This window comes from Eucalyptus grandis, chromosome 8 (assembly GCF_016545825.1).
Source record: "Eucalyptus grandis isolate ANBG69807.140 chromosome 8, ASM1654582v1, whole genome shotgun sequence".
NCBI classification, from domain to species: domain Eukaryota; kingdom Viridiplantae; phylum Streptophyta; class Magnoliopsida; order Myrtales; family Myrtaceae; genus Eucalyptus; species Eucalyptus grandis.
This window is the reverse complement of record NC_052619.1, coordinates 33,217,207-33,286,411: the sequence shown is the minus strand read 5'-3', so window position 1 is coordinate 33,286,411 and position 69,205 is coordinate 33,217,207. Positions and strand designations below refer to the sequence as shown.

General features: G+C 40.8%; 7 protein-coding genes across 17 annotated transcripts; 4 read left to right on the top strand and 3 right to left on the bottom strand.

Annotated features, from left to right (window-relative positions):
- Window positions 1-15,876: 15,876 nt before the first annotated feature.
- Window positions 15,877-23,239, bottom strand: LOC104414128 (protein PECTIC ARABINOGALACTAN SYNTHESIS-RELATED). The gene is made up of 11 exons (XM_010025150.3): window positions 22,776-23,239; window positions 22,231-22,281; window positions 22,041-22,131; window positions 21,318-21,394; window positions 20,073-20,161; window positions 19,402-19,521; window positions 18,337-18,453; window positions 18,092-18,235; window positions 17,885-18,008; window positions 17,598-17,789; window positions 15,877-16,796 (listed from the first exon to the last, which is right to left on the bottom strand). The coding sequence occupies exons 1-11, from the start codon at window positions 23,124-23,126 to the stop codon at window positions 16,437-16,439; spliced, it is 1,716 nt and encodes a 571-aa protein (XP_010023452.2). The 5' UTR covers window positions 23,127-23,239; the 3' UTR covers window positions 15,877-16,436.
- A 4,168-nt stretch (window positions 23,240-27,407) lies between these two features.
- LOC104414127 (coilin) lies at window positions 27,408-33,923 on the top strand. The gene is given in 14 exon segments (XM_010025148.3): window positions 27,408-27,743; window positions 28,097-28,161; window positions 28,250-28,525; window positions 29,509-29,706; window positions 29,865-29,925; window positions 30,631-30,708; window positions 30,925-30,999; window positions 31,001-31,163; window positions 31,249-31,286; window positions 31,997-32,197; window positions 32,484-32,555; window positions 32,661-32,783; window positions 33,129-33,297; window positions 33,386-33,923. Coding segments are annotated over 14 exon segments (1,896 nt in total). The 5' UTR covers window positions 27,408-27,554; the 3' UTR covers window positions 33,574-33,923.
- Window positions 33,924-36,769: 2,846 nt separating this feature from the next.
- On the top strand, window positions 36,770-40,992 carry LOC120287612 (pentatricopeptide repeat-containing protein At1g13040, mitochondrial-like). 3 transcript variants are annotated; one of them, XM_039300594.1, is made up of 4 exons: window positions 36,770-38,413; window positions 39,105-39,231; window positions 39,412-39,511; window positions 39,626-40,992. In XM_039300594.1, exon 1 carries the CDS (start codon window positions 36,857-36,859, stop codon window positions 38,408-38,410), a length of 1,554 nt encoding a protein of 517 aa, XP_039156528.1. In that variant the 5' UTR covers window positions 36,770-36,856; the 3' UTR covers window positions 38,411-38,413; window positions 39,105-39,231; window positions 39,412-39,511; window positions 39,626-40,992. The 3 variants fall into 3 exon arrangements, with proteins under 3 accessions (XP_039156528.1, XP_039156526.1, XP_039156527.1); XM_039300592.1 differs by having other exon boundaries at window positions 39,409-39,511; XM_039300593.1 differs by having other exon boundaries at window positions 36,770-38,423; window positions 39,409-39,511.
- A 1,451-nt stretch (window positions 40,993-42,443) lies between these two features.
- On the top strand, window positions 42,444-43,888 carry LOC104414124 (NDR1/HIN1-like protein 13). The gene has a single exon (XM_010025146.3). The coding sequence runs from the start codon at window positions 42,628-42,630 to the stop codon at window positions 43,663-43,665; it is 1,038 nt and encodes a 345-aa protein (XP_010023448.3). The 5' UTR covers window positions 42,444-42,627; the 3' UTR covers window positions 43,666-43,888.
- Window positions 43,889-44,025: 137 nt separating this feature from the next.
- Window positions 44,026-48,439, bottom strand: LOC104414123 (serine/threonine-protein kinase AFC1). Of its 3 annotated transcripts, XM_010025145.3 has the most exons (12): window positions 48,149-48,439; window positions 47,158-47,344; window positions 46,648-46,674; window positions 46,421-46,574; window positions 46,280-46,328; window positions 46,079-46,193; window positions 45,767-45,858; window positions 45,484-45,640; window positions 45,319-45,383; window positions 45,135-45,232; window positions 44,936-45,038; window positions 44,026-44,666 (listed from the first exon to the last, which is right to left on the bottom strand). In XM_010025145.3, exons 1-12 carry the CDS (start codon window positions 48,239-48,241, stop codon window positions 44,517-44,519), a joined length of 1,290 nt encoding a protein of 429 aa, XP_010023447.1. In that variant the 5' UTR covers window positions 48,242-48,439; the 3' UTR covers window positions 44,026-44,516. The 3 variants fall into 3 exon arrangements, with proteins under 3 accessions (XP_010023447.1, XP_039156624.1, XP_039156625.1); XM_039300690.1 differs by lacking the exon at window positions 47,158-47,344; XM_039300691.1 differs by having other exon boundaries at window positions 46,072-46,193; window positions 46,280-46,574; window positions 48,149-48,438.
- A 1,320-nt stretch (window positions 48,440-49,759) lies between these two features.
- Window positions 49,760-54,610, top strand: LOC104414122 (protein starmaker). 6 transcript variants are annotated; one of them, XM_018861043.2, is made up of 4 exons: window positions 49,760-49,975; window positions 50,539-50,914; window positions 51,777-53,233; window positions 53,300-54,610. In XM_018861043.2, exons 2-4 carry the CDS (start codon window positions 50,559-50,561, stop codon window positions 54,205-54,207), a joined length of 2,721 nt encoding a protein of 906 aa, XP_018716588.2. In that variant the 5' UTR covers window positions 49,760-49,975; window positions 50,539-50,558; the 3' UTR covers window positions 54,208-54,610. The 6 variants fall into 6 exon arrangements, with proteins under 6 accessions (XP_018716588.2, XP_039155103.1, XP_039155102.1 ...); XM_039299169.1 differs by having other exon boundaries at window positions 51,777-53,265; window positions 53,332-54,610; XM_039299168.1 differs by having other exon boundaries at window positions 51,777-53,347; window positions 53,414-54,610.
- A 1,265-nt stretch (window positions 54,611-55,875) lies between these two features.
- Window positions 55,876-60,771, bottom strand: LOC104414121 (uncharacterized protein At3g49055). 2 transcript variants are annotated; one of them, XR_005545717.1, is made up of 6 exons: window positions 59,058-60,771; window positions 58,890-58,966; window positions 58,500-58,611; window positions 58,232-58,348; window positions 57,349-57,545; window positions 56,442-56,579 (listed from the first exon to the last, which is right to left on the bottom strand). XR_005545717.1 is itself a non-coding variant. In XM_010025140.3 (5 exons), exons 1-5 carry the CDS (start codon window positions 60,492-60,494, stop codon window positions 56,226-56,228), a joined length of 2,097 nt encoding a protein of 698 aa, XP_010023442.1. In that variant the 3' UTR covers window positions 55,876-56,225. The 2 variants fall into 2 exon arrangements, 1 of the variants encoding a protein (XP_010023442.1); XM_010025140.3 differs by lacking the exon at window positions 57,349-57,545 and having other exon boundaries at window positions 55,876-56,579; window positions 59,058-60,494.
- Between the last annotated feature and the right edge of the window lie 8,434 nt (window positions 60,772-69,205).

Here is a 69,205-nt window from a genome sequence, read left to right as displayed (position 1 = left end):
GCTGAGGTTTAATCGTGGATTTGACCGTACGCTCTGGACTTTTTACAGAAAAAGAATAAATGCTCAACTGTCTCGGGGTATTTGGAACAGAGAGGGCATAGTGGGTCGAGTAAGATGTTTCTCTAATAGAGTTTTTCTTTTGTTGGTACAGCATCCTGACATAGGCTCCACAGAAAGATTTTCAATTTGGGGGGTTGATAGGTGCCATATTCTTGTCCATAGGACTCGGGGTGGCTAGTATGAGGACGATGCTCTTTTTGTCTTGTTGTGAGGATTTGGTGTACACGTTGCTATAACCACTTTTAATTGTGTAATTCTCATTCTTGTTTCCTATTCAAATCAGTTGATCTGCCTTTGCCTGCGTAGCGATAGGTATAGACAGGATTTCATTTACAATTCTCCTTTCGAAAAGATGGTTCAACATCGGTTCTTTCCGCTTCTTTCTTTCCTCGTCAATTAATTCAGCCACCATTTGAGGATCTTCCTTGTTTTCGGGGCCTCCTAGCACTCCCTATGGTAGCCAGTGATCTTGACGGATGTTAATGGATTTCCCATCTCCCACAACCCATCATAGTTCTTAGGGGTGTGCAACAGAAACCGCCCGAACCGGGACTGGACCGGACCGGACTGAATCGGCCGGTTTTGGGTGGTTCCCACAGTCGGCGGTCCGGTTCCCTGTTCCAAGGTGGGAACCGGACCGACCGACCGACCAATTTTTTTTTTTATATATAATTTATATACATATAATATATTAACACATATAATATATAAATATTATATATGAAATTTGTTGCAATCGGAATTACAATTGAGGTAACAACCTCTTACGTGGCCAAGAGACCACCAAAGCTCTTATAAAACTTATTTATTAGTTTTATTTTCTACTCGATGTGGGATAAGGCTCTAGGAGTTCCTCATGCTCACTCTCTCTCTTGCTCCCTCACTTGCAAACGACAAGGCACTTCAAGTCTCAAAGAGTCCGACATCGACTAAACATTTAAAGCATAGAAGAGAGATTGTCTATAAAACCTAAGCCAAGCATAGTTATGCTTAAAATTAATAGTGAAACACATAAATTATTATTAATATTCATGCAAGTGAAGTTTGAATATTTTGCACGTGAAAACACGTGTGAGTAGTTTTATTAGATCGCTCGGGAACCAAATTGGATTGATCGGTCCGGAGTATAGTCGTTCTTTAGTGAATGGTCGTTCTTTAGTGAAAGAAAAAGTGCCAATTCTATTGGATCAGACCGGACCGGACCGGAACCGATGGTCCGGTCCACGGTTCCCAAAATTGGGAATCGGTTTTCCGGTCCGATTCCCAGTTCCACCTTGGAACCGGACCGAACCGGGAACCGATCACCCTTAATAGTTCTGGTTCAATGGCTTCCCGTCCCATTAGAATGCTCAGCCATCCCCAAGATAGTCTTTGACCTCTTTTTGCTTTCCATAAATTTCCATTAGGGAAGTATATGCCTCTCAGTAACTTGCTCCATAAAGCTAAAGGTGATTGGGATAATCGCCACGCCTGCTTTCCCAATAATGCTTTGTTGAAAGTAATTAAATTTTTAAAGCCTAAGCCTCCTCTATCTTTCCTAGACTTTAGAACCTCACATTTCTTCCAGTGCATGCCTTTTTTGGCTTCATTATGCTTCCACCAGAATGCTGCAATTCTTTGTTCAATAGCTTGACAAACCGAGATAGGTATCTTGAAGATTGACATTGCATATTGCGGCAATGCTTGCACAACAGTTTTGATCAAGATTTCGTTCCTAGCTTTAGACAAGTATTTCTCTTTCCATCCCTCTAGTTTCATGTTTACTCTTGCCAATATCCACGCAAACATCTCTTTCTTCGTTTGACCCCAATCAGATGGAATTCCAAGGCATTTTCCAGTCCTGTCAATGCTTGCCACTCGCATTTCTTGGGCCATATTCCCCTTCAACTCCGGTGGATAGCCATTGCTGAAGAAAATGCCTGACTTGTTCAAATTAATCGCTTGACCCGTTTAATACTTCCATCCTCTATGGCTTTGTACAGCATCTATGAGAGTACATTGGCTATCAATATGAATAAGTAAGGGGATAGGGGATCTCCTTGTCTAATCCCCCGTGTAGGTGAAAAGTACTCCATTCTCTGTTGACTTTCACATTAACAGACACCGTTGACACACATTGCATGATTAAATGAACCCACTGGTCACAAAATCACATCTTTAACATGCTCATTCGAAAAAAGTCTCATTCCACTTTATCATATGCTTTCTTTTGCATGTCCAGTTTCAATATTGCCTAAAATTTCTTTTTCCTTTTCTTAATCCTCATTTGATGCAGCACTTCTTGAACAATGAGGATATTGTCTTGAATTTGTTGACCTTGAACAGTAGGGGATCAAGATTACCTAACTCAAAAAATTTCTAGACCAAAAGCACGACATTATATCTTCCCAGATATGTTGGTAAAACTGTCCATTTAAGCCATCTGGTTCTGGAGCCTTTAGGGAGCCTAGCTGGAAAATAGCTTCTTTCACTTCCTCCTCAGATATAGCAGCCATCAAAAGTTCATTCATCTCCGTAGAAACTACTTTTAGGCATTGATTTAGTATGGGTTGGAGATTCCTTGGTCCCACCGAGTCATAAAGAGACCGATAGTAGTCCACAATGTGTTGTTTGAGCACCTTGGGATCCCTGCTCCAATTCTGTTCATCAACCTTCAGCATTGTTATTTTGTTTCATTGTCTCCTCTAAATTGTAGTGGCATGGAAATATTTAGTATTTTTATCACCCCATTGGAGCCAATTAATTCAGGAACTTAGTCCCCAATACATCTCTTCATGTCTCTATAGTTGATCAATGTTCTCCTTTAACTTCTGAATTTCTTCTTTGTTGGACTCTCGGGAGTTGCTATTTGTGATATCTATTAGTCGCTTCTTGAGTTCCTTTATTTGATATGATGCATTAGAGAACTTCTTTTTGCTCCATTCAGCTAATTCCTCCGTTACTTGGTGAATTTTCTATGGAAAACTTCTATGGTCTTGATAATTCTCAGCCCAAATGTCCATAACAACATCCTTGCATTCTTTTCCTTCTAACCAATATGCTTCAAATCTAAACTCTCTTTTCCTTTTGCCATGAACAAGATATAAAGAGAGAAAAATAGGGCTGTGATCCAACCCCACCGCTGGTAAAACCATAACTTCAACATTTGGAAAGGTAACTCGCCATTCCATTGTACATGCGGCTCTATCTAATCACTTTTCACCAATTCTTCCCCTTTTTTATTGTTGGTCCACGTATACATACAACCTTTACTATCAATATTTATTAAGGAATATTCGTTGAGCATATCCCGAAAGGCTGCAATTCGGTAGTAATCGGTCTATCTTTTGTCTTCCTTCTCCCAATTATACAAAGTTTCATTAAAATCTCCCATACAAAGCCACGGTAATCGATTAGATGTATGAATACATCGTAGTTGTTGCCATAACTGGACTCTCTCCTGGAAATTTGTTGGAGCATGAAGGAAAGTAATCCTCATAAGTTGGCCACTATTGGGATCTTCACATTTCGTATCTATTAAATGGTTTGAGCTACATTGCACTTTCACTTGAAACTCTTCACTCCACATGAGTGCCAATCCCCCCACAATTCCTGTTGGCTGCACCAAAAATGAATTTTGATATTTAAGTCTCTTTCTTACCCTTTCCATCATTGTTTCCTTGTTTTTGGTTTCCATCAAGAAAACCACATTAGGCCTTTCAAAAGCCACTAAGGCTCGAAGCTCCTAGAACGTTAGGGGGTTGCCCAGCCCATGACAATTCCAGCTCAAAATCCTCATGATGTCACTAGTGGCTTATTAGGGCTAGCCACCAAAGCCCATTCATTCCCCCTCTTTCACCAGCTGGATAGGTGTCTCTAGTAACTCCATCTCATCTATCATTGACAAGCTTGACCCCTCAACCTTCTTCTGTTTTTTAGCTCTTAGAAGCTCTGGCCCCTTCCTGTTAATGCCTCTTGTTTTAGTCAGCCCTACATCAGCCGAATCTAGCAAGTGCAATGGTTGTTTTCTATTTCCTGTTTTAGATGTTGTATCCCTCGTATCTTCTTCTCTATGGTCATTCGATGACGGATTTTCTGCCCTTTTTTTTTACTTCGATTAGGCCCAGCAGCAGTCCCAAGTCCATTCCAGCCCACAATCTCAAGATTAGATGAGGAGTTTCAGGTACGTATTTATCTTCCTTTGAAGTAGAGATTATTTTTCCATAAAAAGCTTCCTAATGAGGGCTCATTTCCCTTACCTCCGCTTTGAGCCAAGGCCCATATTTCCTTGCCTTGTTTTCTGCCCATTCTATTTTTTCATAAGGTATTTCTTCACAATTAGAGATGTAGTGCCCTAGCCTTCCACAAGAATAGCAGAAATGAGGAAGGCGTTCATATTTAAACTCCACCCATAGCTTTTTTTTCTCAAATCTTCACTAGAGCCCCTGTTTTTATAGGAGACGAAAGTTCAAGTTCAACTCTTACTTTCCCTGTTTTATAAAGCACATTTCCTCTATTATCTAACTGAATTTCCTTAACTTTTCTCACTTTTCCAGCCACATTAGAATATACTTCTTCCAAAATCCATCCAAGAGGCAAGCCAACAATATGGATCCAAAAATCATAACACGAGAAGTCATAGCGGTGCTTGGGAATATCAAGTACACATTGTTTCAGAACCAATAAATTACTTGAAAATGACCAAGGACCAAATTTTAGTACCCGTTCTTTGTCTACTTCATATTGAAAGACAAAAGAGAAAAACCCAAGTTCTTTTTGGGAAATTTCCGCCGCTTCTAGTTTCCACGCCTTCTTCATCGTGTTGCAAAATGCTTGGAAATTTATATTCGGCTTCGATAGTAGCCAAAAAGAGTGTGTTTACATTCGATAAGTTTATTTGTTGGGGTTTCCTCCCTTACGGCAACCACATCATCTTTTGACCATAAATGCCCTAAACTCTTGCATAGAACATCTACACGAATCTGGTTTTCCTTCTTACTCTCCATTTTCAAACTTGCTGATGTAGAATCAAATCATGGGGAATTCGTAACTGCTTTGGATGTGTTTTTGAGGTTCGATTGAAGGGAGCTCCAGCTCGAAGATGAAAGGAAGCTCGGCCACTTTGAGGAATGAGGCAATGCATGCTTCCATTCAACCGAATGATCGAGATCTCAGTAGAAGAAGATGAAAGGGAGCGTCAATGGCAATCGATTTGAGGGGTTTTCATATTTTAGGGTTTGGATGAAGGGTTTTAGGTATCGTGGGTTTTGGGTTTTTATTTTTCAGGGATTTGGCAGGATGGGTTCTCCATTTTGGGAGGAATGAAGGCTAGACATCTTAAGATTTAGGGTTTGGAATGACTATCACCCTTTGGGGATAAGGAAAAGCTCCTTCTATGGGAGAGACGCCTCTACCAGTGTAGAGAGAAACCATCCCGAAGCTTCGCGCAATTATAGTATTTTCATATGCGGAGAGAGTAACTCTAGGCAGTGGAAAAATCGATTTTACGCCGGAAACTTACGCATTTCCTACTGTGAAATTTTAGATGGAGAGAAATTGTTATTCTCATTCATATCTTCTGGTGCTTTACAATGCTGTATTTATAGGCTAATACACAGATAAATCCTAACAAACAAAAATAAAGGAAAGAAATTTAAAAAAGGAGAAAAACTAAAATCCCACGATTTGTGGGTTAACAACTATAATCCCATGATGTGTGGGATTTGATCAGAATCAAATCAGAATAAAAACCTCCTAAAAAATCATATGTATTTACAGCAATATAATATCTATTTACAGCTCAACACTCCCCCTCAAGCTGGTGAATAGATATCTTCCATTCCCAGCTTGGAAATTAGCTCATGAAAACTTCCACCATTAAGCCCTTTGGTCAAAACATCCGCCACTTGCTGTCCTGAAGGAACATAAGACAAACAAATCAACCCTTCTTCAAGTTTCTCCTTGATGAAGTGCCTATCAATCTCAATATGTTTTGTCATGTCGTGCTGCACAGGATTATGAGCAATATTAATTGCAGACTTATTGTCACAAAATAACTTCATAGGACTCTACCACTCAATCTTCAAGTCATCAAGAATGATCTTGATCCATAATAACTCACATATTCCTTGAGCCGCTGCCCTAAACTCAAATTATGCACTTGATCTTGCCACCACATTTTGTTTTTTACTCATCCAAGTTACCAAATTACCTCCAAGGAAGGTACAATAACCAGTTGTAGACCTCCTGTCAACCATTGAGCCTGCATAATCCGCATTTGTATAAGCCTCGAGCTTGAGATTTGGGCTTCTCTTGAAAAGTATTCCCTTTCTTAGACTACCTTTTAAGTAGTGTAGGACTCGATGAACAACCTATAGATGTGATTCCTTTGGATTATGCATGAATTGACTAATCAAGCTGACAGCATAGGAGATATCTGGTCGAGTATGAGTAAGATAAATTAACTTTCCCACTAATCGCTGATACATTTCTCGATCCATTGCTGCCTCCTCTTTTGCTTCTGTTAGCCTCTGGTTCAGCTCAATTGGAGTAGCTACTGGTTTACAACCAAGCTTCCCAGTTTCTTCCAAAAGATTTGTCACATACTTTCATTGTGAAATAATGACCCCTTGCCTGGAGTACGAAACCTTAATTCCCAGAAAATACCGTAGCTTCCCTAACTCCTTTATTTCAAATTCCTTAATCAAGCATTGTTTCAACCGCTGTTTCTCCCTTTCATCATTGCCTGTGACTATTATGTCATCAACATACACCAACAATGCTGTAACTCCCCCCAAGTCCGAGTGTTTTATGAACATTGTATGATCTCCCTGACTTTGTTTATACCCGGATGTCTTCATGACTCTAGCAAATCGTCCAAACCAGGCTCTAGGTGATTGTTTGAGCCCGTATAATGCTTTCTTAAGTCTACAAACCTTTTTGTTGTTTCCTTTCCTTCAAAACCAGGTGGGATGCTCATGTAGATTTCCTCTTCCAAATCTCCGTGTAAAAACGCATTCTTTACATCATACTGTTGAAGTTCCCAATCAAAATGAGCAGCTAAAGACAATAAAATTCTTACAGTATTCATTTTAGCCACCGGAGCAAATGTCTCTTGGTAATCCACTCCATATGTTTGAGTGTAACCCTTCACAACCAATCTTGCCTTGTACCTCTCTAGAGAGCCATCTGCCTTGTACTTTACAGTGAATACCCACTTGCAACCAACTAGATTTTTCCCCCTTGGCCTGTCAACAATTTCCCATGTTTTATTTTTTTCAAGTGCTTCCATCTCTTCTTTCATGGCATTCCTCCATTCCTCTTTTGATAGCGCTTCAGACAAGGTGTTAGGAACAGCAATTGTGTTTAAACTTACAATAAAATTTATGTATGATGATGATAACCTATTAAGGGACACATAATTTGATAGTGGATATACCGGTTTCTTGGTACACTCTCTAGTCCCTTTTCTTACAGCAATAGGTAAATTAAGATCACTCTCAGGTGTATTACTAAGCTGTTCATTCAAATGAGATTTAGAACTTACTGTGTTTTCATTGACGGTACCGGAGTGGTATTTTGGACCTGCTCTTGTGTTGAAACGGCTGTCCTCCTTGAATACACCTAAGAAAATCTCTTAGAATCATAAATATGAGTTGGACTAGTGGGAATAAGAACAGAGACAGGTTGGTGTGTGGGACTAGTTGATGAGTTTTGGTTGATAGGGACATTAGACGATAAATCTAAGTTATCAATGACACCAAGGTCCTTATCTTCCATGGCTGAAAAATCCCCTTGAAGATAAGATTGTGAGAAATATGGTTTATTTTCAACAAAAGTGACATCTGCAGAGAGATAGAATTTTTTAGAAGGAGGATGGTAACATTTATAGCCTTTTTGTGTTTGTGAGTAACCAAGAAATACACATTTGATTGCACGAGGATCTAACTTTCCTCGTTGATGATGATGAATGTGGACATAGGAAGTGCAACCAAAGACTCGAGGTGTAAGACCATTAGATGTACGAAGGTGAGGATAGAAGCGAGAAAAAAACTTCCATAGGGGTCTTGTGGTCTAATGTACGTGAGGGTAGTCTATTGATCATGTGTGTAGCTGTAAGAACAGCTTCTCCCCAATATGCTTTAGGAACTTGTCTGTGAAACAATAAGGCACGAGTTGTGTTAAGGAGATGGCCATTTTTTCTTTCAGCAACCTCGTTTTGGTGTGGTGTATTCACACAAAATGACTCATGGATAATGCCTTCCTTTTGAAAATAAGGGGACAACACTTGATTAAAGTATTCTCTACCATTATCCGACCGAAAGACCTTGATCTTGACCCCAAATTGAGTTTGAATCATGGAATGAAACAAAGGAATAATGTTACTCACATCAGATTTATGTTTGAGTAAGAAAGTCCACATGATCCTAGAGCAATCATCAATTAGAGTGACAAACCAGCGAGCTCCAGAGATGTTTGGAATCGTGGAAGGTCCCCAAATGTCACTGTGGATTAAGTCAAAAGGATTAGAACTACGGTGATTTCTAATAGGAAATGGTACACGATTATGTTTGGCTAATTCACAAACATCACAATGGAAGTCTTTAATATTCAGATCTTTAAACAAGGATGGAAACATAATGCTCAAGACTTGAAAGGACGGATGACCAAAACAAAAATGATGAAGCCAAATTGCTTCTTTATTTGAAGTACTAAGAAATGACATAGACAGATTATTCATGATTCTTCTTGTAGTGAGAGGTGTCTCAAGGTAGTATAGCCCATTTTGTTCCTTAGCAAGTCCAATCCTCCTCTCCGAGTCCCGATCCTGAAAAACACGGTAAGATGGGTAAAAAACAGCTTGACAATGAAGATCTTTTGTGAGTTTCTGTATTGAGATAAGACTGGCAGATAGTTTAGGGACATGAAGAACATCTTTAAGGACAAGATCAAGTGTGATAGGAACATTTCCAACCCCTACAACAGTAGCAAGAGACCCATTTGCCACAATAATCTTCTTATTGCTAGGACAAGGTGTATAAGTGCTGAAATGGGATGAGGTGTGAGTCATGTGGTCGGTAGACCCTGAATCAATAACCCATGAATTACCTGAGAGTGCTAGTGAGCATGCACTAGAAGGTTTATTAAGAGATCCTAACAAACCTCTTAATTTCTCAATTTCTTCATTGCTGAAGGTTGCTTTCTCCTGAACTTCTTCTTGACCAACTTTCTCAGTTAGGTGGACCCGAGGTCTTGGTTGTGTTGCCCGATTCACCCACTCTCGGCCTGAAGTAGTTGGCCTGCCATTCAATTTCCAGCATTGTGTATGTCTGGGCTTCTTGTAGTAGGCACACCACAAGCTGTCCCAATTGTCTTTCCTTGGTAAGTCATCCTTTTCATCAACCTTTCTAGTTGTAAAGGCCGACCCTTCTACAGCTTGTGGTTCTAGCATGACGGATCGACGGCTTTCTTCTGCCCGAATCAAGGAAATCGTTTCCTCCAATGATGGCACATCCTCCTTGCCAAGTATTTGAATTCTGACTTGGTCAAATTCAGAATTAAGCTCGGCTAAGAAATCGTAGACCCGATCCTTTTCAATAAAACTCTTTAGAATGGCCGCATCATCTGGACACCGCATCTGAAATACTCGATAATGATCGAGTTCTTGCCATAGGTTCTGCAGAGAATTAGCATACTCGGTAACAGTCTTACCTCCTTGCTTTGTCCCACTGGTTTTCACCTTAATTTCATACACCTGGGTTGCATCACAAGCCTTTGAGTACGTTCGTCGAACGGAATCCTAGATCTCCTTTGCGGTTGGTAGAAACATACAAGTGTCGCTTATGGCTGGTTCCATGGAATTCCATAACCATGATATGATCATGGAATCAGCCTCATCCCACGCATCAAAATCAAGATCTCCTTTCTTGGGTCCTGTCCCAAGTAAATGGTTGAGTTTTCCTTTCCCCTTCAGATATGTCTTGACAAATTGTGACCACTTGAGGTAGTTCTTCTCATTCAATCTATAGGTTGGCCTGATATTCTGAAGATCACCTATCATGTGTGTTGAGGCGACCTCCTCAGATTGGTTCATGGTAGGATTTGTGGCTTTGGATGTGGCCATTTTGGAGAGTGAATGTTAAGAAGAGAACAAGGGCAATAGTGCAGCAATGAAGACTGCAATTGAAATCTAGAAATCTATTTCTGGAGAATAATAGACAGCAACGAAGGCTGAAAAAGAACGCAGCAATGAAGACTGCAATTTTAAATTCAGGAATCTAACCTAAAGCTCTGATACCATGTGAAATTTTAGATGGAGAGAAATTGTTATTCTCATTCATATCTTCTGGTGCTTTACAATGCTGTATTTATAGGCTAATACACAGATAAATCCTAACAAACAAAAATAAAGGAAAGAAATTTAAAAAAGGAGAAAAACTAAAATCCCACGATTTGTGGGTTAACAACTATAAGGGAAAATTTCAAATAAGGACCCGAAGTAGATCAATTTTCTCAAATAAGGATCCGAAATGAACTTTGTGTCAAATAAAGATCTAAAGTTAACCCATTGTCTCAAATAAAGACCCGAAGTATTTGAATCAATTCCAAATAAAGACCGAGCTTGCGGGTCAGCCAAATATTTGCCGGCTATCAAGCATGCAACATTTCCAACTACCGGAGTTTGGGTAGTTTTGTCCCAAAAAAAAAAAAAAAAATCTAGGGAAAATTAACAAATCTTAAAATGGAAACAAAAACCCTAGGTTTTCTACGGTCTCCCATTCCTTGTACCCATCCTTTGCAAAGTTGAAGACCCAAATTTTTGCCGGTTGAGGTACGAATTCAAAAATAATAAGAAAACCAGATGCTTCTTTCTTTGTTTGTGGAGACCCAAATTCTCCGCCAATTGAGCAAGGCGAGGAGTCAAGAGAATCGAGTCATGACGATGATCAGGCAGTGATTTGGTTGAGGAGCAGCGGAGGAGAAGAAAGAAGAAAACATAAGCATCTAAATGAATAACCTAAACTTAATTAATTTAGATTTTTCCCCTTTTTTTTCCAATCACAAATTTCTAACAAAATTACCTAATCATCGGAAAATGTCTGCTGGTGAGCTAAGGTCCTCAATAGAGATTAATTTGATCACTTCAGGTTCTTATTTCACATAAAATTCACTTCGGGTCCTTATTTGAAACAATGGGTGCACTTTGGGTCTTTATTTGACACAAAGTTCACTTTGGATCCTTATTTGAGAAAATAGATTTACTTCAGGTCCTTATTTGGAATTTTCCCCAACTATAATCCCATGATGTGTGGGATTTGATCAGAATCAAATCAAAATAAAAACATCCTAAAAAATCCTATGTATTTACAGCAATATAATATCTATTTACAGCTCAACACCTACATCGAACAACTTGTTACTTTAACGTAAGTAACCCAGATAGATTCTATCCACGTACTCGGATTTCATCATCTCCCCAAACAACTTCCCGGCCTCATCCAGCTTTCTACCTTTTCTCCCGCGGAGAGAGACGATCAAGAACTTGTACGCACTTCCTCTCTCGCGCTCGCCTTCATCTCCTTGAAGATACTTAAGAGCAATCGATCTCCATCAGGCTTGTGCTGCCATACTGGCATGATCAAGATCGTTCAGGTACGCGGTGTCATCAAGCAACCCTTCCTTAGCACCCGTTGGCAATCTTCATGGCCATGTTCTTGTACGTCTCCAAGCTACGACCGTAACCATCTCAGCTCCCATGCCGTCAAAGAAGCGCAACTCTGTGCTGCTGCAAAACTTGCAGCTGTGAACAATATTGAGCGAATTCACTAGCGAAGTTCACATTGCACTTCTCTGAAGCTTCTCCCGTCCAGAATCTCAATCTTCATACCGTTAACAGAAGCACAGAAACTTCTTCAACATTGGTTCGCTGTAAACTGGCGAAGATGACTTCAAGAGATCAGAATCCACCACCTCTTAGTCCGACAGGTGAATATGAAGAAAATTAGGAGCATGGCTGAACGGTTACTAAGATTGATGGTACCTTCTTTACCGTGCAGTGTACCGTGCAGTGCCGAGCTGTAGATCTTACAGTTTGATTGTTCCTTAATTTTGGCATCGTTCTGTTCTACAATGGACCAAGGATCAGATCATCCTGTGTTCAAAACGTTGGAGCCGGCGTAGGGATTATCGCATTGGTCATGACAAACTCACCACAACCAACGAGCCCAAATCACAGGAGAAACCAGAACCGTCATCGGAACAAGTCCCAGAACCAGAATTAAGAAAACCCTCAAATCGCTCTTACCTCACCGTTAAAGGATGAGAGATACAGAGACTTGCCAACAACAACAAAGAATGACCACTCCCGAAACAGGACAGAGACGACGGTGTCTGGAGTGAAACCGGGAGCCCTCCTTCCTATATTTTAGCTTCCCTGGTTCAGACCTCTCTCTGCTCTGCTTTTTCTCCTTCGTAACTATGTTCTCAGATCGAGTTAAAAACCGAATGAATTTTTTGGTTAATGTCATGTTTCAATTATTTTGTTCTATTGTAATGTTCCTGATCGAATGTCATGATCAAACAAAATGACAGGGTACTCTGAGACTTTCCAAAGTAGACTTGCCTTGCAATCTGTCTTGGAAGAAACCTTTCTTGTCATCAATATTCTACTAAATACTTGGCCATGAAAATGTGTTTAAGCGTATGGTTTCCAAGAGTACAGTGTTTGTTCGAAGTGACGCTGCATTCACTAAGATTCTCTAAGCTTGCTTAGATTAAACTTTAGGAGGAGGAGAAAAAGGCTGGGGGAATCGGTCAAAAAAAGAAGGTAATGGAAATCATTCAGGCTAGGATATGGGAATCTCAACACCTTAACTCTTCCTCTCCATGTCCTCTATTGGAATCTTGGAACTCTACGTCCTAAAGTAACTTGAGTTCGTAATCCTTGACAACAGTGCAGGGAACGTACTTCAAGAAGATCATTGTATTCACCTGTCTCGTTGAAGTACATTCCATGCAACTGTAGTAAAGGATTATGAACTTAAGTTACTTCAGGATGTTGAATTCCAAGATCCCAACCAGAGGAGATGGGGAGGAAGGGTTAAGGCGTTGAGTTCTAAAATCCTAACTTGAATGTTTTCTATTACCTTTTTTTTGACCGCTTCCCCAGCCTTCATGTTCCTCCTCCTTCTCCACCTGCTCCTCATAGTCCTTATCATTATTGTCGCCGTTCCGCTCCCAAACTTTGCCTCCTCCTCCTAATTCCTCAGGGAGAGCACACTCTTTCCTCTTGCACACGGAGTGCCCATAGGGAACAACACTAAGCACGCCATGACTCCAATAGGAGAACACCTCCATGAAAGGAATTGGTGATTGAACACCACAATGGCAGGTTAGCTCTGACTCAACCTCATTAAGTGTAACGCCACTTAATTCAGATGTTGGCGCCTCATTCTTCTAATCGTCATATTAAGAACGCAAGCAGAACCTACAAAACAGAACAATAGAGACGAGTTACTCGATTGAAAAGTGCATTCGGCAATAAAAGGAATTGGGATTATCTCCAAGTCTGCAAAGCCTGTTGACTGTGTATGCTCATGAACTTATCTCATTTCTTTATCTATACCTTATAGGAACCTAATAGAAGTATATTACCTGTACTACGATTGTTTCACAAAAACCTGACGTAAGAGCATAACCAGTATATTTAAACAGATTCGTCGGGTGAAACATATCGTCAGATGAAGCAATATACACAAATAGAGAACAAATAGAAGCACTAGATGTACATACATCGGTCTGAGCATTGGCCTAGATCCGGTCCATATGCACCAGATGAACAGACAAACAGAAGTTACTTAGCAATGAGAACAAAAGATGCACATGCCACTTTCCTGAGCATTTTACCATATAAAGCAGAAATGTTTTAACTTGTTCCTACCACTGGAGCATGCAAAACAAGCAGAGCACGCAGGAGATGGGCGAAAAATGCTTAATGACGATGTCAAGAAGGGAACGTATTCAACCTGGAAAGAATCAAAAGACACATTATCTATTTATCTCTTATGTTCCCCGTCGGCATTCACAATATTAAAAAAAGAAGCTGCAAGCAAAAAAAATCACGGGATTGCCATGAAAATCTTGAATTATTATCACGCGCAAAGCCCGTAATTGCAATTTACATTATGAGATACCAAAATTCCAATTTTTTTCTATAGTTTGTCAGTTGCTCTTGCATCTTACTAGGACCACCAGAGTAAAAAATCATTTGCGAACTGGACTACTACATCATTAGATTGGTCTTCATTGATGGATCAATTAATAAGTAGAAGCAAAATTTGGAGTGAATTCCACTATAGCAGGAAAAAGGTAACCCTAATAAACTCCAGTCAAGCTCAAACTGTGACAACAACGCGTATGTTTAGGTCCCGTTGAACAGGTCAAAAGCCACTGCATTTCGGTCACGTTGAAAGGTTCAGAAAGCTGCGGTCGAACAGCGTAGGTGCAGAGAGCGGTACCTGCACGAGGAGGAGAGAAACTTGGAGATAGTCCCCGTCGCCGTCGCCGTCGCCGTCGCCGTCGTGGTGCCGAGACGCTGACTAGGGTCAGGGTTCAGAAGAATTTCGATTTAGAGAGAGGAAGGAGACGTTCTCAGCAGGGCTGAAGAGGGAGAGGAGACGACTTTGTTTGAAAGAGGGAGAAGCGTCGTTCTTGTCCCACGCGACGTCGTTTTGCTGAACGTTTTTTACTTAAAACTTTTTGCCACGTAGGAGAGAGGAGTGACTAAAATAAGCCACATCAGCATTTTCTGCAAAATCAAATTGAATGGGACTTTATTGCACATTTTATATGTTTTAGAACTCGAATGGAACTTTCGTAACAAATTTTAAAACTTCAAATACACTTATTCCAAAATTAGAAGATTGAATTCATCCATAATTATCAAATTTGACCCCTAATGAAAAGTATTAATATCGCATAGTTTGACATTTGCATTCTAGCATTTAGGCTTTAGAAAATTTTCTATGAATAGCAGCACGTTCACATCAAATTTCATTTAAATTGGTCCGATGTGCAAAATAAGCGTGAACTTAGAAAAAAGTAGCCCTAATAAAGAAGATTAAAGACACAAGGCAAAGAATTTTAGCAATGTAAGATAGGAAACATGAATTTTGACCAAATGAGGAAGGACATTGCAAGGAAATGCAAACTGGAAATAAGAAGAGGAAAGGTGAGAAAATTGGATGAAAATTGTTTCCAATCTTTTGATTATTTCACCTTTTCAGAGTAGATACTATGAAAAGTTGGATCCACCTGATCCGGAAATAGATGAGTTGGGCTGGAAGTTGGATCAACCCAGTTTGACTAGACGGGAAAGAAAATTAAAAAAAAAAAAAAAAAAAAGAGAGAGAGAACAAAGGAGACTATGGAAAATAAGTTATTTTATTCAGTGTCCCCCGTTTAATTTACTTTGAAAATACGATTTTCAAGCATAATGAAGTTATAATAGGAATCTACTTGATTTTAGAAAGAGCTCTCATTATTAAAACTGAAATACAAAGACTTCTCCCAGCAAAAATGGAAGGCGATTTCTCTTTATATAATTAATTGCGATTTTCTGCTGTTTTATTTCTTGGGAGGCATCACTTTTTGTGATGGATGCACTTTTACATTGCGGCCTGTAGCTTTTTCAGGGACCTGGTATTACTGATCTTTCGAAGTCATGTCGCTGGTTACCACAGATAAGTTGCTTCCAACGTCAACCAATAAGATAAACCCTTTACCGTTTCTAACACCAACTTAATACGCGCAACACATCGGGTTTAACTATCTATTTAAGAGAGAGAGAGAGTGTGTATTTCATTACTATAACGAGTGTCAGTAACCTCATGAGTCCTCAATCAGTCGATTGATTCCCAAGTCCGAACGAAAGAATGAGCAGGGACCTGCCGTCGAGCTCATCCTACATCATTGGCACGGTCAGCCTTGTTCTGTCAACACAAAAAAAAACTAAAAAACCAAAAAATTGCTCTCTTGCTTATCTCAAAGTTGCTTTACAGGAGATCACCTCACACGATCCGCTAAGCTAGAACGGAAATGCTAAAACTTTAAAACCATTCGATTGCTGATACAGGGTCTCTGCACCACGTCATGAGCAAAGGCCGTGATGTACGAGACCCTCAGCAATAATGTGGAGACCCGAGTGCTGCAGGTCAGTTACTCGAACAAATGAACTCAAATCCAAGACGCAGCCTTTTTCGCCAACTCACAAACGTGTCGGACTCATGGCACAATCTCTTCACATCTTGCACGGTGAATGGAGTTTTCCGTCCCGTTTTTAGTGCACACCTAAAAAGAACGCTCTGCCAGGCTAGATCACAAGAAGATTCTGACTTGTTTTAAGCCTTACACATGCAAGGAGTCAGAGGATTCTCCCATATATCGTAGTTAGGAAATGTCTCCTCAGGCAATCCAGTCCTTGTCTGGTGGGTTACAACAACATCCTCAACAAATGTCGCCCAACCCATGTAGGGATCGCCAAAAGATTTAGACATGAGGCCCTTATCAGGTTTTATTGATTTAAGCCGGTGGCCCATGTACCTCCGTGCCCCAATTATCAATTTAGCAAAATTGCCTCCATGGGTCATCACAAAAACATCGGACTTCATGCATACCAGAAAATCAAGGGCTGCCAAACTTGTCACATGCTTTCTAAAACCATCAAGCTCCTCCTTCTTCGCCAGCTCCTCCTTTGTCACCTGTAATTTATTTTGATATAAGTGAGGGTTTCAAAGTACCAGACTTGATGCTTATACATGCTCATTATAGACTTTTGAAGCTTCTTGGTGTGCATCTCAGCATGGATAAGATATAAATATTACCAAGCAAAGAGCCCCAATGGCAATCTTAAACGAATCTTCCATGAAACGTCGGAGAGATTCAGATGTTGCCTTTTTCTATCAGAGATAAAAAGACAATTCCAAATCGAAAACACTATACTCTCATCTGATCGTCCTTGCAACTTTCATACATTTCAGTATGCATAAGATTGTACTTGCATTTTCTAGAAACAATGACATGCAAAAAGGTTTTGCTTGATAGTCCAAATAAGTGACAAAAGGAAGCAACCATCGAAGAAACTGCATAAGAAATAAATATTCTTTGATTGTTAACCCCTTGCCACTCATAGCCTATGCTCAATTTGAAGCCACAATATCATCCACTACTACTTAAGTATTCTTGGGCATACTGCAAAAGGAGGCATTTCCAGCCCTCGGGCCTCTGTCTACCTTTATAATATATGTAATAACTTAATCTGGATGTGCCAAAACCAAAATAGCAGTATTCAATAGCTAAATTGCAACTACACCAGAAGACAACAAAATAATAGAATGATAAACAGGGAATAATATTCATGCTGGAAAGAAGATTAACGTGACTCCTTGCAAGATTTAATAGAAACTAGAAAGTCAAAACGAAATACTATCTAATTTTCCTGGCTGCTCACCAGCTTAATTAGAGAATCTAAATGGTACAGTACGAACAAATAAAGGTCTCACCAGATTGGGGAACATGTTCCTCAGCGGTGCCAATCGATTCTGACCACCATACACCTGCCCAGAGGCAACATAAATTTGAGTTTCCTTGGGATAACCCATTGCTCGCAGAATCACAGCAACTTCCCCTGGCTCAAGAGGACATCGGCCTTCCTTCCTCTTCTGCAGGGCCAGCTGCCATAGATGAGAACCATTCTGCAGGCAAAAGCAACCCAACAAAGTGATGGAGTGCACGTTTCTTTTAATTTCCATTTAACATAAAGAGCCAAAACTTTTTCCCCCTAACTCACTTTATACCGCCGAGGCCATTCTTTTTTTCTGTATTCAGCCATTTTAGCTTTCTCCTCCCTTGTCCCCACAAAATCGCAAAAAGATAAACCAACCATCCCTTTCTCAAACCTAAGATGAAGCGCCCTGTTTCAAAAAACAGTCAGGTCCAAGAGGTATTAGAACACAATTAAATGATTTAACAGCCATTAGGGGATGCAGTTGCATACATGTAAGGACTCTGACTGCCAGTGCGGTTTCTCATCCTTGATGCCAGTGAATTCGACATTTCTTCAATTTCAGGTAGAAATTTCAGAGCATGGTAATTCACCCTGCACCTAAGTCTGTTGATTTCTTGGGGAACATTATCATACCTAATCAAGAAGGGATCAATGATAAGAAAGGACTTAACCTTTGCATAAGGACCTCAGGGTGAGAGAAATTCAATTTATATAAATATAAATGACTCACTTACCCAAGACGATCGACAAAAGGTTTAAGCGCCATTATCTTTTTCTCCTTGATGCGAGGTAGAACATTGTCAATGTAAAATTGTGCAGGTGCATATTTTGGAATATTCTTCACAGTCCGTCTACGAGACAAACAAATATTCAAGACATTAATGCCAGATGCAACTCAAAGTAAACCATCAACCATGTCATAATACTTGCAAATTGAACACAAGTTGAAAAACACAGCTTTTCATTGGTATTGCCAGAAACAGGCCACAGATATGCTCTATTTAACTCAATGATTCACAACTTTCCATAAGACGGCTTTTCATTGTTTTGGTTTATAAAGTAATGTGTTCTCCAAAGGATAAATCAATCAGTGTCCAACATGCTTGATATGGCCATCAATAATTTTCATCTCATTACCAATACATTCTATCTAGTACTATTCATTACATCAAAATATATGGTCTCAGAAACCATCAGCCAGAGGAAAACCAAAATGATATAGCACTTACTTCTTCCTCATAAACTGATATCCAAATTAAGGAAGGACATGCTGATGGACTACCACTCTATTCACATCATAAACTATGCTAATCAAGTACTTAACAACTGTAAGACTAAATAAAAAGAGTCAGCACATGCATTCATAGCAGTATAAAATACTACACAGCCACATTTTTATTGACTTGCTTAGCAAACTGGGGAAAAAAACCAAAGGCATAATTTTCAGAATCTATGATCAGTCAACTGCCAACTTTGCAACAAAAGCAACCTTTTTTACAATGAAATCTAGAAACAACCACAAAGTAGTCTCCCTATGTGCAATGTGTATGTCCTTGCGTCCATGTCCTGTAGACAAAAAGCAACCAACATGCACCTTCACATACAATTTTTATCACCTATATACGATATGCTTTCTTCACCAAGACAATATCAGCTAGGCATTTCGTTCTTTTGACCCCTAAAAGTCTACTTGATATTTAGCAAAGCCTATTTCTTGGCAATACTTCTTTGAATTAGTGAAAAGCAAGTTGTAATTGGCAGGAATGATTTGGAAGCAGCAAAACATAGTCTCATCAGACCTGATGCTTGTAAACAGCTCTGACTTATCAGTAAACCACTCAGGGATATCGCGCACAATCCGAACATCATCTTTCAGATAATCAATGAAATGATCCACATCAAAAATATCCTCAAATTTCCTGCATGGATACAGGAAGATCAATTGAAAAGCATGCAAGAAGCTCCAAGATACCAATTAAAAGCAAATAAAAGTTCCTCCATAACTTCATCTTCTTTGTTGTCATTCAAATTTCTTCACAAGATGTCATCCTATCTAACAATATGCAATTGACTAATGATGTAACTGGTCAATGATGCATGACTAAGAAAATATACGGATAACTCTACATTGGGGGAGTCAAACCATGTCCACTGATCAACTATCTGAAGCTTTATCTGGAAAAGATTTCCTAGTAGAGCCAAAGCCTGGAGGCAGGCCAATAACATACAGTAACTTAGATTAACTAGATGACTAGAGAAATGCTATTGTGTAGAAACAATTTCGAAAGTCGGTTGGAGACAATGCATAGAATAATTCAATGACTTCCCCTAAATGATGAGCTCCATGTCGTATCAGAAAAGCCTAAACCAAACCTTGTCATGCAGCAAAGTTGTTGCAGTTTAGTTTAATAAGAAGAACAGGAAAAGGTGAAAGAGGAGAAGATATGAGTGCATAGTCCAGACATCTTACGTTTGATCTTTCCAGATCTGATCCTGCTTTAATACTGGTAAAATAAGAGTAGCATTCAAAATTTTAGCAACAGCAACAGCATTGCATATCTGCATATAGAAATATGAGTAAATTCGCATTAAGTCAGATCTAGATCAAGAGATTAAATTAACATCCAGTATATCCTTGATGAGCAATGATAAACAGCACATCAAACAAATGTAATCTTTTTCCTAGTGAATATTTGTCTAAACAATGCGAATTCTCAATGCTGAATGCTATGCCAACAAGCACTGAATAGTAGGTCAAAACTCAATGGGAACTGTGGCAATCAAGAAGCCCAAAACGTCTATTCAACTTTTCCACAAAGTACAGGGGCACCATTTATAGATTCTTTCTGCATAGATTCTTATGCCTTGTGCTTTACAATAGGCATTTGTGACAAAAGGATCCCCAATAGAAGAAGGAAACAACTAAGGAGGATTATGAGTGTCCTAGTAGTATTAACATGTAAAGCAAGAAATCCAAATTTATCTGGGTCGATATCAACATAATACTGCAAACATTTGAAAATCTATGAAAGAACGGTCCATCAAAGCATCTATTCAAAGCTTAAGGAAAAGCATAAGGAAAAGTATGAAGTATTTAAAGTGTCTTAATAACGACTTGGCCTTTCCTTCTACACAAAATAGATCAAACCCATGAGGGTGACAATATGCTGGCGTCACCTGAATCTATTTTCAGTTTTCCTTAACAGGAAAAGTAGAACAAGTGAGTGGTAACTACCAATCGGTCATCTTATTGTTCCATGTGCAAGTTCCACTCCTCTAAAATGATTCTACTTTGAAATTCAAAACAAGAGATAAAGTATATAAAGCTGAAATATCTTCTAAGCAGATCCTAAGCATACTGAACCTCAGAGACCACTAAATTTCACTTAGGAGGCGATTCCTTCAAATGAGAGCTTCACAACCGTCACCAACTTTGTGGAGCAAAAACTTGGTTTATGCACTCAACTAGCAAATATGCCAAAACCTAAAACCTTGTTCAGACCTAAATAATGCAAAGTACAATGAACATAAGGATTTACTACAATTGCATATCAGCAAAAACATTCACAAGCAAAGAGCCATGAATCTATTTTCCTGAGTGAAAAGTATTGCCTGAAACATACACTTGGTGCAGAGGCATGGATAATTATGGAAAATATGCCAACAAGCTGAGTTATCTCAGTCAGATTAAGAAATTGATGGAGAAAAAATATACCGCGATTCTTTGTTGATTTAAACCACCCTCGGCATGGATGAATATGTAGCCATTTGTTTCATTCTCAGAAGGAACATCTGCACAGAATATAAAAGGAAAGAATTCTGCATCACTTTATGATGCTAAAAAGTGCTGGAATATTTTTAAATGGCACGATCATTCCATTCACACACAGAATTAAACTTAAAAGCTTTCAAGACAATTATCACTTTGTAAGTGTAGCTTCTGTCCACGGCAATTGTATGAAACATTCTTCATCACCTACCTACAAGGTGCATCTAATGACCTAATGACATCGCTATAACTGGATGTTCTTATACATCATAGCTGGCTCTTGGGAAGGAACTTCCCCATAAGTCAGTTAGAGATCTCAAAACTGTGAAGGAGAGAAATAACATCCCGCACAAACATGACAAAGCAAAACAGATGAGTTTTCAGATGCAAAAAAGGCAATCAAGCTGATCTTTCCAGATCAGGAACCATCTAAACGGCCACAGAGGGAGTATTGTTTTTCCAGATATCCCTAATTAATAGACATCCATGCTTACTAACATTTGTTTCGAGAATAGCTAAACCAGTTTCTTTAATTCTTTTTAAACTACAACTTTTGTCAATTTTTCTTTGGTTATAGACATGAAAAGACAAATGAGTAATAATGACATAAATTCATATACAAAGAGTGATGAAGCATCGATAAAAGCCTAGGCTTAGTAGGCTACATACCCGATATTCCATCATCGCGACGCTCAGCACAGGGCTTCCACGATGTGGTTGCAGAGGATGGATTTTCCCAAAGCGAAGGAGACTCCTTGACCTAACACGAGAAAGCAGATTATTTAGCAACAGCCATTGTCACAGCACATAGAGCCAGCGGAAGTGGAGAAAGCTCAAACAAGATCCTCCAACAACTTACATGAGGGCAACGAAGAACAATGCCATCTTTCCGGCACAGGTATGGGGCATTCTGCGAGGTGTTAAAGGAGGAAATTAGTACAGTGTTGGTATAAGAATCATCTACGACTGCAGCTGACAACTACATGCGGCCTTCAATTCTGGAAGTACGCATTGACTTAGACAGATGTTATAAACAAACTACCATGAAGAACCACAGTGTGATCTCATACACCTGAGGCCTCGAGAAATCTTTCGGTTAGGACTTACATTGCCAATCTACAGAAGTGCACATGAACAAGGTATTTCAACTAAAAAGACTTATTGCAAAAATGAAGCCCGGACGCCAAAGCCACCCAAAACCTAGGCGCAGAGTCACAGCTCTTCCGTATTCTTCGCAATGTAAAGACACAAGAGCAACATTCAGCAGCATTATCCAGTTCTTCAGAAAGATCGGTTCATTTCACGACCTCCGATCGCGATCGGCCACCAAATCCAGCGTTTGCTTACATGAGCACTAGCGACTCAGCAGTTTAAGAGGTAGCGAAGGCGATGAAATCCACTCACCAGGCGATGCACGATGGAGAAGATCGAGATCAGCCCGACGAGGGCGACGAGGAGGAGCAGGAAGATCGAGATCCTGGAGCCGTGCGGGGGAACCCTAGGGTCGTCGGAGAAGTGCGGCGGGCAGAGGGAGTGGGGGAGGTGCGACAAGAGCGGGCGGTCGCGGTCGCGGTCCCGGGAGGAATGGCGGCCGCCGCCGCCGCCGTCGTCGTCGTCGTCGACGAGGGGGCGGGAGTCGGGGACGAGCGGGGAGGAGTCGCCGCCGTCGCGCTTCATCGGGGAGGAGACGGCACGGCTGCCGAGGGAGCTCGAGTGCCGGAGCTCCGCCATGTGGCGCTTCGGGCTGAAGGACATCTTCGGCGGTTGGCGTGCGGCCGATCGGCGATGTGATCGGGGGGGGGCGGTTTTGTCGGGAGTTGGAGGAGCGAGGCTTGTGCAGAGTCCACGTGACGAGTGAGAGAGAGAGAGACTAAAAGCGCAATTTAGCGGGTCCAGCTCTTGTCGATTTGCGCCCCGAAAGGCGAAATTGTAAGCGGGACGAAAGAAGGAAAAAAAAGGTCTTGTGAAAAATAATTTTGATTTGCACTTTTTGGGCCTGTTTGTCAATGTTCTTTGTTTCCATTTATGAATAAAATTTCTGTCTTTTTTTGTTTTGGGGAATAAAAAAAAAAACAAAAACGCGTTTATTTGCGTTTTTGTTCCAAATCTATTTTTTTTTTTTCTCGAACACATTTGAAATAGAAACGAGAAACAAAAAAACATGTTTTTTATTTTTCTTCTCTTTTTTTCTTTTTTTTTTTTTCTTTGGCCGGTCGCCGACTTCGGCCATGGCCGGCGATCAATCGTCAAAGTCCCCGACGAGGCCAAACGTCGCCGGCCTGGCGAGGCTCGGCCTTGCCTTAGCCGGGCAAGCTCGGGCTTGCCCAGATCCGGCGAGCTGAGCTCGCCTAGCCACCGGCAAGGCTCACCGGCTTGAGAAGAAAAAAAGAAAAAAAAGAGAAAAAAAGAAAAATAAAATAAAAATATTTAAAAATTAAAAGAACACTAATTTATCAAACGTGTTTGTTCATTTTTTATTCCCAAAACAAGTTTAACAAACGCGTTTTTTTTATTCAAAAATTATTCTCGGAATAGAAACACTTTTTTTTTTCTATTTCTCGTTCCCTAGAACAATTTTTAAATAGAAATGTTATCAAACACGCCCTTATTGATCATGGTTAAGTAGAAATGTCAAATGATAGGGTTGAGTCGGGTCCGAAAAGCGGTCCCTCATTTTCATGTAATATAATTTCGACAACCTAGACCCAATTTGACCCCGGCTTACTTATATTAGTAAAACTCTTTCATACTTAACTCTAACTAAGAAAATAAATACCAACTCATTTAACCAATAAGCTCTTTCATGTTATGTGTTACTTGGATAAAATTTCATATCTGATTAAAAAAAGTAAAATAACAAAATATGAATATGTAAGTGAATAAAACGAAAAATGTAAAAACAAAAAAAAAAAAATCAAAGAGACTAGAGGTGATTATAGTATTTTATTATATTACATTTTAATTAAAAATTGATTTTTAATTATTTTATTATCCCCTTTAGTTTTTTTATCTTCTTAATTGCTCAACCACCAGCCATAGTGAAAGTAGACGATTGGCTACAGGCGAGCCGCCTCAAGCGAGGCTCCACTTGGCCAAAGGTTGGCGATGGTTCAACCTCACTAAATTGGTAAGCTCATGAAGGGAGAGGAAAAAGAAAGGGAGAATTAGATTAAAAGAAAAGAAAAAAATGACATGTTTGTAATTAACTTAAAATTTATCAGGTAACCATTTAGCCTGAGACCTATTTACTACGTGGGTTGAAAGCGAGTCTATCTCAAACCTACTTAGACCGATTCGCTTTAGCATTTTACAATCTATTTTTGACATATATTTCCCCCTCTGAGGTGACCCATTTATAACCCAATACAATAAATATGAGATAGAATATGGGCCTTTGACCCATTTTGACAGTTCCATGCTTAACATAAGAAAAAAATACTTTGACGAAAATATATTTCCTTTATTTAGATGTTTAACAAATACCCCAAAACGCCAGATACATAAATTATTACAATAAAAAAAAAAAGAGAGTTTGAGGATAATGAAATTACAGCCTGCATGCGCGTTGGTGTCTGCTGAGTTAACTTTCGATCTAAAATACAAAAAAGAGAAATGAGAAATCACATGTGGAAGGGGCAGGGGGGGTCTGGTCAATGCATGGCCCTAGCAGTTGACAAGGGATCGTCATCCCCCGTTTTTTTTTTTTTGGTCGAAACTACCAATATATTAGATTAAATAGGAACACAAGCAGATGCTAAAGCATCACTAAATACAATATCCTGCAAAATGAAGGGAGGGAATATATTCCAGTTGCGGGCCGGGCCTTGATCATCATCCCCCGTTAAGCTTTGGCAAACCCACGTTAAAGTTTTTCTTGTAATGGGAATACCTACATCCACCGCAAAAATGCAATTTTAAGAAATTCACTAAGAAGAATGAAAAATGCGAGCGAAAACATTTAAAATTTTAATATCAATTTTGATATCTAACTATGTACTACATTTTCAGTATGCTGTAAAATTGATTACACACAACAATTACTTGATAGACAGATATAATTTAAAATAACTAAATCCATATGCATAGTAAATTTAACTCAGCTCCACATCATAGCATTTTTTTTAAAAATATTTTCATATATAAATTTGAACATGTCAGAGTATGAAAGGAAAATATTTCGCAAAAAATAAAAACCCATGCAAAGCATGGATAATAACGAGTTAGCTCAATTTTCTTTCGTTGACATTTGGAACTCGATTTTGACGAAAGTTTGAACATTGAGCACTCAATTAATCAATAAACACGGGGGCCTTGGTGCCAAACTTATCATTATAAAGATCTAGTGCTATGTAATACCTTGCCTCAAGTCAAGCTTGAACTTCGAGTCTTTACGATGAGAGATGAAATTCCATCAATTAACCCATCGCAAATTTTTTTTTTCTATTTGTTGGAAATTTGTCGTCGCAGTGTCAATTGAAAAGATCTACATAAATTGATTTAGCTCGATTGAGAGAGCCATTACTTAATGCTCTTCCTACGTTGCCTCCCATGAAAAGCATCGGCTTTAACCTTGACTCCGAGTAAGCATACTAAATTCAAAATAAAGAAATAACATTGATATACTAAGTGATACATCATATAATAAGTGAATGTTTATAAAATAATTGCATTCAAAAAATAAGAATCTTCACATCAATTATGAACACTAAATTTAGGCGAAATCATGAATGAAAAAAAGGGGAAAAGATCTTTACATTAAAAATTTGAATTCATAGTACAGCGTTTGATTATAATTACCATTTAAATTGTATTAGCAATCAAATACTATTGAGACTTTATTTATTTGAAAAAAAAAAAAAATAGATGATGACTTGGAATTTTTTAATCAATTTTTGTGTATCATTTACAAAAGTGAAATGATGAAAAATATTTTCATTATCCACGAAAATATTTAAATATAAATTTTTATCAATAATGAAAATATATTTCATTAATTAATTATTTCAAATATAGGTCAGTTCTTAAAAAAAATATTTGTTTTAATAGATCCTAAGGGCTGTCAAATCGGTACCAATGAATCGGTACCAATGATTGTACTGGACGACACGCCACTAAACCGGTTGTGCTAGCTAGAACTAGAAAAGGGAAACCGATTTCGAACCGCGAATCCGGCCGCTTCGCCCTGCATGGCTGCACCTTATTTCGTTTAAGAACAAAAATTTTTTTTTTTGTTCTTTTGTTCCTAGGAATAAAAAAGAAACAAACAAGAAACACAAATTTTGTGTTTCTTGTTTTGAACACAAATCGAAACACTTTTTTTTTTTCTTTTTTTCTCTTATTTTTTGTTCTTCTTTCTTTTGGCCGGTCGCCCGGCCTCATGGCCATGGCGACCGGCCGACGAGGGCGGGCGGCGGCCTCGCCCGGCCAGGCCGAGGCTCCGTAAGCCGGGCGAGGTCGGCCTCGCGCCGGCCCGGGGCGAGCTCGATCTCGCCCGGATCCGGCGAGGCCGAGCTCGCCCGGCGGCCGGCGAGCCTCGGCCTCGCAGCGGCGGTGGCCGGCGAGGCCGCGCCTCGCCGGATCAAGGCGAGGCCGACCTCGCGCCGGCTTGGGCGAGCTCGATCTCGCCCGAGATCCTAGGCCTCGAGCTCGCCCGGCCAGGCGAGGCCGCGCCCGCCCGCCCTGGGCGAGCTCGGCCCTCACGGCGACCAGAGCCAAAAGAAAAAAAAAATGAAAAAGAAAAAAAAGAAAAAAGGAAAAATAAGAAAAAAATAGAAAAATAAAAGAAATAAAAAAATATCCAAATTTACCAAAACGTGTTTCGTTTATTTTTATTAGAACAAGTTTACCAAACGCGTATTTTGTTCAAAATTGTTAGAACAAATACTTTTTTCATTTACGTTCCTGTAACAATTTTTAAAAAAAAACACAACCAAACGCGCCTTTCCAGATCGAACCGTTCGGACCGTCCGGTCCGGCTTTACAGGGCGGTGCTGTCGGGACAAAACGACCGGTTCGGACTTCCAGAAGACACCCCAAAACCCCCCTCCCCCGCAACGGCGAACGGCGACGAGGGTTTAAGCGCTTCGAAAAATGGCCGCCCGCTGAAAAGAACTCCCTTCCGCCGTCGCCGCCGCCGCCGTCGCCGTCGACGTCGATTCTCCCGCCCTGCGCCGCGCGCGCGCGATGGACGGCGTGCGGGTGCGGCTGTGGTTCGACGACCGCCGCGTCCTGAGCAAGCCGCAGAGGAAGGAAGGGCTGAATCGGAGCTGGGTCCTGCTGCAGCCGCACCACAGCACAATCGCGGACCTCGCCGCCCATGTCGTTAACGCATTCGACCTCTGGGACTCCTGCCCTAACGGCCTCGTCCTGTCGGTGCGGTTCTTGGGTTTTTTTTTTTTCTCGATCTCCGCCGCGTGCATTCTGTCGTACAGTGATTCTTGATCGACTGTGTTTGCTTAATTGCGTTTTGTGCTTGTCGACGAGGTTCAAGATTCGAGTTTTTGTTCGTCTTTTCGCTGCGAGATTGCGAGTAATGAAGAAAAAAGAGTCCCTTTTTTTTTTCCCTTTGTTAATGCCAATTGAAGGAATGTGATTGGGTGTTTAGGAGGAAGATTTGAGTTCCTCATTGCACTGGTTGTGATGATTCATTGCTCACTGACTATTGCCATTGTGCGGCATTACTGTATTTCCTAAAATTTCCTGACATGTCGTCTGATTCGTTTTAGATGGATGGTTATGTTCTACCGCCCTTCGAGTCAACTTCTATACTCCAGGACAAGGACATTGTTGGGTTAGTAAATGATACGCCTCCGCTTGATACCAAATTTTCTCAATCATTCTGAGGAAGAGCTGGTTAACTCCGTGTTTCTTTGCTGCAGAGTGAAAAAGAAACAGGGTACTTCAAGAGACACCATTAAGCCGCGTGACGTGGAGGATGCCTTGGAAGAGATAGAGTTTGTAGAGAAGCAGCCTGTGCAGACAGGTTTAAAGCTGCTCGCGAATGAAGAGTTTGAGAAGGAGGCTGGGGGTTATGAAAGTGAATCTGAAGAAGATGAACATGGACAGTCACATGGTAGTTTGAATGAGGAAGATATGTCCAATAATAATGTGGTCTCCAAGAAGAGGAAGGCGTCAAAAAAGCTCGGGGGCTCAAAGTATGTTTTAAATCCCATGTACTGGAATCCTTTTGAAAAATGTGTACTTTATGTCATATAATTTTTTTCTGCATCCAGTAAAGGTACAGACTTTTAATACCAAGTAATGAGTATTTTGTGGTGCATTTGTGCAATGAAGGGTAGGATTTACTAAGAAGTATCCATCATTGTAGTAAGTGGCTATTGAATTAACGCAGGTTGAATGGTATCATTATCTAGTTACAATACACTTCCCTAGGAAAAAAAAAACGAGAGAGAGAAAACTTGCGTCCCCCCTTAATCAGAAGCCATTACTTACATGGAATGGAAAAGCTCTGAAGGTTGAATTTTTCCCCTCTTAAATTTTGGTTGGAGGTGCCTGTTAACTTGGCAGTCAGGATTAGATGGTTGCATTCTAACCTACCTTCCAAGTTACAAAGCCCTTCAAAGCTTTATGTGTATAATTGCACATGTCTGATCATCTGCAAGTACTGCTATAAAATAAGCCTCATGCTTTTGGGATGCTGTTTTATTGTATGATCATGGGCTGACATTCACTAGAATCTGGCACAAGGTTGGGAAATTTGTACAGCCTATTCAATGTCTGAAAACTTTAATTAGTTCTTCCTTTTTCAGTAGGCATCTTGTGAATGCATAGCTTTCTTCCTTTCTGCTGCAAGCGCTGATAAAAGAAAATATCAGTGGCTAGTGTTAAGGTGAAAATCTCCACCAACCGCATAGCTAGTGACCGCATTTGTTACAGCATGATTAGAGAATACCTGCAAGGATAAATACACCTGCAATTATTCATCATTTTATCTTTCTTTTTTGAGTATTTGTCATTCTTAATATTCTATTTCATGTGGATTTTAGTATATCTAGTGACATGTGGAACTTGAGTTCTTCATCCTCCTCGCTTCTGTGGGATTCCTGTTCATATAGTGCATTTGGGATCGTAGGATCACTTGTTGGGTATTCAACTGTTGTTTTGTTGCATTTTACAGAAGGAAGAAAAGTAAATTGTCCGGTGTGGAGTGCCCAAAAGTCCCTGGTAGTGTCATAGATGATACTCCTGTCGAGAAGGAAATACTGCAAAATGATGGAGCCACCATTGATGACAGCAAGTCCTCCTCTGGACAGGCTACACCAGACAAGTCGATAACCCATGAAGATGAAGTAACAATTACTCCATCTGCTAAAAGGTGAGTATTGTTAGCTGACCTTTATCTTTTATGCATGCTTGCAGAGGTAGCATGCGGAGCTGTTTCCATTAAAAGGAGGCTGTTGCTTATTTAGAAGTTATCTCAAGCTCATCTTCTTGCTGATGAAATGCACTGTGTTCTCTTTCCCTGTGTTGCAGTCAGCAACAGGAAAATGATGGAGGAAGTGAAGGCGCAACTGATACACCTTCTAAACCAAAGGTAAGTGATTATTTCTTTGATTCAGCTTTTCTCAATTATATATTTAAACATATTGTGTCATTATATAGTCCACTATCTTAACTTATCTGCATCAGTAACTCAACTATTGGATGCCATCACATCATGCTTTTGGTTGAAGTGATCTTTATGTTCCTTTCATAAGTTTCATGCTGTACTCATAGCTGAACCCTTGGTTACCTGCCTAATAAAGCACTTCAACTTGAGTGGAACATAGATATGGATGTATTGAATGCCAAAAGTTCTGTATAGCTGATGTTAGGACGAACTTTTATGGTGGGTGTGGTCCTATTATAGCCTGTTTACAGTAATTTGATGCAATTTCTGAGAGGAAGGCTATCGCAAGATGGTAGGCAATGAAGGCATCACAAATTCCGCGTGCTTTGTCTTGGATGATAAGTAGATGCTACATAGTTGGTTCTCATCCTCCAGAGACTACGAGTATAATAGGAGCATCTGTCGTATGATGGTAGGATATTGAAATTTGACCATTGCCTTGAGAGTTGAGATTATCAATCGATCATCTGTATTTGTTGATATGATGCATGAGAGCTGTGGTAAGCAGCTACATCCTTGATGTCAAGATTTTAAAGATTTTATCCTGTCAAAACTTTCATTGGTTGCAAATATGATTTTGCTCATATTCCCAATAAGTCATTATGTTGCGATGGTTTTGCCTTTTGCAAGTTACCAAGTCGAAGTGCTCGCCGTAAAAAAGCGAAGCGAAGGTGGCTTAGGGAAATGCGCCAAATTGGACAGAAAGAGGTAATGTGATGTTGCAAGGCTTTGTAATTTGTTTTGGTTGTGTTCAATCGTCGGAACTGATTAAACCTTCATGCCCCATAGCTTGCTTATGCTCTAAACTGTGAAGCTTAGACTAGGGGCCTTGTGCCAATGTCCCTCTGTAATTGCTTTTGGTGTCTAAATCCCTTCCGCTCCTTTCCCTGGCCATTTCTTTTGAAGATTGCATTCATTTTGCAGGTGGAAAAAATGAATATCGGCAGCTGCCTAATAAAAAGCAATCACTTGGAAAAAAATATCGGCAGCTGCCTGATAAAAGGAGAGTGAGTTCTCTAAAGAACATGAACAGCAGCATCAAAGTCAAACCTTCACCCAAGAACACCAGCCACTAAATCACGTTTATGAAAATAATACAAATGAGGACATAGTTCCTGTGGTAATTAGGCCTGGGCATATTCGCTTTGAGCCTCTGGAAGAAGGTATAGGTCAACAGCCATAACCATATACTTGTTTATTTGTTGAGGAATATGTTCGATTTCCATGCTGATTTATAAACCTCTGCAGATGTAGATCAGGATGTTCAGAAAAGTCAAGTTTCACTGGTAAGCATCTGCTTATCGTTCTTGCGTTACATTAATTTTTGTTCAGTTTTAGCAGTCTTTTGTTGATAAACGGTAGTATATGAATTGTTTTTGGAGGGAGGCAAATGTGTTAGATATGTTTTTTATTTGAAGCGCAATGCTGTCTGCTTACATTTTTTGGAGCAGTTAGACAAGGCTGTTTGCGATTCATATCTTCATGTGCAAAGACATTGGTCATACCTATTGTTGTCAAAAGCTTCGCTATTTACCATTTTTGTTTTATTAATAAGCTCTATGGTTCAAACTTTCTCAACAATGATGGATAGCCCATTTACTTGTGTTGTTTCATCCTTTCCTTTCTCATTTGGGGCAACCAATGGTTTTATGATTTACCAATATATAATGCAAGTATTCATTATGTTACTCATTGCCTAAAAAATCTATGGAGCGTGATACACAAATTCTTGTGAATGTCTGATTATATTTACCGAACAAGAGATGTACAAACACATGCTTGATTCTTTGTCCTATGGAATGTTTCTTGAATCTAGTTTTGGGATTGTCTTGATAATTGAGCTTTAGGATATGCACATATTTTGATTGCTGGCTGCATTGAGCTTGATCTACAGCTTTTGATGTTCATTTACACCTGTGTATTTTTTTGGCTTTTACTTTACATCCCTCGCCTTTTTCCTGCACTCATCAATGCAAGTATTATTGTTTCATGATAGTTGCAGACTTTTGAATGGAATGGGATCACAAGCAAGAAGAAAGGACAAAAATGGGGCAAAGAGAAAGCAGGATCCTGGCAGTGGACCGATAATAAAAATCTCAACCAAGAATCTTCCCTAGTGACAAATGTTGTAGCAGAGTCGCCTTTAACTGATCTTGGGGACTTTGATAAACTGCCACCTTATGGGTTGTCGCCTCAGGTTTATATATTTGTTCGATTTTTGCTTTGTATGAATGCCAAGATCACGCAGTATGTGTGAAAGATGTGTGGTGGTTTTAATAGCTATTAGATATTCTGGAAGTGTCGGACCCCAAAAAAGATTAAAAAAGAAGAAGATATTGTGCAAGTGTTAATATATCTTTCCAAGCTTCAGTTTACTAGTTGAGATTTTCTTGTGTTCCCTACTGTCTCAACGTCACTGTGGAAGTTCCTGCTGTTTCATCATGATGTTGTTAGGAAAAGTTATATGTCATTCTATATTGCAGGAAGGTGATATCGTGGCATATCGTGTAATTGAGCTATCATCCTCCTGGTGCCCTGAACTTACTTCATTCAGGGTAAAACTTCTGATTTCTCTATTGAAGTTTATTTTAACATGAAACGTGGGGTCTTGAACACGGGTTGAGTCCATACATATTTCTTCTGTCTCATTGGTTCTGCAGGTTGGGAAAATATCATCATACCATCAGCGATCTAATAAAATCTTGTTAGTCCCTGTGGGAGAATATGCACTTGACTTGGAGAATATAGACAAGTCCCTGTATAAAGAGGATGGCTCCCTGGAGGTACTGAAAGTGGCAGCTCCCCTATATCATGTATAAAGTTACCAAACTGGTGAAATTGCTTCCAAGTTGATGGACTAAATCATTTTTATAGCTTGTTTGGCTAAGCAATTATCTTTATAGCCTGTGATGAGTTTTGTTTGGCAAATTTTTAGTTGTCCAAACAATCTATTTCCATTATAGTTATAGAAAGACCAGTATTTTCAGCTTTGCAATATGAATCTCTTATGTTCAGTGTCTCACCATTGAATAATGTTTCTGATGATGCGTTGGAGCGTTCAACTGACATATTCCTCAACTTTTGTACTATTGTACTTAATACGGCATGATGAGAGAAGTCCTGTGCAGGTTGATTTTTCATCACTTATTGATGTCCGAATTGTCAAGTATGGAAAATCGAATTCCGTAGAACAAGGCACTGGTGCTGGAGGAGTGGAAGTCGCTGCAGGAGATCAAAATGCCAAATCAAATGGTTCAACTGACAATATTGGTGAAGCAACGCCTGGTCCCACAAAAGGTATATATTCTCTCCATTCTGTTGATATAATTCCTTTAAAACTCACACATCTCCATATTCTTATGTGTTTATTATATTGGCTTTTTAGCAAATGGAAAGGCAGATGTGTGGGAAGAAATCAGCGAGGCTTTGAGTGCAAAGAAGGCACAGTTGTCTCAGCAAGATAATTGGACGATGAAACAGAGTTCAGGCAGAAGTTCCTGGTCATTCAGGGCCTTGAGAGGAAGTGCTTTAGGTCCAACAATGGCCCTTTTGAGAGCTCAAAATGGAGTGTGAACCATCAATTTCCCCCTTACCAGTTTCCGTCAATTTTCACGAATTATCGAAATCGCTGCATGTGACGTCAAGCTTTAGCGTGCCATTGCGAGTCCAGTTTTGTGTGCAAGGGCTCGCTAATCTTTATCGGGGTAATGCTATTAGCAGTGTAAAAGATTGACTGGTGTCAGGAAAATCCTTTCAATCTGCTTCGGGGTGTGACCTTTTGTAATTTATGGTAGTTTTGGAATTCTGTATATAAGCACAATGCTGTAGTTTTGAACTGGCAAAATGTCTTCTTGACCTCTACATTGGGTCATGTTTGGTTTATACTCAGTAATGATCATTTCCAAGTGTCCTCTAGTTTGCTTTCTGCAGCACTTGTTTTAGGGGACAAATTGGATGCATGACTCCGTTGTGTGTGTGTTTTCCCCCAATCTTTCTCTCGTGTTTCAACGTGCGGGAACACGAAAACATGTCCTATCTCGTTCCATCTGCCATTCCCTCTCTTTATACCAACCCAAGTGTCATTAGAGATTAGAATGATGAGTGTCGTTTGATTGGAGTTTCGCTGAGTTGTCTTCACAATTAAATGTCGAATCGCCGCGGCTTTTCTCATGTCTTATTTAAGGCCCTTCGCCATGATGTCATTCGGTTTGGTCATTTAAGCGGAGAAGAGTCTCTAAACCCTACGTTTCAGCCTCTTCTTCTTACTTAGAAATGGGAATGAGCTAGTTCGTCCTTCTCTCTTTTATCTTCGGGGACATCGGACTTGCCTGTTGTCCTGTGTCCTGAGCTTGGACCCTTTTGCCTCCCTCGCGTTCCTCTGAATTGATCGGACTTGGGCTGGTTCCATGGGACATGACTCAGACAATGCTAATTGATTGACACGAATTTGCAGTCGTTCGAGAAAAGGAAAGATCCAATAGTGTCCCTTGCTCAAACCTATCCTTCAAGTTAGCCATCTCGAAACTTGACATTATTACTAAAACTCAGTATGCGCTCGTGATATCGCTTTCAATATCATTTGTCATGGCCCAACGCTCGGAGGTCACTACTGTGCGATGCTTTAGGCTCCACTCAACTCGCTTGCTTGAGTATCGAAACTCAACCTTGCTCGCTCACTCGGATTTTAAAGAGAATCTAGAGAGAGGGCGTTTGTAACGCACGAGGCAAATGAAGAGGAAGGAGCCCCTTTGTAGACACTAGGATCTTTATTTTCTATGTATTTTAATATTGACTTTGATGATGGTATAAATCTACATACATTGTTTCATAAACACTAGAACTTGCTTAAGTTTTACAAAGTTTTTGAACTATATATGTATAATATATATTATAATTCCGCAAGGTAATATTTGCATGCTTTAAAATTTTAAAAAATAATTTAAAGAAAGTGAAGTTGCACCAAACAAACAAACTTTCCATTTGCCGAATGTTTAATTTGTAAAATTCCCTAAGACATTGAATTTTGCTGACTAGTGTCCCAGGACACTTATGAAGCAATTATTTAAGGAAACTTTACAATTTTCAATGGAACTAATTATCCTCGTATTATGTGTAATCATTACCTCGAAAAATGAATTATTCTAAACAAAGTTACTGTACAAATATCTCGAAAGCACTCAATAACAAAAATTGTACATAACACATGTCTCAACCTCCAACTATGTTATTCATTCAAAAGAAGAGAATTTGGACACCTGTTATCCCTATCTCTTCTTCAAAACAACATAAAAATCATCAAATGGAATCACCTACAAGTGTATTCTTTCCCTTTAATCCCCAATGCAAAAATGTCCACGTCGGTACAATTCCAACGGCGGAAACCAAGTTTGATGCCCCAATGAATCCTTAATGCATTTTGCAATTTGCAAATCTTATTTTGGAAGCAATTAGTTTTTATTTATTTATTTTAAATACATGCTTTAAAAAAATGTTTATATTCCCTTTAGCCTACTTTTCGAGTGTCTTGAGAGCATTTTTTTTTTTTCTTTTGGTGAAAGTAAGAAAAATGTCTTGAGAGCATTTATCGACAAAAACCCAAAGAAAAGATGCTCTCCAAAAATGTCGGACAAAAGATATGAAAATTTAACGAATTGAAAACAAGGCTGCAACGCGCCAGCACAAAGAAATGAAAAGAAAAAGAAAAATAAGGTTATGTTTTCTCTTTATCCCTAATTTAGCACGTTGCACGTATGGACTTCATTCGATTTTCACTTTAAAAACCGAAGCCCACCTATTCAATCCTCATCAACCGCTGCGCAAGTTGCTCCGACCTAGTGCCGACAGTATAAGTCCAAGGCCGGTACTTAACCGGTTCATGAGATTTACTGTACTAGAAGTGAGTATGGTTATAGGGGAGAATTGAAGAACTAGGCCGATGAGAATTTGTCCGATTCTAGGTTTTAAGATATATAGGGTAACTTTTAAGTTCCATAAATTGAGAAATTTGTCTTGACAGGTGAGTTCAAAGTTCTTGGTAGGTGGACTTAAAATCTGTAACCTAAAACCTAAAACAAAATTTTGTGTTTTGCTTGATCTTTGTCTTCACGCAATCATGCAGTATTTCATAGTGTTCAATAATGAGTACATAATTTGAAATCACTAGTATGAATTTCCATTTTATGACTAAGACTTTTTACTTTGTCAATATTTCATATTCTTCACTTGTCTATATATAAATTGTGGTCAAAAGGTTGTAGTAGTAAGTTGTGATTATTATATGTGATAATTCATTACAATCATTCAATTAATAATAGAATGGGTAGACTTGGAACTAACCATTAAATCTGTGACATAGTAGATTTCAATTTCTAAAAAATAAAGAACCTATTCCAGAGGACAGGTCTGAATTTTAGGTAGAATCTCTACGAAATCTAGAGCCATTCACCTCTAGATTGTACCAATGGGCCTTCTCCTAGTGGATTGGTCTTGCGAGTCTTTTAAAAATTATAAATGGAGGACGAAATGGGAAAATATTTCAATTTGTGACGAAGGAAAATACGGGAGAGAGAGAGAGAGAGAGAGAGAGAGAGAGAAGTAAATTGGTGGGCCTTCATAAGCTGGATCGAAAAAGGCCCAAACAAGCCGCGAGCCCATTCCCCCCAAACGCCGCCCACATCCCCTCCTCATCTTGGGCCGCCCCGGACCCAATCCATCCGCCACTTTCTCTTTCGGACACGCTCTCCCCCTTCCTCCTCAACGGGCACCTCTCCCTCCCTTCCCCTCTCTCTCTCTAGCGGGCGCCGAGCGCACAGCCGCCGCCGCCACGCGCCGCCGCAGATAATGCGTTCCCCCTGACATGTGCCGTCGGCTGGGGGCGACCCGCCTGATATACCGCGCCCGCATTTCCAACTACGTCAAGGCCGGCCTCGTCGACCGCGCCCTCCAGGTGTTCGACGAAATGTCCCGCTCCGACTGCCGCGTCTTCTCCGCCGACTACAACCGCCTCGTCGGCGCCCTCGTCCGCCGCACCCGCTTCGACCTCGCCGACCGCTGCTACCGCCAGATGGCCCTCCGCGGCTTCTCCCTCACCTCCTTCACCTACTCCCGCCTCGTCTCCGGTCTCTGCCGGGCCCGCAACCTCGCCCTCGTCGACCGGCTCCTCCCCGACATGGACAAGCTCGGGTGCGTGCTCGACATCTGGGCCAGCAACATCTATCTGAATCTCCTGTGCGACGAGGATCGCGTGGAGCTGGCCGTGGAAGTGCTGGACAGGATGGTGGAGCTGGGCAGGGAGCCTGATGTCGTGACTTATACTATTCTCATTGATGGGTTGTGTAAAGCCGGGAGGTTCGATGCTGCGGTCGAAATGTGGCATCGTATGATTGGTCGGGGATTCGTCCCGGATAAGATCGCGTGCACAGCGCTCGTCGTTGGGCTCTGTGTTGGTGGGAAGGTTGAGTTGGCTTATGATCTTATAATTGGTGTAATGAAGGGCGGTCGAACTGAGTTTACTTGTTTGATTTATAACGCGCTAATAAGTGGGTTTTGTAAAGCCGGTAAGATTGATAAGGCGCTGGCGATTAAATCCTTTATGGGGAGGAATGGATGCAAACCCGATTTGGTTACGTATAACATCTTGTTGAATTATTGTTGCGACAAGCTTATGTTGGAGGAGGGAGAGAAGTTGATGAAGAGGATGGAGAGGGATGGATTGCGACGTGATATTTATAGTTATAATCAATTTTTGAAGGGCCTTTGTAAAGCAAAGCAGCCCGATCGTGCTTACAGGCTGATGGTGCATGAGATGCAAGTAAAAGGGTTATGTGATGTTGTGTCATATAATACACTAATGGCAGCATTCTCTGAGGATCGTCGGACTCGAAGGGCTTACAAGCTATTCGAAGAAATGTGTGGGAAGGGAATTGCACCAGATGTTGTTACATTCACGATTCTTATCAATGCTTTCCTTAGAGATGGCAGTTCTGATATTGCAAAAGAACTTCTCGACAAGATGTCAGGGATGAATATATTTCCTGATCGAATTTTGTATACTACTATTATTGATCACTTCTGTAAGTCCGGTAAAGTTACCATAGCTCAGAACATATTCAATGACATGGTGGAGAAAGGAATTTGGCCAGATGTGGTTTTGTACAATGCTATTATCAATGGACTTTGCAAGTCTACTAGAGTAAACGAAGCAATGCATGTGTATGAGCAAATGCAAGCTAGGGGATGCCATGCTGATGAAGTAACTTATAAGTTGATTATTAGTGGACTCATTCGTGAAAAGAAGCTCTCCATTGCTTGTAAAGTATGGGATGAAATGATGGAGAAAGGATTTACACTTGACAGCTCTATTTCTGAAACGCTCATCAGTGCAATCCATTCAGTAGATTCTGCAGGATAAAAGGTTCATGATAGTATGCATCCTTCTCTTCTCTATTTTCAAAATCTCCGGGGCTGTTGCATCATTATGCATTTTTGGTTTTGGTAGAGACTGTTTCAGTTGATAGACTGTTATTACTGGTATAATAATTTTATTTTCACAAATTGTAGAGTTGCTGCATGCAAAGCCCTGGAATACCTCCAAAGTTCATTAGCTATGTCTTTGTAGCTAGCCATTTGACTTTTCTATTCAGATTTTGTCAGATGACATGAAATATGCAGCCTACCAAGGTCATTCTGGGGCTAAATTATCTTTCTCAAATACTAATATTACCACTGTGTATGTCGAACAGACAATTTTCTCTTTTTAGGAGAATGGGTAATAGCTAGAATACTGGTTTCCCGGACATGCCATTTTCATCATTCTTTTTTGGCGTCTTGTAATGCTTGGGAAATGGGACCTGGTCTTTGTGCATCTAGACCACTAAACCTGAGCACAGGCCTAGCTTTGATTTATGGAGCACCTTCTATGCACTGCATGGTGCCACAGAATCTTATTTTTAATTGTCGTTTTTATTTGAATTGATTATTCTACGATCCCCTCTTTATTCCAATGTAAGATGGCTAGGGACGTGTGGTTGCCTGTCACTAAATGACGATTGTAACCGAAATTGAACTATGTGAGCATGACTTAATATGATTTTTGATCTTTTCAGGTTTAAAAGCTGCTGCATTTCCTTTTTACTTTCTTCGAAGCCTGGGCGAGGACATGAATTTGGCTAGATTTTGGTTTCCAGCCTTTTTTGTAACGATGATGTCGTTACAACATGAGATAGCCCCCAGGTTTGAGGCTTTAAGCTGTTAGTTTTCTTTAGATGCAATTTTATGAAAATAGAGCCATTCATTATAAAATATTTCACACTTTTAGTACTTATATGATTGGACTTGCTTGATTTGTCTTGTCATTTTGCATAACATTTGTCCCCAAGGGTTAAACTAATTCCTAACCTCATCATGCAGTAGATGGAACTCTTGCTACATATATGGTGAACAGCTTTACTCATGAGTTGTCTGCACCACTGACATAAGTGGCTGTTGTTCATAATAAAGTGGATTCGTGGTGGTAAGTGAATCATTAGATCTTTGCTATTTACTCTTCCAGATATCTAGATGACACTTAAAAGTTGATATACATGTGCAAGAGTGCATCATCTCTTATAATTGAACATCTTGTCAGGTGCAAAGTGAGCAGATGATGCCACTCTTAAGTGGCAAAATCCATCCCAAGAAAGTCTGGGGAGCAATATTGATTTGTCAGATGATCTACCTGAAGCATTTCTTTTGCTTACTTCCAGAGTATATGCTTTACAGCTGTGGCTTGAAAAATTGGATGCTGGCTTGTTTCAGGAAGAATTTCTTTGTTGTTCCTCCTTCAGAGACAATCTTGAGTTACTCTTGGAGGGGGAGTGGTCTGGACCAGACTTTTCAGTTGTTAATTATAACAGAAAAGGACGCTACACGAACAATTGGGGAATTACCTTGCTATTTCTCTGAAGCAGATTAGATGTTGAGTCCTTTCTGTTATCCTATTGGCATAATGTGCCTAAAGGAGTCTAGTAACTCCATGAGGCTGCCTTAGCTCTTTAGAGCATCTAGACTGGTTGTAATCGTTTGTAGGATACGGACCTGAAGCTTTCAGATGAAATAATTGGAAGACAATTTGAAGCTGATGAAAAGAAGTGGATGACTGACATGAAGCAAGCAGACCATTGAAGTTTCTGAGGACTTTCCCCTTACATGTTTAGGGAATGAAGAAAGAGGGAAGAAGGAGATGACTTATGTGCTTCTGGACATATATCGACAAGAGAAATTTTTTTGATTGACGTGCAAAGGTCTTATGAGATAGATAGATTGCATCATTTCTAAACCTTTCCCAGTTCATTAGATCCCCGAAGGAAGCCAGGGCACTTTTGATGGCTGGGCCAAGTGGAGCTCACAACTGATGTTGCAAGGAAAGTCACAAAAATCCTGAATATGCTGATGGCTGCTGGTTTCATAGGAATTGAAAGGCCGAGCTGAAGTTGCTTGAAGCTGATGACGCATAGAGTTGGAGAAAGAGACTCAGGATGCCCTCCTCAAGGGTATCTGATGAACAGGTAACGGTGCGGACATCATGCACTCTCTCTTGCATTAGCCCAAAAAAATAAAAATAAAAGTAAAGAACAGAGCATCAAATCCTTTGTACGAACCTGAAGGAGTTGATTCTTTTTGCTCGGCACCTGTCGGGATTTAGAATAGTTATTCCGAGGTAAGGAGAGCAATTTCTGGTGATCTTGCTAACTTTTTATTGCTGCCAAGGTCACATGGGACGCTCGAAGGTTTTTTATCACTGTTCTACACTTAGATCGCGCAGTATACTGCCGGTCCCTTATAGTATTTTCTTGCTCTTCCTAAACCTTTTCCTTTCTGCTGGCTGCTATTGATTTAAGTCTGCAGAACAAAAATTGGGTAAACAATACGTACTAGCCATGTCTTCGTGCTTAGCATACATGTAAAGAAACGCTGGTGTTTATGAGATGCTAGAAATCCTTTGATGATTTGAAATTTCTCTTTGCACATTTCACTCAACAGTACCAATGACGTCGGTAGTTAGTTTCTTTACCAATTCAATCCGCATTCCACAGTTAGCAGGACTTTAGTTGTGTGATATTCGTCTAGGTTATAAAGTTCCATTCTCTCTCTCTCTCTCTCTCTCAAAGGAGTGCCGGACAACTCAAGTACTAAAACTTAACACTTAACATGGATGGATATTAAATGTCAATTCCAAAAGGTATACTTAAGTATTAAAATCGGAGGAGAAACTTAAGTGCCAACGGTAAGATTTTTTGGCCAAATTGTTGAAGTGAAATTTTTCAGGGAGTATTTTTAGTGATGAGGCAATTCTTTTAAAAATAATTATCCACATGGACAGGCGAACGACACCACACAATCCGCATTGGCGTGATTAACAAATGACATCATTTTAGTGTATTGAATCAAGCACTGTCTCATGCTCGCCGTCCTTCTCACGATTAATTCTTCATGCTTGTTTGCTCTTTTCGCCGATGCTTCGTTGTCGCTTGCCGTTCGCACAGAGTCACTCGCCGATTGCTGTTGTCACTGAGGTTAAGGAGCTGGTGTAGCACCGACGCCTTGCAGCAGATCACTAGGTGGTGGCTAGCTAAGTAGCAATGACGCGACACGATGACGCGATACGATATGATACGTCGATATGTCATTTCTCAAAAATAAAGAATTTCGATATGTTAGGACGCATATATTAAATGTATATTTTTATATATACATAATAAATTATTATTTTTATAATTTGATTCAAATTCACAAATAAATAAATAATAATAAATGGTCTAGAATGAATTTACATTAAATACATTAATCCATCATTTTTAAAATCATTCATTATTTCAATTTGACAAATTCAACTCTATTATAATAATCCATAAAATTTGAAGGTAAAAAACAAGCAATTTACGCTTTGGACTCGCGTGTTAGGCGTGTTGGAAGAGAAGTTAAAAAAACTTGAGAGTGAATTGTATATCACGGAAAGCGAGAGTAAAAAAGAATGAGAATACTAATTTTTCTTATATTCCCATTTATTAATTTTATTATTATTTTTATCTTAAAAATTTATTAATTTTTTAAAAAATTGACCTTGTGTATCGAAATCACATATCGAAACTTGCATGTTAGAATTCAAACTAGAATATCGAGAAAGTTGATCAAGTATAAGATTTTCCGACACGTATTGACCGAAGGTGGAAAACGTTTATTCTTAAAACAATACTACATTGGATTTCTAGGAATTAGCATTTGAGTGTCCAATTTTCTAGAAAAGTGACACCTAAGCGTAACTTTTGGAAATTTTGGCACTCGAGTGTCCACTCGCCTCGAATTTCGTCACTTGCAATGTACTTTTTCCTGTTGTGCAAGCCACCTTAGCCCCATGTAATTGAGTTTAATGCTCCACATTGGCGCCCCTTACCAGTACAGCGCTTTGGAGGAAAGAGTGAATAGCACCCACGGAAGATTACTTGCCTCCCCTACTCACTCAGCTTATGCTTTGATTCCTTGCCTTTCCATGAATCCTCCTCCTCTTTTGAACTTACCATCAAATCATCCCTTCTTCCCCATGACTTCAGCACCCAATCCTCATACCCTTCCTCCCTGTCCACACCAGCCATGTCCTACCCCCGGCCTGAAGAATCCAACCCTCATTTTCGGCCGCGTCAGCGTGGATCGCCTCCTCCTCACCAACTTGTCGAGCAACCATCCCCAGAAGCTCGATTTGCACGTCCGCTGGCGCGACCACGAGAGCAATTCCGACCCCCTATTCAGGAAGACCCGACTAACCACCCTCCCTATGCACTCCACCCACGCCCCCAAGGACTTCCTCAGCCACCGAGATCTCCGGCGCCGCAACCACCCCCACCACGGCGAGAGAAACCTCGCCGCAAAGTTAAGGTAGTTGCAACGCCGCAACCGGCACCTAGTCCTCCAAGCTCTCCGGTGCCACAAGATGAACCACATCATCCATTACACACACCCGGCCCGCGAGCATCTTCTCCACCCCTTGAAGAATCTCGGCCACAACCACCACAAGGTCAGCCTGGCCAGCCAACGAACCTCAGGTTCCCTCCGGCGCATAAAACAAAGTTCCTGACATGGTGTCTTGCCGCCTTTTGTGCGATCTTCTGGGTCGTCATTATCATCGGAGGCCTCATAGTCCTCATCGTATACCTCGTCTTCCGCCCTCATCTCCCGAAGTTCGAAATCTCTAGCGCCACCCTCAATGCAGCATACCTCGACATGGGCACCCACTTGAATGCTGACATGACCTTGCTCGCCAACTTCACGAATGCAAACAGGAAGGTCAGAAACGACTTCAGCTATGTGATCCTTGATCTTTACTATGGGGGCAACCCGATTGCAACACAATACATCAACCCTTTCTCGACTACGAGGCTGGAGTCCCGGCTCGCGAGTGTTCATATGGTCAGTAGCCAGGTGAGGCTTCCATCGAGAGACAACGAGAAGCTCAAGAAGCAGCTTGAGAACAATGCGCTGCTGGGGTTTGAACTCAGGGGGGTGGTTCGGGTCAAATCGAAATTTGGGAGCTTTCTGAGATACTCCTACTGGCTGTACACCCATTGCACTATCATTCTCACCGGACCTCCTACCGGGGTTCTCAAACAAAGCCATTGCCAGACAAAGCGTTGAGCGATCGGACATTTTGAAGTATTCATCGTCAGATTCGTGTTTGTTTCCACACATGGTCGACATTTTGTTGTTTGTTTCGTTTGCCTCGGCACTGAGAAATTTTTTTGTTTTCTTTTGCCAAGATTTCATGCATCTGTTGATATTGAACACATGATTTTCACGCCAATTTCCATTGGTCAATGGGTCTCCAGTGCCCTCTCTTGTCCAAAGAAAGGACGCTGCTTTCAGGTTTTCTGGGTAATACTCATGCAAGCTCAAGATTTCTGAATACAACATGCGTCACTCGTTGAGCTTTCGATAGAAACGTTACTTAAACCTGCAGAACTAAACACAGAAGCCGTACCGGTATCGAGAGCTTAATGATCATGAAACAAACATTTATTTTACTCCCAAATTTACAACATCTCCAGATGAACTGCCTTCTCCAATCTCATTTCCAAATTGGTTCTCTAGTAATGCAGCTCTGCTTTCATTTACGGAACTGATGATCCTAAGTTTCTTATGAGCAGCGCATCGAGGCAAAGCTCATTGTCGAAAAAGTGTAAGGGACAAGAAAGAATCGATACAAAATATTGTAAAGATACAAAACTTGCAATCTTGGACAAGGATAAAGCTTCACTTGACAATGGGGTTATCTACAATAGCTCAATTAAGAGGCTCTGGGTGATGGTGGAATATTCTTCCTACTTTTTTCTCTTTCTTGTTTCTTTTTAAAATCTGCTTCTTCATATGTCACTTCCAACAGCAATTCAAGAACCAAATCGATCTCTCTAATCTGTGGAGCGAATAGAATGACATAATGCTCCAGCAGTACATCAGATTGCCAGCAGAGCGGAGCAAACCATATTTTCCTAAAACCTCCTGTAATGATCCCTGGAAAAGAAGGGATGTCTGAGGGCTTCATGGGCGGTTAGCCTTTCAGATGGTTCATACCTAAGAAGACCCTGCACGAGGTCAATTAAATCCCCAGCAGAGTGATCCACGTGCTGCATTATTAGGTTCTGCCAAGTAAAAAGATTGAAAAGAGAACAAGTGAATAGATAGACCAGTAGGTTTATCAAGTCGAAATTGAGAACAATGCTCCCACAGTAGAAATGTTAACTACTAGCTGTGTTGAATAGGACCTCGTCCAAAATGCACCATCTCGGCACAGAAAAACATAGGCCAAACCAGATTGTATTAAATGGCACATGGCAGAGCTCAAATGGCAAATGCACCTGAATATACGATAAGGGGACTACCTATTTTTAGCCGATACAGTGATACCCACCTGAAGACGAGGTAATTTTAGAACAGCTCTAATGCTGTCCCGGGATGTTGCCCCTTCTGGCCAGTCCAGTCTTCCCCTTTTAACATACTTCTCAGCATGTCGACTAACCAAATAATACCATAAAAAGAGAAATTGGTGAGAAAGAACACTGACGATTCTCTTTTACAGTCTTGAAAAAGAATATGGAAAATGCACGCACTCTGCTCTTTTCAATATATGCTGAGGCAATGGTCCTAAAACCCTCTCCATCATGGCCAAGTGCTCTAGATTTTCATGAGTCTGAAATAAAGCTTCCCCCTGTCAACAATTGCCTCCAACATCAGAATTTATTTCCCTCTCACAAACTGAAATTCCCAAGAATAGAGTTTACAAGTACTGCATACCGAGCACAGTTCCACCAGGATACAGCCAACACTCCATATATCACATGGATAACTCCATCCAAGCCCTGCAAAAATGTTGTAAGCTTACATAGCTGTCTTATACCAGTAGGAATCGCCCTCACGGACAAAATTAACCAGGTGATGACACCACAGAACCGCTGTTACCAAGAATAACTTCTGGTGCTCGGTAGTGCCTCGTTGATACAATATAGTTGTGACTTCTATGCCCGTAAGCAGTGCTTCCAAAATCAATGACCTTAATAGCACTTGACTTTGGCAACCTCTTATAGTAATTTCCTTCTTTTGGTGATCGAGATGTTGCCTGCATAGCAGATGAGATGCAATTTGAGCCCAAATGATACCAAGAACGGAAGAACAAAAGGGAAGATCGCATACAATCTAGCATAAGGAACTAAAAAAAGCCCAAAGCTAATAAAGGAAGACCTACCTTGTAGTCAGGTACTTTCACATAGTCTGCCGATACAAATAGTATGTTCTCAGGCTTTAAATCTGTGTGAATGAGGCGCATATCATGCATAACTGCAACATTTACAACCCAACCAGAATAAGCAACTTTGGCAGATGTTTCCCTTGAAATGGAATTCTATTCCAAACAAAGCCAAACAAGCCTATATATGAGAATAACAAAGACAGATTCAAAGAGCCCTAATGAAAAAGATAGTTTGTGCAGCTAAATCTTGCAACAAAGGTGGAAGCTCCAACAATGACAATAGAGACTAAATAAGTAACAACCACAGACATGCTACACACTCCAAAAGCTGTCTGCCAAGTTCCCGGACAAGATCAACTGGAAATGGGCGATAACTGTTTTTCCGAAGAAAATCGAACAAGCTTGGTCCAAGCATTTCAAACACCTGTGAAGACCATTCAATCAGTTGTAAAGTTTTCGCCCCATAGCACATAGATAACTCTACTCATCTAATTAAAATAAACTACTTACAATGCAGATATGGTTACGATAGTCAAATGAGTCCCTTATTTGAACACAACTGCAAAGAATGAACAGCCACATTTCTTTTATATCAACCAAAAGCAGCATAAACAATAAAGCAAGATAGCATATGAGGCACGATGCATTCACCGGCTGCCTGTTCTGTCATATCTCCCAAGCAACTGGAGCACGTCTATTTCTATCATTGCAGCTTCACGATACTTTTTAATGCTTCGCACAACTTTTATGGCAACCATTTCCTTAGCTTCTCTATCCCAGCACTCCAGAACCTGTCCAAAAGTGCCTGCATCCAAAGAAGGTCCATTAGAACATAAATCACTGATGCAAAAGGACGTAATCTAAATGCAACAACTAACCTTCCCCAACTTTCCGGTTGATTTTATCTGCAGTTGCAGGGACAAGAGAGCATTCAGTATTGCAAATACAATATATTGTATAGAAACCATAATCGATATACAACTTGAGACAGAAAATAAAAAAAGACAAGAGAAAGAACGAGATGAAAGAATGAAACTTTTTAATTGCACACTGAAATAGACGAGAGATGAAGGGGGTTCAGCCTAGGGTGAGAGTACAGAATGAAGAAGTGTTGTCTTTGCTACATTGAAGGACGTGTTTCCAGTCGAACTTCCCTTTTAAGTGTGAAGGTGTGACAAATAAAAAGGAGAAAAAGGGACCAAAGGTCTGTCAATTTTTGAATATTGGGATTTCAGAGGACAATGGTTTTTCCCCTAAGAAAAAATTTGATAAATTTAGTGTGATGTCTAGAAATGACAGTTAGAAAATGAAAAGGAACAATCAATTGACTATCAAGCTGATATATATTTGATATGAAAAGGAGGAAACCCCAGTTTGAGTGTAATTACAGCGAGAAGTTAAATTATCTCCAACTGCAAACATGTAATGCCCATCCTTGTCATCATCTCGCCATGGGGGAGAGCCCTTTTGATCCAATCCCCTCACAAAAAGACTAGCATGGTCCTGGAGTACTCTGGGAGGTCCATAGCTTGTCACATTCCCAAGCTCTTGCCCACAAAAAACTCCTGACTGAGCCTACACACAGCGATCCATTCACACTCACACTAAACAAACATGACACCGTAAACTCACCCTTCCCAAAAACATAACCCGTCAACATATTGCACCATCAAATATTGATAACAGGAAAAATATACAATCAGTGAGACATACAAAAACGTAAGTCATCTCTTGACCAGCCAAATATTCTATCTTCCACTATTCCAATCAAATCTATTCCAAAAAGCTACAAACTAAACAAACCAAAGACCAAGCCTTCAATTATCCCACTGCAAATCTGCATATATCAGTAATTTATACATAAATGCACACCTACATAAACACACGTTCAGAAATTCTTAACCAAGATGATGAATTCAACTCCTCCATACAATGAACTACACTTTTCAACGTAAAATTCCAATCAAACTCCAGATCCTTCGGCAATATACCTCCGACTCCACGAAACTCACTTCACCATGACAAGATTCAGACTTTCAGACGCGAAATTCATTAGAATCTTAACCCACAATTCCACCACGAACCTTCTACACAGAAAACACTATCAACCTCACGCGAAGGCCAAAACATCCACGCCCAGCAAGATTCAGGTCTACCCACAGAAAACCCAATACTCAAACATCCCAAAAAACCCCCCCAAGAGAAAGACGAATCCCCCAAGGACACCAAAGAACTCGAATTCATTTCCACCGCCGCATCGAAACTCCACCAGTCAAATTCCTCAAAACCCATTAAAAAAAAACACAGTAACGAACAAAACCCACCAAGCCAGCAGCTAAAATTCTCCAAAAAAAACACGGAAAAAAACAATCCCTGTACCTTCGGAAGAGGCTCCCAAGCTAACCTCGGCCTCTTCCTGGGACGCCGATCCGAGTGAATGTGGGGGAATTCGGACACGTAGTCCATTTCCATCTAAGAATCCCGGCCTCCCCAAATCGCCTCCAATTCAATCGATCATCATCATCATCGTCATCACCAGGAGCAGCGTACCCCCTCCGTCCCTCCTCGAACAGATCGAATCCTGCAGAAGCGGAGCGGATTTTGAGCCCCTGTTCCTTGCGCGCGCTCGGCGACCGTCGGATCGGGTCCCTGGAGAGCCGATCTCGTCCGTCGGGCTCGCGCTGAAACTCATCAGCTAACCATGGTTAAGGGACCGGGGGCCGGGGTAGCGTACCTGGGGTTAGGGTCTGGTTAGCATCATTCGGACGGAACCGGGGGCCCAGCTTTGGAATATGCCGAGGGCAACTTTGTCATCTCCCGTGATTAATGACGTCATGGTATCCCGTGAATGAGGGAATAAAAGGAACGGGGATGCGATGACGCCCGTGCTTGGCGAAATTAAATGGACTAAAAAACGTAGCATGTTCCCAGGAAATAATAATAATAATAATTTATTTCACGGGTTGTGATTGTAAATTAGGAATCTTTAAATTGAAATTAAAGCAAAAATAAAAATAAAAATAAACAACCGATGAGGTATCTAATTCGTGATATTTAAATTGAACGAAATCCTTTTTTTTTGTGCAATTTAATTACTTAGTGTAATGAGATGTATTTTATGTTATAATTATTCCTTAAGTACGAAGAAATATTCATAGTGTCCGAATGACACAAGTGATGCGTCGTTTTCGAACTTTTAATGTGTTTAATATGATTTCCGAACTCTTGATAAATGTCCAATCAAGTCTTTAGATTATATTAAGTTGTTTAATATTGTCCTTCTATATTAAACCAAATTAACGCACTATACAAACGTGGCTTTCAATTCGTTAAATATGTTTAATATGATTTCCGAACTATTGGTAAATGTTTAATTGAGTCTTTAGATCGTATTAAATTGTTTAATGACGTCTTTCCATCAAACCAAATTAACATAACATTTAAATGTGGCTTCCAATTCGCTAAGTTTGAATAATGGACCAGAAAAAATCACATGTAGATCATTCAAGTAAGATATCAATATCAAATTATTATATAATAATTCACACCATCAAATAATGACAAAAATATCAACATCCCTACTTTTTTTTTTTTTGCCCTTTTCCTAAAGTAGGTGGATATGTTGACTCTTCATTTCTAAATAATTCGACTTAGCATACGATAATTTGCGTCATCAAAGAAATGAAAAGCCTTCACTGAACATTCGCTAATAATTTAAGGACTGTACCAAACAAATCAAAAGTTTATGAACGTCATTACATGTCGGGTTAAAGTCCGGGGCCATTTATATTATTTTCCCATTAAAAATAGGTATAGATATTGAGCCCATCAAAGCCCATCATCAAAGCTGAAAGCCCATTTCACACAAAACTAAAAGCCCATCAAAGCCCAACTATAAGACGTTGAGCCCAAAAGCCCACCACCGAAAAGAATCTCCAAACCTGACCAGATAAAAATCAGCCACCCTAGGTCAAAACCGAAAAAAGCAGAAATCCGAAAAAGGGCGAGAGGCGATCGGGGGGCGAACCAGTAGATCCACCGATTTCGAGGGCGACGAGCCACCGGAGTCCGCCGCCGCCGCCGCCGCCGCCGCCACAGCCGCCGCAGCCGCAGCCGCCGACGGCCAGCGAGGCGGTGCTCTTCCCCGGCACCTTCTACATCGTCCGAATCCGGTAGCCATCCGAGGCGAGGTTTCTGGAGGAGGAGGTAGGCGTTCGGCTCTTGCGAAAGTGTGTCTGATTCGTCGATTGCATGTGCGTTCCTTTTGATTTTTCGTCCGTCGCGAGACGAGGGAATAGCGGTGGCGACGCTGCAACGGCATCCGGTGGCGGTCGCGGAAGCCGCCGCGACTGCTGCGGCGGCTGCTGTTTAACACCTCGCGAGAGGCCGGCGAGTGAGGCGGAGCTGCTGAGAAGTTAGGGTTCGATCTGATGAATGATTGAGCGGGCTGGGGTTCCTCTCGTTTGAAATGAAGATCCTAGGACGCTCTTTAAGCTCGATTTCCACGCATGCCGTCCTTGAAAATCTTAAATTACGGATCATGATGATTTTAAATCTCATCCCGAACGTGCCAGCTCCGTGTCAATTTTGAGTCTATCTTGTTGTGCGGTGTGAGGAATTGCCAGCCCTAGAAGAAAGGCTCATGCTTTGATATGGGGCTTCTAATTGTCTTTTGACATGGGATTGAAGATAGAATTGCCATTGACCTTTACTGTATTTTGGCTATCTAAGGTGTTCTCTCTCTGATGATTTTCCTTATGGATTACTAGGTAGGAATTTCAAGTGAGGGATGTACAACGGGATAGGGTTACAGACCCCTAGAGGGTCCGGGACGAATGGGTACATCCAGACCAACAGGTTCTTCGTGAAGACGAAGACTGGGAGGGTTGCTGAAACCACCAGGGGGTTCGAGGGAGATCAGGGCACAGCTGGTGTCTCCAAGAAGCCCAACAAGGACATTCTTGAGCATGATCGCAAGCGCCAGATAGAGCTTAAGCTTGTTGTGCTTGAGGACAAGCTGACCGATCAAGGGTACACTGAAGCCGAGATTGCGGAGAAGCTGCAAGAGGCCAGGAGGACTCTAGAAGCTACCTATGCTTCTGAAGCTAGTGGAGGGCCTACTGCCATTGTGGCTGCTGAAAAGAAGTAGGGTGTTCTCTCTATCTGTGTGCATGCGTGTGTGTGTGTGTATGGGTGGGTGGTTGTGGGTCCACGTGCATGCGTGTCTGGACGCGAATTGACTTTCTGAAAGTTTAAGTCACAAACAATGGATACTCATGTGGAGGATGATCATTCTTTAGGGATGAGTCGGTGTCGGTTGGCATGAAAAAGTTTCCTGATGTTGAATTCCAAAAACCAGCAAGAGGTCCCCCTCTCTTTGCTCCGTCTTAGGGTGAAGTTGCATGCAGGAAGATTGTTTAATGTACATCGTATTGATCAATCTTTAATTTTGAATAACCAGGAATGATGCTGTACCTGCATGATTTCACTAGTCCTTGTGCAGTCAAACAGTAATTTGTTGTACGAGTGTCTTGTCTTATCTGTACTCATTTGTAAATGACAGGCTGGTTCAGATACAATCTGTATATTTTATATTTTTCAACATAAGGTCTTACTCAAGGAACCCCTCAAGGAAGTGAGCTTGCCCGTACTGTAGCTAAAAGGCTACGCTGATAACTCATTTCTGGGCCAAGCTTATTTCCTTGTTTGAGTAACAAGTTATGCTCCTTGTTCTCTAGAGAAGGGGGAAAACACTTGCTTGAATAGAACTCTCCTGTGGCATGTGGTTATTGTTGTGATTCTTAAGATATGTCTTGGACTGCTTATCAAGGGACTCCTGAATTGATCACTGTATAGGCTCTCTTCAGGACACTTTTTCCCACATTATATTACTCTAGTTCAGAGAAATGCTAATTCTTTTGTTGTCTAATTAGCAAGCAAGCTTTGTAATTTACCTTTTTTCGCATAGCGACAACTAACTTCTGGTATAATCATGTGGCTTGATCAGGGTTTCTGATACACAAACACACCAAATTGCTGCAAGAAAAGAGAAGCAGATGGAAACATTCAGAGCTGCTTTGGGTATAGGGTTGACTAAGCAAAATTCTGAGGAAATTGATGATGAACCTAAAGGAGGGCAGAAGATTTTGCAGCAAGAGATACCTGAACACGCTTTCCTAGATAGAGATTACAGTTCGAAAAAACAGGTGGAAGAAAAATTGAAAGTTGAAAAAGATGATAAGAGAAATAGTGCTAGAGATATGAAGCATAAGAAAGACAATGGCAGAAAAAGAAGACATGATGATTCTTCTGATTCAGATGATACTAGTAAACAGACAAGAGCAGCTGAGAAGAAGCATCATCGCAAACATAGCCGGAGAAGTGACTCAGAAAATGATTCTGAGGTAGAAACTGCTGATAGGAAGCGCAAGAAACAAAAGAGCAAGAGACGTAGGAAGTATAAGTCGGATGAATCTGACTCTTCTTCCGACAGTGACGATGTTGGCAAGAGTCGGTCCAAACTGGAATCTCGGAAAAATAAGAAATCTCGGAAGAAGTATGAGTCGAGCGAGGATGATACTTCTGATGAGGGGCTTTCAAAACGTCAATCAAAGAAGGGTGAGCATCATATCAGAACTGGCAAAGATGAGAACAGTGAGGATGAGTCTGATATTAATCGTAGAAGTGGCTCAGATTCTGAGAATTCTGGAAAATTGGGTAATGACAGAAGAAGGAAAGGTGGCAGGAGGCATGATGAAGACAGTGATGGTGAATCTGATGTAGTCAGTGATGGAAGGCATAAAAAAATTGATAAAGTGAGGAAGCAGAGGAGGAATGATACTGACGATGATTCAGATTCTGGGAGAGAGAAGAAATTAGATAAAGCTCGGGCTCGGAGACATGACTCTGATGATGGGGACTCTGATGGCACTTTGGGTGGGAGAAGTGGTAGAAGTGGTAGAATAACAAGAACACAAAAGGCAGTCGATAGAGCACCAGTTTCTTCAGCAGATGACAGTATCAGTGATGATTCTGGTGGGAGTAGTAGTGACACCGACTCTCGCAGCAGCACTGATGGTCGCAGACATGATGATACTGGCAAGAGTATACATTATGATGTTAAGAACATGGCTGCCAATGTGCCTAATCGAGAAGGAAAAGGGTTGAGATCTGGAGATAGAAGTGATGATAGATCAAGGAAGGAAACTCCCAATGAATCACGGGATAAGACTGACAAAAGAAAGAAGGGCAATAGTCTGGATGGTAACACCAGGGATGACCTGCAAGAATCAAAATCTCGGGACATTTTGAGAGAGGGAGAGCACAGCTTGGAACATAGGAAGGATAAAAGATCTGAGTCTGAAGTGAAGACAAGAACATATAAAGATGAGAGAGATCATTTTGTTGATTACTCTCGATCTCGTAGATCTGGAGGAAGGCATGGAGATTGGAATGACATGAGAGGTCGAAGTTATGAAAAAGAGGAGCAGTTGCAGGTGAGTGGGAGGAAAGGCAATGATGACATGGGAGGTCGAAGTTATGAAAAAGAGGAGCAGTTACAGGTGAGTGGGAGGAAAGGCAATGATGACATGGGAGGTCGAAGTTATGAAAAAGAGGAGCAGTTACAGGTGAGTGGGAGGAAAGGCAATGATGACTATGAGGGAAAAGAAGAAAGATGGCGCGGTAGAGATGAAAGGGAGGAAAGAGAAGAAAGGCGGCATGACAGAGATGAAAGAGATGAAAGGGAGCGTGAAGGAAGAGGGCGTGACAGAGATGAAAGGGATCGTGAAGGAAGATGGCGTGACAGAGATGAAAGGGAGGAAAGAGAAGAAAGGCGGCATGACAGAGATGAAAGGGAGCGTGAACGAAGAGGGCGTGACGGAGATAATAGGGATCGCGAAGGAAGACGGCATGACAGAGATGAAAGGGATCATGAAGAAAAGCGGCATGGCAGAGATGAGACGGAACTTGAAGAGAGATGGCCTGACAGAGATGTGAGGGCACGTGAAGAGAGATGGCCCGAGAGAGATGTGAGGGCACGTGAAGAGATACGGCCTGAGAGAGATGCAAGGGCACGTGAAGAGAGATGGCATGACAGAGATGAGAGAGAGCGTGGTGGAAGAAAGCACATGAGAGATGAAGAGGATAATTATTCTGCAAGGCATGGTAGAGATGAGCGTCCTTCTAAAAGTAGGAGATATGATGCAAGGGAGGAGGAAGGGCGAGAAAATGTAGCTTCTGGAGATAATGATGAAAGGAACAGAAAATATTATGGGGAACAGAAGAACACTCGGAGAGAGGATGAGCAGCGAGGATATAGAGACTATCAGACAGACAGTAAAGTGGTTGTCCCCAAGAGAGGTGATAGATATGATGGTTCCAGGTCCAGTGGGAGGAGGTCAGAGAACGATAGGGGGGAACACCGAAGCAGGCATTGAAACTTGAGATCTTTGCATCTGTGGTGAGTTCAGTTCAAGCCTTCCACCTCTCTCTCTCACTCATGTTGTTTTTGAATTTTTCTGTTCTACCAGAATCTGAGACTTCACCATCTGAGAGCTGATTCAGACCTGGAGTTGGAAGATCTTCTCGCTGCCTAGTAATGGAATTCCATCGCGGAGCAATGTTTACTGTTAGTGTTTGTTGTGTAGATGCTTTTACTGAACATGATCTTGCTTGGTAAAGCACATTAGTAAGGGGGATTGAGCTCTGCATCCTTGTACTCTGCTGGTGTTGAGCTACAAGTATCTAAGTATTTGTACTGATGACATCGAATATGGTTATGTTTACTTCATCTTTCAACTACTGCCATTGTGTATGAAGATTTTGCCGTCTTTGCCGTGATTTTATCTGTCATTATTATGCTTCTTTTCTCCTTGTGACGTGAGTACGATGGAGTCTATTCATGACGAATATGATGGGAGTTCTTCAGTGGGTGATTTCAACAGCTTCCTGATCCTTTTCCTCGTCTTTAGATGAAGACATTTGAACGAAGGGACCATAAAAGTGAATTAATAATTACACGCTCTGTTATCCTCTTGCCCTGCAAAGTCTGTTCTCTACGGAGCTAAAATTTATAGCTCCAAAGTCTGAAGTCCATGCCATTATATTTTTCTGTAGAGAATGGAAAATGTTCACTAGAGGATCAGCAAACCAGATAGGTTGTACCATGTCCTATAGCAAAATTGTGCAGGTTCTTTCGGATGTAATTCTCGAGAAATTAGTGAAGAATGCGGTCCAGACATTTCTTTTTTTTTTGAAAAGAATCTGCCGAAAAGAACCGAAGAAGTGTCATGGGATTATTTCTAAGCGAATGAGGTTACCTCGGATGCACTTTACCTGGCTCTAGAACAATACCAGCGTAATCAACGAGAGTAGATGGATTTCTCTCAAGATCCTTGGGATATGAACGAGAGTAAGTAGATTTCTCTCAAGATCCTTGGGATTTTAGAGAGATGTGTGACAAATCTTATCCAGATGACACGTGTACTTTATACTTCGTGATAACTTGTAGGGATTTTTCACTTTATCGTATTAGTGTTACTTTATAATTGTCTACTTATATAAAAGAAATTATTTCCATGATGAATTATCGAGATTATGAAAGGCGAGGAATAATTAGAGTAAAATCGATGTGAATTTTCCTGAGAAAATCTTCACTCTCTTATCATATTCTTGTGAACTTCTTTCTCTGGGCCTAATGTTACTTGAAGGATAGGAATAAATCTTGGATAATGTGATAAATTGCTTTTAGGGGGCATAAGTATGTTCTCCACTTGTCACTTTAAATGGATCTTGTGGATTAGAAAGCTAAACTAATATTAGGACTCTTAAGTGTTAAATTATCCCTCTTGATGAGATTTGTAGACTAAAAAAATGGTCCGAAGAAAGGGCTTATGTGTTGGGATTGCAAATCTGCACTCAATCTGCACTTTTGACTTTTGCTGGCTCATCGACATTTATGTTTTCATGTGTACTTGAACCATGGGAGGAGCCGTCAAAGGTCCAACTAGAGCTTCATGTAACGAGTGGTCTGAGGTTGCATTAGTCTCTCCCATTGGATCGTCTTTATGCAATTAAAGCTTCGAAGGTAAGGTAAACTCATCTGGTCGAAAGGAAAAGCATCTTCCGGTCCCATTACCTGCGCAGACCATCGCCGATTACAGTAAATCCAATCCCATGACCCAAAGTCCAGACCAGGAAAAAACAATCCTTCTAATCTGCATTTGAATTTACAAGTAAGCAAAAGATGAAAATGTAGCGTTACATTTGACAGCAAATCGCACCGCCCATGGGTTCATTTCGTCGTCCGTCTTAGCTAAAATTCAATTGGGAGAATTGATCCTTGGGGGGGAGCGCCGGGCTGGCACCAGTGTCGCTAAAAAATTCTTCACTTGAAACAACGGCTTCGTGAATGTTTCCCTTCGTGAGATCACAATAACTGTAGTTTCAGAGTGTACTATAAGAAGGGTTCGGAAAGCTCCATCTCATTAGAGTTTTGTTGCGGTGTCTCGGATCTTTGAACGCCCACAAAGTCCAACCCAAGCCACTGCCAAGGCCAACATACATATCTCGGTCCACTGCGGTTCCTCCTTGCATCTCCCTGCAGGTCGGACTCTTCAAGCTGACGGGTCAGTTCCTCTACTCTGTCTCTTAGTCTTGACGCCCTCAGATCCGCCAACCTAAGTGACTTCTCAGCTGCATCTCTCGCTGCCATGGCCGCCGCCGCTGTCTCTTCTTTGAATTTTAGCTTTTTCTCAGACTCCAACATAGCCTGCTTTGCCTCTTGAAGTTCTTGCTTGAGAGCATACAACTGCAGGCATATAAACTCAGTCCGTCATATCAGCAAACAAGAAATTTAACTTGTAATAACAGGAAGTAACAGAAAGCTTGGTGCATCGTCATCAAACATTTTGAGGCTAAATTTTCCCCCCGTCCCCAAATCAATTAGAGCTACTATATTCAGCAGATTTAGAAAGTTTCCTCAGGATCTTTAACTTGAAAACGATAGTGTGAAAAGATGTAAATTCACTCAGTAGGCCTGTCTTCGAGAGGTATAGATGATATTTTTTTTTTTTGTTCAGCCAAAAAGGATAGCAAACAATTTGCTATTGGCCCTTGCTATATGCAGCCCCCCACCTTGAATGCAGGTTTTCTGATAATCACACAGTAGAAAGTTCTACCAGCATTTCTAAGGTTCAGGAGTATTTAATAGAAATAACTTCAATTGGCATAAGTGAGAGGAGATCTCTGATACTGTGCTTTTTTCCCTTAGTAATAGAGAGACTACCATTCCCCTGCCCTACCTGTATTGACTTGAGTGTTTCATCCAATTTATCTTTATTCCATCAATGACAATAGCAAGCGCACCCCTCATCCATCCAGTCTTTCCCTTAAAAGTTAACTTTCACAAATAACCATCATCTCTCATTTCATGACAACACTGCCATAAGCCAAGAAGCACTAATGCTTTTTTTGTTTACAGAAGATCCTGGGACCTAAACTACATGAAAGGAATGCAAGAAACATCCACCGTGCTAACTACTCTGAAAAGGAGCGCCATCCATGGTTAATCAACTCACATAGTAGCAGCCCATGCTGAGGAGCTGTTACTTGCCCTGAGAAATTCCTGGGAAATTCAGTGCTCTTAACTTGAGTTTAGGAAGTTAACAAGCTTAGTATACTATACAACTTTCCTGATGATCCATGGTACTTCCTCTACACCTTAACCCTTGGACTTTAAGTCAGTCCTCCAGTGTTTAAAAACCACAATGCTCAACTGCAGAACATATTCAAACAATGCGATTGTGATTAAAATTCTCGTTAACAAAGATGTACTGCTTGTACTCACAACTTCATAGTACATTAAGAATAACGCGGCCATCTTGAGAACAATGGAGAATTATCGAATGTGGAAATTTGGTATACTTGGCTATTATTTAAGGGGGTGAAAAAGTTGACTAATTTTCTCAGTGAAAGCCTTCATGCTGCAGCCTTACGGTACTTAGTCCTATACCCCTGGGCAAAATATAATGCTTCAACCGTAGAAACTAGCATCGGATACAAAGATACCCAGGTCAGTGGCAACAATTTGGCAGATTTATGCACTACTCTCCATCTATACAAGTGGCTTTGCAATAACATAAGGAGTTCCTGGCTTCAAGAAATTCAGCATCCACCTCTCTGAAATTTAATCCATGAAAATACTAATCTCAGGCCACCAATCTTGATCACACGCAAGACCATTATTGAGTTTCCATCAACCCATAGACCTTGATTTTAAGACCCTAGCACCACTAATGATAGCTAAATTACTATATTGGCTTGGCTACTGTCCTGTACAAGTACTCTTGTCTTCCTGCTGGAAACATTTAACTAGGTTGATATGAGAGAGCACATAATATACCTATTAAACACCGACCAATCGAATTCACAAGAAACATATGATCAATGTAGAAAGCAAACCTCCACAGTAAACTCCTTCTCAACAGATTTTCCAGCATCAGCTTCCTGCTCTGCTGCAACTTTCCATCTAGCAATTTCTTCTTCAGCAGTAGCAATATCCATCATAAGCCCTTCAATCTATGGACAAAAGTTATTCAGTTATCATTCAATAAAGTACCATTTTACTAACAACATTGCCTAAGACAAGAATGAGAAGCTAGGTAATGGTATTGGACCCCAAAAGACAGAATACACAAGTAGCGCCTCAAAGTAAAAGTAAATAACTCACACTTTCATTTGCCACTCTCTCCTTCTCTTCAAGTTCCTCAATCTGATGCTTTCGAAGATTGAGCTCCTTTGCCTGTGCCTCAATATGCTCTTTAAGTATATTTGACTCTGCCCTTCATCCAGCGAAGCAATAGACAAAAGAGAATAGCACCTGATTAGTACCTTGTGTGAAAAAAAAAAAAAACACCTCTCCTGCAAGTCTATCTCCCACTCCCTCATGTATCTGACCTACCTAGAAAGCTAAATGAACAGGAAGAACAACAATAGCATAGAGACCCAAAACTTAATGAACTAAATATGCACAGGAACCAGCATAACCCATGATCAAATTAAGTACTCTAGGTAAGACTGCACTGCCTGCACAACCATGAGGTTTGGTAAACAAATATACCTTAGTTCCTCCACAGAATGTCGAAGTTCCACTATCTCAAGCTGGGACTCCTTAACAATATTTTCCAAAGCACCAGCCTGTATTATCCATTGCGAAATTTTTTTAGTCAATTAAAAGATACAATGCCACCATAACAATAATTTGTCCATAAGAAGAATAGATTCTGACCAAATTGTATATTTCATCCTCCTCTGTCTCCATCTCTTCCCCTTCATGACCACCAAGGCCTACAACTTTTTTATCCCCTGTGTGTTTGCTAAATTTGAAATCAATCCCTGCCTTTCTCAAACCATTTTCTGCAGCCTGAAACAAGTCGCTGGTTTTAGAAGATGAGTCTAATGACATCCTCTTTGACAAAGCGCTTCTGAGCAGTGACCCAATCTGCTCTTTCTCCTTCACCAATCTGTCAACTGTTTCATTCAGACCCTTCACTTTGCGATTCTTCTCCTCCACCAAATCCTTCGTCTTTGAAATAACAATCCCCATTAGATCATGAACTGATTTCATTCCTGCCAATGAGGCATGTATGCTTTCTCCCACATCGGTATCTTGTGGTAAAAATAATGACTCCGCCAAGTCCGATTGTTCGGAATCACGGGCATCTACAATCCTGATCACATTACAAGTTCTCTCATGAATCTTCGACACCTGATCCAATTGTTCGATCAGCAATGGCCTCTGCCCCTCAATCCTCGATTCCAAGCTCTTCAACTTATCATCAAATTCAACTACTAAATCTCTTAACTCCGAATTCTCTTTTTCCAGCGAACTTACCTTCTCTGACATCTCCCTTTCGGAGTCCGCAACCTTCACATCCTTCTCGTTCAACGCTCTCTGCAAACTATCCACGGCATTACTTTTCTTGGCAACCTCTTCCCTCAAGCTACTAATCGCCGCTTCAAGCTGCGAAACCTCAATGGCAATCTCATAATTCCTCTGCTCCATCTGTTCTCTCGCTTCATTTCTGGATTTCGCTGTCGTATCGACCTGTCTAAGGAGCTCCTCAACTATCTCATTAGTCCTCTTAATCACTCCATACGCCACTGCAGGCAATCCCGAGTACTTGTGCGACCTCGGCAATCCTCCGGCAGCGAAATTCTTGAAGTGGCTGACTTTTGCCGATATCTTCTCGATGCCCGTCACAAGCATATGCGCCGAACTCTCGATCTCCGACCGCAGACCATCCTTCACTTTGACCGCTTCATCCAATTGCTTCGCCGCATCGTCCTTTTGACTCAAGGCCTCATCCTTCACCCGATTGGCCTCGACCAGCTCCGCATCGGCCGCCTCCTTGGCCCTCGAGACCTCTTCCTTCTCGCGCAGGGCGTCGTCCCTCTGCCTCCCCCACTCGTCCCGCTTCTTAATCGCCTCGTGCGCGAGCGCCTTCAGCCGGTTGAACTGGCCCTGCAAATCGGACTTCGACTTCTCCGTCGCCGCCCGCGCCTGCCTCTCGCGATCGAGCTCCGCCAGGACCTCGCGGAACCGCTCCACCGACACGTCCTCCGGCGGCGGAAGCTCGTCGACGGCGATCGGCGCCGGATCGTCCTCCTCCACGTCGCTGAGAACGGCATCGGAGGCGGCGTCCTCCTCGTCGGCGCTCGCCATCGCGGAACCAGGGCCGGCGAATCCCACAGAAAAAGAAGAAGAAGAAGAAGAAGAAGCTACTCAATCGGGTCAATCACACCACGAAAAGCGACGACCGACGGCCGACGACCGTCGACGCGATCGGCGCGGCTGCCGCCGGCGACCTAGGGGCTCCGGATTGAGGGCGGATTCCGCCGGGCGTTCACGGCGGCGATCGGAGATTTCTTCGGGCGAGAGACGATGAATCGCGCCGTAAAGGAAGGGAAGAAGCAAAGGCTACACCGACCGGTCATCTAACGTTTCGTGCAGATCAAAGAAATTTATAAGCATGATGATCGTGTGATGGCTGGTGCATTGTAAGTTTGTATGGGCGTACTGTACGATCTCGCCACGTCATGGGTTGGGATTTAGTATTCCGATCCGACAGACGGGTGGAGGAGGAGGCCCCGGGGACATTTCTAGGATCCGGGTTGACTTTCGGAACTGTGTCGAATGATGTTATGGGGGATCGGATCTGATCCGATCCGGATCCGCCCCCCCAAAGCCACGTCGGAGGCCCGGTTGGGCTCGAGCCAGCCCGCCAACCTTGATCGGGTTTGGACTTTGGCGACACATTAGGCCCGATCTATATAGTCCGAAATGATATACTTGCATGGTCTTTTTAGCTAACTTTTGTCCGATTCAATTTGATGTCACCCGACTTGATCTAGAGGTGATCATTGGCTGCTAACAAGAGGGGGCTTTTTTCACGTAAAGAGGCACCAATTTTAACTTGATGGACAGATTTGGTTCAAACTTTCAAGTGTGGCCGACCAACTTTTTGTTGGAGAAATCTCTCAGAGTGTTTTGAAGCTGACAAAACGTTTCTATCAGTCTAGTCTATAAGCTGTGAAGACCCTTGTACTTAGAGTCCGAAGACTTTCGGATCACCAAACTCAAGCACACAAGACTCAAGACTCAAGACTATTCTCATTGACAGTTTCTAATCCAGCGACGAAGGCGATCTAGAGCTAAAGTGCTTGGTTAAGGATTTGGTCTTATCGATTGGAGAAGATCTTTTGGCTGGATTTGATATAACGGATTATTTATTCGAAATCAAGATCATTTGAAGATCCGATGATTGACGAAATATTCTTGGATGATTCTATTCTTGGAAACCAAGATCGCGATTGTATGGGCGAACATGATTGATAGGCTATCGACATGTTCCTTTAATAGCTCGAATGATCTTCTTAATTGATTCTGTTCAACGGGAAGATTGGAAGAATTCCTTTGGTAAGTGCCAACGGGTATAATGGCATAAAGGAGTATAAAAGGAAGACGTTCCAGTTGTTCTAGTACGTGCTCGATAGAGAAATTCCAGAGTCTGAAGCTCCTTGATTATTAGTCGATTCATATTGAGCGAAACTGTACATGCAAATAGAGTTTATACTTAGTGATACCTTGAGGGAGTGTGGTAGATCTTCTACACCGAGAAATCAAGGAAGAACACTACTGTAATATCTCTTTGTTCATAGTGGAATCCAGCCCGGTGGGGTCATCGGTGTAGAAGAGTGGACGTAGGCTTGAAATAAGCCGAACCACTATAAACCTTGTGTTCAAATTTTCTCTTCCCTACTCTCAGTCTTATTTTGATCGTTGTTTGTTTATTGACAAGAAAAATTGTCTCATTTCTATCATCTATCTAGTATTGTGCGATTATCATAAGAAATTACACTTTATACCTATTCACCCTCCCTCTAGGTACTTATACTAGCCATATCAATTGGTATCAGAGCTTGTGTACTCACTTTATTTGAAGTGTTTTACTTCAGAGTAAAAGATCCATAGCTAGTATGCTAGCTCCAAGGCTGGTGGAAGGGCAAAGCAATACCAGACCTCCTTACTTTGATGGAAAGGACTACAACATTTGGAAAAACAAAATGAAAGCATTTCTTCAATCAAAGGATCCTCTGGAATGGGACGTTATAGAAAAATGAATTACTCCTAAAGTTGCATCTATCTCAGAAAGAGGGAAAGAAACTGTTGAGACCAGCGGAATGTCTCAGAAAGAGATAATCAAGAGACAAACTCTTGATGCAAAAGCTATATATTCTTTATATTGTGCCTTGTCACTTACTGAATATAACAGAATATCTTCTTGTGTTACAGCAAAGAAGTGGGATAGGTTACATATCACCTATGAAGGAACTGATCGAGTGAAAGAAACAATAATCAACATCCTTCTCGGTCAATATGAAGCCTTCAAAATGAGACTGGAGAATCTATTACCGACATGTTTAGTCGTTTTACAGAAATTGTAAATGGTCTTGAAATCAAGGACAACCAATTTATGATCCCATGAAGGTAAACAAGCTCTTTGCGTGGACTCTCCAAGGATTGGAATCACATAAAGACTTCAATAAGAGAGACGCAAAGAATCATGTCACTATTTGTCGACGAGCTGGTTGGAACTCTTGATCTTATGAAGTAGAACAATTAACGAAGACGAAGATCAAAAGGTAAGAAATCCATTGCATTAAAATCAAATGATGATTATGATGTTACGGATTCGAAGATGATATGGACGATGAGGAGCTTGCTCTCATGATAAGAAGATTCGTAAAGCTGAATAGAAAATGAAGAAGATTCAACTCAAAGAAACAAAACTTTCAAAGACAACATGACCAAGTCATGTGATGATGATGAATCAAACAAAGATGTAGTTTTCTTTGAATGTAAGAAAAATGGACACATCGGACCATTTGTCATCTTCTAAAGAAGAAGAAAGGAAAAGCTGAAAAGTCTTGAAAGGCTCTCAAAGCCGAAACTTGGAATGATACAGAGTGTGAAGAAAGTGATGATGAATATGCCAATTTGTGTTTGATGGCGCAATCAGACTCAGACTCAAACTCTGGATCAGACTCAGACAGTGAATTTGAGGTAAGTAATTTTAAAATTCCTGTCAAGGTTTCTAAGTATATTGATGAGCTGTGTTTTAATGTTAAGACTTCTCTTAAAAGGATTTCCGAACTTAAAAAGGAAAACTCTGTTCTAAAACAATAGGAAAACGTTTTGAAAGAAAGAGTTAAATGTTTAGACATGAATGTTTCTACTCTTAAAGAAAGTGAAGAAAATCTTTTGAAAGAAAATGCTCTTTTAAAAATTGACTCATCAAATATTTCAAAGAAATTTTCAATAGGGTTTGAGAAACTTGAAAAAATTCTTTCAGCTCAAAGACCTTATTTCAATAAGTCTGGTTTGGGTATGACAACGGAAACTATTCCCTTGATTGATTTTCCTAAAGTAAAAGAAAGAATTAAGCAAAGACCCTCAAGAGAGGCCTACAAAAATCATTTCAAGAAGGTTTTTGTAAAGTCTGTAGGTCGAAATGCCCTCGGGTGTTCAAAGTGCAATAGCCAGGATCACTTTGAAAAAGAGTGTCCTATGGTTTGGAAACCCGTTAAGAAAACATGGGCTAATATTGTTTATCTTACTAACACCAATGGACCCAAGAAAATATGGGTACCAAAGAAAGCTTGAGACTCTCTTTTAAATGCAGGTCTCCATCAAGAAAAAAGTAAAGTGGTATCTGGATAGTGGATACTCAAGACATATGACAGGAGACTCAAATTGCTTTATAAAGCTCGTTCAAGTAAATGGTGGAAAAGTCTCATTTGAAGGAAACAACAAAGGAAGAATTGTGGGATTTGGAACTGTGAAAATTGGAAATCTCACAATAAGTAATGTTTCCTAGTAGAAGGACTCAATTACAATCTTCTTAGCATCGACCAACTATGTGATCTTGGTTTTAAGATCTTCTTTCAAGAAGGAATATGTTCTGGAACCAGTAAAGACTCTACTCAGTCTTTCATGGGTCGAAGGCATGGAAATATCTATCTCTTGGATGTGAAACCGGATGAATCGCAATGCTTAATTTCAATTCAAGACGAAGCAAGCTTGTGGCACAGAAAGCTTGGTCACATCAATATGAAGCAGTTAGCCAAAATCTCATCAAAGTAGCTTGTTCGTGGTCTACCCAATTTATCATACCAAAAGTCTGATCTATGCACTCCATGTATATTGGGAAAGGGTAAGAAATTCATTTAAACCAATAAATCATGTCTCTACTAATCATGTCTCTGGCAAAGCTGCTGCATATGGATCTCTTCGGACCAACCGGAACCCGAGCATTGGAGGTAAGAAATATTGTCTAGTAATCGTGGACGATTACTCCCGATTTACTTGGGTATATTTCCTTGCAAGTAAGTCCGAAACCTTCTCGTATTTTGAAAAATTTGCTAAAAAGGTTCAAAATGAAAAATGATGTGTTATTTCAAGTATAAGAACAAATCATGGAGGTGAATTTGAAAATCAAGATTTTACAAAATTTTGTGATGAATGGCTTTAAGCATGTGTTCTCCTCTCCATACACTCCTCAGCAAAATGGAGTTGTGGAAAGAAAGAATAGATCTCTTCAAGAAATGGCTAGAACTCTTTTAATTGAAAGTAATATTTCTTCACGATTTTGAAATTTGAAGCTATTTCAACAGCGTGCTATATCATAAATAGAGTCTTTTTAAGACCTATTCTAGAGAAAACCCCTTATGAGTTATTCAAAGGTAAGAAGCCTATTGTTTCATACTTTCATGTGTTTGGTTGCAAATGCTTTATATTGAAAAATGCAAAAGATTGAATTGGTAAGTTTGAAGAAAGATCAGATGAAGGCATCTTCATTGGATATTCTACATCAAGCAAAGCCTACAGAGTCTATAACAAGAAGAGTCAATCAATGGAGGAATCAATGAATGTCAAATTTCAAGATTCAATGCAAAATGAATCGGTCGGACTCAACATGAAGAGTCTGAACCTGCTCCAGACTCTCCAAAGCTTACAACTCAAGAAGCATCTCAGACTCTGGAAGACCAGCATCAAGTTGTTCGTGAAGATTCAAGTAAAGAAAGAGATCATCAACCAGACAAATCAACTAGTAACTGGAAGCATAAGTCCAGTCATCCCAAAGATCTCATTATTGGCGAAATTAATGAAGGAATTCGCACTAGATCTAAAAGGCGCGAAGAGTCTAGTGCTGTGGCTCTCATCTCTGAAATTGAACCAAAAAGCATAGAAGAAGCTTTATCTGATGAAAGCTGGATTGAAGCTATGCAAGAAGAGCTCAGACAATTCAACATTAATGATGTTTGGGAATTGACATCTAAACCAAAAGGTAAAACTGTTATTTGAGCTAAATGGGTGTTCAGAAACAAGATGAATGAGAAAGGAAAAGTCGTAAGAAACAAAGCAAGACTCGTGGCCAAGGGATATACGCAAGAAGAATGGATAGACTATGATGAGACTTACGCACCAGTAGCAAGGTTAGAAGCTATTCGATTATTGCTTGCTTTTGCTTGTTATAAAAATTTCAGGTTATTCCAAATGGACGTCAAAAGTGCCTTCCTAAATGAATTTATCCATGAGGAAGTTTATGTGGAACAACCACCGGGGTTTGAAGACCCAAAGAAGCGGACTTAGTCTTGGTGAAAAAGGCCTTGTATGGTTTAAAGCAAGCACCTCGAGCTTGGTACGACTGAGACTAAGTAAGTTTTTAATACATAATGGTTTTGTCAAAGGTAAAGTAGATACTACTCTATTTATCAAAAAGGAAAACAAAAGCTTTTTACTTGTTCAAATATATGTGGATGATATTATTTTTTGGATCCTCTAATGAAAGTCTATGCAAGAAATTCTCTAAGTCTATGCAAGATGAGTTTGAAATGAGTATGATGGGAGAGTTAACCTTCTTTCTTGGACTTCAAGTAAAACAATTGAAGGAAGGAGCTTTTATTCATCAAGAAAAATATGCTAATGATCTTGTCAAAAGGTTTGGACTAGAAAAGTGCAAAAAGACCGACATACCGATGTCAAGTTCTTTGAAGATAGACAAAGATGAAGAAGGGAAGAAAGTTGATCAAAAAGCATGTACGGGGAGTATCATTGGTTCACTTCTTTATCTTACGCCTCTAGACACGACATTTTGTTGAGTGTTTGCATCTATGCTAGGTTTCAATCAGACCCTAGAGAATCTCATCTCGGTCTGCGAAACGTATTATTAAATACGTTGCTTCATCTTCAAGCATCGGTCTTTGGTATCCTAAGAAGGAGACTTTAATCTTCTTGGATATTCGGTATGAGATCTAGCCGGTTGCGAGTTGATAGAAAGAGCACCTCGGGAACTTGCCAATTGCTTGGGAACATGACGGTGTCTTGGTTTTCAAGGAAACAAAACACCTTGTGGCTCTCTCTACAACGAAGCGAGTATGTAGCTCTTGGAAGTTGTTGTTCGCAAATTCTATGGATAAAACAACAGGTGCAAGACTTTGGAATTGAAGACTCATGCACTGAGATTAGATGTGACAACACCAGCGCAATCAATCTTACTAAAAATCCAATCCTTCACTCAAGGGCAAAGCATATAGAGATTCGACATCACTTCATTAGAGATCATGTTCAAAATTGAGAAATCTCGATTCAATTTGTTGAGTCAAAGAGCCAACTAGTGGATATATTCACAAAGCCTTTGGAGAAGAATCAATTCGATATCATCCGTTCCAGACTCAACATTTTGAAGCTTGAGGAAATCAAAGTCTAGAGACTCTAGACTCTCGGACTCGAGACATTCACGGCTATAGACTGTAAGTTGTTTTAATATTCAATCTCGAAAAGGCACGATCATTCGTTCAGTTATATTTGATTTATCCTTAATTTCCGAGAAAAGCGGAATCTTGCCTTTTCAAAAAGATAACCTCTATTTACAAAGGCAGTTATCGTTTTTTAAAAAAGGACGACTGTTCACTTTCCTTTATGTCGATTGGTTTTGTCCTTTCTTTAACTGGGTTATATATATACAGTCATTGTTTTCTTCGCTTAACTCCAAAACCCTAAAAAAAAAAGAAAAGAAGAAGGCGTTCTCCTCCCAATCCTGTCTCGACTTCGTGTTCATCTTCGAGAAAGTTGTCATCTTTTCTTGGGAAAGCGAGTCAAGGAATCTTTCAACGACAAGAAACGATGTCCTCTACGAGAAAGTCTTCAAGAATCGCGAGCAGGGGACCACGGAGAATGAGGGAGGGTCCTACCCATTTCGATCTCACCGAGGATGAAGAGTTACCAAGACAGCGACAGAGCCCTATTCACTCTCAACCACGTCAATCTCCATCATCTACCCCACAGGGTGTGGGACAACAACTGCAGGAAGAAATAATCGAGGAAGCAAACCATGTAAGAATCCAAAAACCCTATTTTATTTACAAGCTCTATCGTGCTTTGAAAAGCATAGGTACACCGCTGAACTATGTAGATGATTTCCTTAAAGACAAAGGGTATGGAAATGAGTATGTCTTTTGTGACGGATGGAGGATTTGGGAATTGCTCCCAAAGGAAAGGCCGAGGAAGCACTTGCGAACATTCCAAGTGACCCTCGTGTAGGGGATTGAATCCGGCGAAGGGAATGACGATGATAAACTGTTTAGTGAATTCCAACCCGGGATGGGTGTTCTTTGCGAAGTGTGGGGAAAAAGAACGGAGTTGTTCAAATCGAAGGAACATAAGGATCTGTTCTTCAAATTGTTGAAACGTGGGGTGATAAACCCCAAGAGCGTTGATTTTGACTTTCTGGATGCCATCAATGTGAACTTGAAGGAGAAGTTCAATCTGCTTCAACTAGAGCAATTTTGCTCTGACACAACAGACGGCTATGCACAATTAACAGCATATTTCTATTCGAATCTTAGCTTTTTAGATGCGAATAGAATATCCTTCAGTGTTCGAGACCAATACTATGTGGTAGATGTGGACATGTTGGCAGACATAATTGGAGTTGAAAGAGGACGATATCAACCGATCAAGGTTTCAATCGCTCGTACCACACTGGAACTCGTCAAAGACAGGAGTACAGAAGGGAGAATTACCTACACAAGAATGCATGCCATCAACATCTTACTGCACAAAATTGTGATCAACTGTCTTAGGCCAAAATCAACATCTAAGACAGACGTGTCTAACTCTAAGGCGAAATTGATGTACACGATCAATTCAGGGAAGAAATTCTCTCTCCCTCACACCATTCTCTTCCACATGTACAGAGCGATGATGAAGGACAAGGGCCAGTTGCCTTACTCAGGTCTTGTGACCAAGATCTTCAGACACTTGAACATTGAACCTCCATAGACTCTTTGTGTTCGACCATGCGACAAAATGGTGGTAGGTTTGAAAATGCTGACAAAAATGCGTCTGAAAGAGCTTGATAAGGCAATGGAGAAGTTCAAAGTGAAAACTTCAGTTAAATCTCATCCAGTCTCTTCTGCATCGAAAAGGAAAGGGAAGGAGCCCATGAGTGCTCCATCCAAAAAGAAAAGAGCTCTAAACTTAGAGGATGAAGAGGAAGAGGATGAACTCACTATCTCTGCCTTGGAATTAAAAAGACTTAGTCGTTCTGTATCCGAATCAACGGAACGACATGAGAAAGGAAAAGAAGCAGAGGAACATGAACGAGAGAGAAGCGAGAGGAGAAAGAAGAAAAGAAAAAGAAGAAGAGGAGAAGGAAGTTGAAGAAGAAGAAGAAGCAGTCAAAGAAAAGTCTGCAGATGAAGCTGGAGAGAAAGGCAATCAAGACGATGCCGAGCATGACCATCACTCTTCCCCAATTGAGGCCTTAGAAACAGGGGGAGATGGCGAGCAAGGAAGGACTACACCATATC

What these genes read in the sequence shown, in the direction of transcription:
- LOC104414128 (XM_010025150.3), bottom strand. Translation starts at nt 23,126, where the DNA reads ATGTCCTTCAGCCCGAAGCGCCACATGGCGGAGCTCCGGCACTCGAGC. An exon ending in TTGTTCTTCGTTGCCCTCAT is followed by an intron (nt 22,132 to 22,230) that starts GTAAGTTGTTGG and finishes TTCTCGTGTTAG; the next exon opens with GTCAAGGAGTCTCCTTCGCT. An exon ending in GAGCTGTTTACAAGCATCAG is followed by an intron (nt 18,454 to 19,401) that starts GTCTGATGAGAC and finishes TTTGTCTCGTAG; the next exon opens with ACGGACTGTGAAGAATATTC.
- LOC120287612 (XM_039300594.1), top strand. Translation starts at nt 36,857, where the DNA reads ATGTGCCGTCGGCTGGGGGCGACCCGCCTGATATACCGCGCCCGCATT.
- LOC104414124 (XM_010025146.3), top strand. Translation starts at nt 42,628, where the DNA reads ATGTCCTACCCCCGGCCTGAAGAATCCAACCCTCATTTTCGGCCGCGT.
- LOC104414123 (XM_010025145.3), bottom strand. Translation starts at nt 48,241, where the DNA reads ATGGAAATGGACTACGTGTCCGAATTCCCCCACATTCACTCGGATCGG. An exon ending in AGATAATTTAACTTCTCGCT is followed by an intron (nt 46,675 to 47,157) that starts GTAATTACACTC and finishes CTGCAACTGCAG; the next exon opens with ATAAAATCAACCGGAAAGTT. An exon ending in TCCTGGTGGAACTGTGCTCG is followed by an intron (nt 45,233 to 45,318) that starts GTATGCAGTACT and finishes AATTGTTGACAG; the next exon opens with GGGGAAGCTTTATTTCAGAC.
- LOC104414122 (XM_039299167.1), top strand. Translation starts at nt 50,559, where the DNA reads ATGTACAACGGGATAGGGTTACAGACCCCTAGAGGGTCCGGGACGAAT. An exon ending in ATTGTGGCTGCTGAAAAGAA is followed by an intron (nt 50,915 to 51,776) that starts GTAGGGTGTTCT and finishes TGGCTTGATCAG; the next exon opens with GGTTTCTGATACACAAACAC.
- LOC104414121 (XM_010025140.3), bottom strand. Translation starts at nt 60,494, where the DNA reads ATGGCGAGCGCCGACGAGGAGGACGCCGCCTCCGATGCCGTTCTCAGC. An exon ending in CATTCTGTGGAGGAACTAAG is followed by an intron (nt 58,612 to 58,889) that starts GTATATTTGTTT and finishes CGCTGGATGAAG; the next exon opens with GGCAGAGTCAAATATACTTA. An exon ending in AGAAGGAGTTTACTGTGGAG is followed by an intron (nt 56,580 to 58,231) that starts GTTTGCTTTCTA and finishes ATATGCCTGCAG; the next exon opens with TTGTATGCTCTCAAGCAAGA.